The 72089-nt window shown below is 41.2% G+C and overlaps 1 protein-coding gene across 1 annotated transcript; it reads left to right on the forward strand.

Annotated features, from left to right (window-relative positions):
• Positions 1–11372: 11372 nt before the first annotated feature.
• Positions 11373–56572, forward strand: CALY (calcyon neuron specific vesicular protein). Its single transcript, XM_089680030.1, has 5 exons — positions 11373–11529; positions 44818–44972; positions 49644–49763; positions 51301–51414; positions 55349–56572. Exons 2-5 carry the CDS (start codon positions 44850–44852, stop codon positions 55541–55543), a joined length of 552 nt encoding a protein of 183 aa, XP_089536156.1. The 5' UTR covers positions 11373–11529; positions 44818–44849; the 3' UTR covers positions 55544–56572.
• Positions 56573–72089: the final 15517 nt, after the last annotated feature.

The following is a 72089-nucleotide window of genomic DNA, read 5'->3' on the forward strand; positions in this document are numbered from 1 at the left end:
GTGTTGCAGTCAGATGAGACCAAAATCGAGCTCTTTGGCATCACCTCAACTTGCCGTGTTTGGAGGAGGAGGCCTATGACCCCAAGAACACCATCCCAACTGTCAAACATGGTGCTGGAAACATTCTGCTTTGGGGGTGTTTTTCTGCTAAAGGGACAGGACAACTGCACTGCATCAAAGGGACAATGGACAGGGCAATGCACCATCAAATCTTGGGTGAGAAACTTCTTCCCTCAGTTAGGGCATTGAAAATAGGCCGTGGATGGGTGTTCCAGCATGATAATGACCCAAAACACATGGACAAGGCAACAAAGGAGTGGCTCAAGAAGAAGCACATTAAGGTCCTGGAGTGGCCTAGCCAGTCTCCAGACCTTAATCCGATTGCAAATCTGTGGAGGGTTCAGCCACCAAACCTTATAGACTTGGAGAGGATCTGTCAAGAGGAGTGGTCAAAATCCCTCCTGAAATGTGTGCAAACCTGGTGGCCAACTACAGGAAACGTCTGACCTGTGATTGCTAACAAGGGATTTTCCACCAAGTACTAAGTCATGTTTTGTGAAGGGGATCAAATACTTATTTCCCTCATGAACATGCAAATCGGTGCATAATTTGTTATACATGCATTTCTTTTGAATTTTTTGTTGCTTTTCTGTCTCTCAGTGTTATAATACACCTACCATTCGATTTTTAGACTGATCATTTCTTTGTGAGTGGGCAAACATTCAAAATCAGTAAGGGATCAAATACTTATTTCCTTCACTGTATGCAGTAAAGCATGCTTTAAATACCAATATTGTACCGCACTCCAATATGTTCAACCTTATGTGATATTATAAATTACTAAATGTACCACCAATAATTTAATAATTATATAAATCAATTATACTTAAATATATAATTAATGTAAATATATAAATTAATTATTTAATAAATGTGAAAGAATGAATTAATTAACGATTATTTATTAAGCCCTAGGGGAGGGGCGGTGACGTCATCACGCATCCACAGAGGAACGGCGAGTATATTCATTGAAGGCAAACACACCTGCAAGGCTGTTTGTAGTACGACCTGGATACATTTTATACAAAGCGCTACTTATATTTACACCATGTGAGTGGGAGATCAAAGCTTAATAAATAATCGTTATCCCGGATAAGACACTATGTTTTGTTTCCCTTCTCTGTATGTTCCGTATATGGAGGAATAAGCCAAGCAGCCAGCGGAGAAAGTCCTATTGAGAAGGCTGTGCTGAGGAGAGAGGAGAGGAGAAAGGAGAGAGAGGTGCACGCTGTGAACACAGACTCATCACACAGATTAGATTGAACTACAACACCATCTTATTCCCAAAGAACTGAACTGTTATTCCCAATTCAATTCAATTTTTTTCTCATATATATTTTTCACTTATATATTTTATAAAATTAATTAATTCTTTCACATTTATTAAATAATTAATTTATATATTTACATTAATTATATATTTAAGTATAATTGATTTATATAATTATTAGATTATTGGTGGTACATTTAGTAATTTATAATATCACATAAGGTTGAACATATTGGAGCGCGGTACAATATTGGTATTTATAGTTAACATTCATACACCTGGAGAGGGTGTAATAAGTACCTGGCGATCTAATATTTTATTAAATTTATTAAAGCACGCAATGAACTAATTAGTAATATTTTAGGAGTTCACATATATATTTTTTATATATATTTTTTTATGCACGCAATTAATTGATCATAGAGTAAGAAAACTTCTAGTGGCTCACAAGTAATTATTTAATTCTAACAGTAAAGCATGCTTGTTATACTCACTGTGGAACCTAAGGGGTTAATCCTCTGCATTGTGTAAAAACTGTGTTTGATCCTGTCTTTTCTGATCCTCCCCTTCTTCCAGTGCCCCCTCTCCTGATGAGACATATCATGTGCAGTCACTCTGCACATGCTCAGTTAGGTGTATATTGCTAGAGAGGTTTTTTTTTTCCATGAGAGAATGCATGTGATAAGCACAGGGCAAATCAGCACTGTCCAGACAGAGGTCAGGGATTCTGCATCCTCCTAAAGCAGAATGAAAACTCCTCCTACAATATTTAACCAGTGCTCTGCTAGAAATCACAAGTCTGCTCTAACTGCTGATGAGAAAAGAAATTTAGCAGTTTATATTTACCAAAATAATTGCACTTCCATGTTGTGTGTACTGTGGGGGACCAGATATAGTGAATGCAGGGTCCTGGGTTTAGTAACACTTTAACAATAGTGCTACCCTTGTTAACCTGTTTTGCAGTTACAAAATGGCCATCTCCCAGGTATTTCAAGGTATTTGGACTCATTTAAGCTCTTGTGTTTTAGGGTCTTCACAGAATATTTAAAAGCTTGCAGTTGACCAGAAGTGATGAAAAACTTTTCTGTTAAAACGATCTGGTCAGGTCATTTGTGGATTATTTTAGTAGGATTATTTTACTAATGGCAATGTTTTATTTTAGTCTCAATAGTTTTTATTGATTTTTCACAAAATATATAGCAGATATATACATTGCAGATACAGGATCAGGAAACAAATTATTTAGGCAATGGCTGCGGGTCAACTGGTTTAGTCATACAAACGTCCTACGCATCCTGTGATCCTAAATTGGAGGAAGAAAAAACACTGTGTGAAGAATTTTGTCCATAATGAAAAGATATGGAAACTAGACAAAACAAATAGTGAAGAATGATACATTATATAGTACGTTCCAGTTTTAGTTAGAAAAAAATGGGTATTGTGGTTAAAGATCCCAGGAGTTATCAAAGCTGGTAAGATAACTGAACATAAAACCATGAGGCAAAGGACAAAAGATTGAGTATGTAAGGAGTTAAGTAAACTGGAGGAATGGCAGGGGACTATAATATAAACCCTGTCCCATCAAAGCAGTTACTACAGAAGTGTCAAACTTTTAAATTTGTGTACTTCATAAAAATATCTGTTTTGATGGGTTCCTCTTCCATTTTACAGGCAGACATAATCTAAAACAGTTTGTTCTCAGCAAATGTGCCAGATATAGGGTAAAGTTGTAAAAATAAGCCACAAAGGGCAACAAAGAAAAGATAAGGACCTTATGTCACCCTTGTTTTATCAGGAACAGTTATTCCAGTGTATGATATTTCAAATTACTTTTTCTCAATGTGTTTAACTCCAAAGGCTTTCTGCATAGACATGTTAACAGAAAGCTGAAAAGGGGGAGTCTGGCTCATATTTGCATAGTGAGGAACTTTTGGCATTTTAACCACTTGTCACCCAATGATGTACCTACGGCACAATGGCTGTGGCTGAATCTTTCTTTTTCAGCCGGTGATACTGAATAAAGTAAAAGTGATTCAAGCAGCTCTCCATCGGGGAGCCTGAGACTGAAGCTGGTTTGTGACAAACATTTTCTCACTCCCGGTTTCGGTCTAATGTAAACAGGCTGTTACTGGCCTGTGAAAGCATCCAGTCAAACAGATCTGGGTTTGATCTGATGCTTTAAAGGGCAGAGTAGAGGTCTAAGTTCTAATAGAGCCTATATCTCTCCATAAAGAGGACCTGTCATTGCTCCTGCTATTCATCCCTTGTGATATCTATAAGTAATCAAAGCAATAAGTGATTAAAAGAAAGAAAATAAAAAAAGAAGACTGTGTACAAATAAAAATGTAAATAAATAATAAAAAAAATAAGCTGTTCCATCCCCACCGTGCTTGCACACAAAGGCGAACACATACGTAGGTCATGCACTCATATGTAAATTATATTTGCACCACTCGTGAGGTATTGCTGTAAATGTTATAGTGAGAGCAATAATTCTAGCACCAGACCTGTGTAACTCTTAGCTGGTAACCTGTAAGGCCTTTAAGTGTCTAAGTACCTTAGTTTGTCACCATTCCATGAGTGTGTGCAATTTTAAAGCGTGACATGTTCTGTATCTACAGTGCCTTGAAAAAGTATTCATGCCCCTTGAGATTTTCCACATTTTGTCATGTTGCAACAGGTTTATGTGATAGACCAACACAAAGTGGCACATCATTGTGAAGTGGAAGGAAAATAATAGATGGTTTCAAAATTTTTTACAAATAAATATCTGAAAAGTGTGGCGTGCATTTGTATTCAGCCCCCTTTACTCTGATACCCCTATTTAAAATATAGTGGAACCAATTGCCTCCAGAAGTCACTTAATTAGTAAATAGAGTCCACCTGTGTGGAATTTAATCTCAGTATAAATACGGCTGTTCTGTGAAGCCCTCAGAGGTTTGTTGGAGAACATTAGTGAACAAACAGCATCATGAAGGCCAAATAACACACCAGACAAGTCAGGGATAAAGTTGTGGAGAAGTATAAAGCTGGGTTAGGTTATAAACAAAATATCCCAAGCTTTGACCATCTCATGGAGCACTGTTTAATCCACCATCCGAAAAAGGAAAGAGTACAGCACAACTGCAAACCTACCAAGAGATGGCCGTCCATCTAAACTGACAGGCTGGGCAAGGAGAGCATTAAACAGAAAAGCAGCCAAGGGACCCATGGTAACTCTGGAGGAGCTGCAGAGATCCACAGCTCAGGTGGGAGAATCTGTCCACAGGACAACTATTAGTTATGCACTCTACAAATCTGGCCTTTATGGAAGAGTGGCAAGAAGAAAGCCATTGTTGAAAGAAAGCTATAAGAAGTCCTGTTTGCAGTTTGCAAGAAGCCATGTGGGGGACACAGCAAACATGTGGAAGAAGGTGCTCTGATCAGATGAGTCCAAAATTGAAGTTTTTGGCCTAAAAGCAAAACGCTATGTGTGGCGGAAAACAAACACTGCACAGCACCCTGAACACACCATCCCCACTGTGAAACATGGTGGTGGCAGCATCATGTTGTGGGGATGCTTTTCTTCAGCAGAGACAGGAAAGCTGGTCAGAGTTGATGGGAAGATGGATGGAACCAAATACAGGGCAATCTTAGAAGAAAACCTATTAGAGTCTGTAAAAGACTTAAGACTGGGACAGAGGTTCACCGTCCATCAGGGCAATGACTCTAAACATACAGACAGAGTTTCAATAGAATGGTTTAGATCAAAGCATATTCATGTGTTAGAATGGGCCAGTCAAAGTCCAGACCTAAATCCAATTGAGAATCTGTGGCAAAATTGCTGTTCACAGACACTCTCCATCCAATCTGAGAGAGCTTGAGCTATTTTGAAAAGAAGAATGGGCAGCAATTTCACTCTAGATATGCAATGCTGGTAGAGACATCCTCAAAAAGACTTGGAGCTGTAATTGCAGCAAAAGGTGGTTCTACAAAGTATTGGCTCAGTGGGGCGAATACAAATGCACACCACACTTTTCAGATATTTGTAAGAAATTATGAAAACCATTTATCATTTTCCTTCTACTTCACAATTAGCTTAGCCTCTAAGCATTGGGGTGTCTGCTTTCCAAAATGTGGTTATTTTGTGGATATTTTTACTGTCCTGGCATGTCAGGTGATGGGGAGTCAGGAAATCATATGCTTAATTCATGCCCTTAAAAGCCTGAAGGTGCTTGGATTTTGAGCCCTCTTTGCACTTTGGCTGTGAAAAACGTCTCACATATGTGGCATCTCCATACTCCAGAGGATTAGCAGAGAATGTGTTATGGAGTATAATTCTCAGTATGCCTATGCTGTTGATCTAATACCTGGAAAACACTGTTGTTATGATGTTACCTTTTTGTATTTTGTGTGTCCTAATTTACTGATTGTATTGTTTATGAGCTACAGTATTATAAAGTGTGCAAAATGAAGTGGATCCTGAGGAAGCTCTCTCTGGGCGAAACTTATCTGCTCTTTGTTTTTCTTGATTTGAAGAACATATATCTACTGATTGTACTGTAGTTGGTATTGCATGCTTTTTTTACACATAGGTTTACAAATAAACCTTTTTTAATCTGTATAATAAAAAATATTTTAATATTTACATTGCTGTTTTGCTATGTTTTAGAGCACCTTTTAAAATCCTAATTTTTTCATGGTCTCCTCCATGAAGGGGGGGGGGGGTTATTCTGGAAATGATCCTTTACACTTAGTTATTTTTGGGATGGTACCATTATATTATAAATGACAAGGCCTCCCGCCAAGTCTTTGCAAAAAAAGAAATCTTGCCTCTACGCTAATAAATTGGGGTGTCTACTGACATTTTTCAGCTGTTTTTACTGTTCTAGCAACCTCAGATCCTTCAAAAATGTGATTAATAGTCAGGAAATCAGATGAGTAAATTATGCCCTTTACAGCCTGAAGGTACTGCTTGGAGTTTGGGCCCTCTATGCGGATGGGCAGTGAAAAAGTCTCACACTTGTCGTGGTATCTCCATAGGATAGGTAGCAGAATGTGTTTTGGGTTGCAATTGTAAATTTCCCTGATGATGTAATTTGTGATGAAATGGGTAGGGCGGAGCCACGTGCACACCATTTTGGATGCTGGAAAGAATTGATCTTTTTGTTTGTACATGCATGTTTATGTCTACTACCATGTGAGTGCAATTTTATTTGAATAATGGATCTTTTATTAAGGATTTTACACTATGTGGAACAATTTATTTTGTATGTTTAGCGCCACAAGTCTTGACAATATACCTATCTGGAGTGGAAAAAGTCACCCCAATAGGGGATTGCTGTAGGAGGACCTTCTACTTATCTCTCTCGAAGGATTCAGAGGAAGATTGCGCCTGCTAGCCTTCCTGGTTGTTCTACAAAAAAAGCTAGATTGACCGCTCTTCACAGGGGGTCATGTCTTTCTGATAAGTCTTGCATGCGAGTGGTTAGTGAAACGTCAGCAATGCTTGGAAATTTCCCTGTTTCATCACAGCCTTTGGGGACTATAATCTTCTGATTCGTTTTCCATTTTGGACATTTTTTTGTATTACCACTATTTATGTATTTCAGAATTTATATAAGCGCTGCCCTTTATACACCGTGTCTATGGGAATGTTTGACCAGTGATAAGAAGGCCTGGCGCGCAGTCTCTGCTCTAATTCATCCCAAAGGTGTTCTATCGGGCTGAGGTCAGGACTCTGTGCACCCCAGTCAAGTTACTCCACCCCTAACACCCCATGTCTTTATGGACCTTGCTTTGTGCACTGGTGCACAGTCATGTTGGAACAGGAAGGGGCCATCCCCAAACTGTTTCCACAAAGTTGGGAGCATGAAATTGTTCAAAATGTCTTGGTATGCAGATGCCTTAAGAGTTCTCTTCACTGGAATTAGGGGGCAGAGCCCAAACCCTGAAAAACAACCCCACACCATAATTGAGGGGGAAACCAAGCCTTACACTTAGAACAATGCATTAAGGCAAGTATTGTTGTCCTGGCAACCGCCAAACCCAGACAAGTCCATCAGATTGCCAGACTTAGAAGTGTGATTTGTCACTCAAGAGATAACATCTTCACTGCTGTAGAGTCCAGTGGTGTTGTGCTTTAAACCACTGCATCCAATGCTTTGCATTGCTTGGTGATGTAAAGCTTGGATGCAGCTGCTCGGCCTTAGAAACCCATTCCATGAAGCTTTATGCACTGTTGTGTTAATCTGAAGGCCAAACGAAGTTTGGAGGTCTTTAGCTACTGACTCTGCAGACAGTTGGTGACTTCTGCGCACTGTGCGCTGACCCCGCTCTGTAATTTTACTTGGCCTACCATTTCGTGGCTGAGTTGCTGTTTGCATTTGCGTCCACTTTGTTATAATACCACTAACAGTTGAATATTTAGTAGCAAGGAAATTTCATGGATGGACATATTGCACAGGTGGCAACCTATCACGGGACCACACTTGGAGTCACTGAGCTTCTGAGAACGACCCATTCTTTCACAAATGTTTGTAGAAGCAGTCAGCATGCCTAGGTGCTTGATTTTATACACCTGTGCCCATGGAGGCAATTGGAATATCTGAATCTAATTTTTTTTTGGGGGTTGGGGTCCCAATACTTGTGGCAATATACTGTATATTTTCGTGAGTAGGAAAAAGTATACATCAAAATTAGCTGCTGTCAAGACTTAAATTAACAAAAATTAACTGTCAGATTGACAGGTATCTAAACCGAAGAACAAGACTGTAATGTACAATGAGCTGCCATACGCAGGAGTGACCTTTATCCCAAAAGAAAATAAACTGTTTCTGTAACTACTTAAAAGGTGTTCGCTAGAGTTTGACTTTAATTTGTTAGTCATCTAAATCTACTATTCCATCTAAGGGCTCAAGTACACTGCAGCTGATAAACTCACGTTTAGGAGATGTTCAGCGTTTTTTTCAGCAGCCCCTGAACTCACCCTAATGTTTTCCTATGTGTCCATGTATACATCTTTGTTTACAGTCGTTTACAGGCAGTTGAGTTTACAGTCATTTTTTTAAACACAACAAACTTGCGTGCAGACGTCGATTTTTATCAGTGTTTCAAACGCAAAACGCTTCTAAACGCGGCAAATCGCGTTTATAAGCGTTTGCGGTTTAAATTTTTTTTTAACTCTTCCAGTTCCCAATGCTCTCCAGAGCCTTTTTTCATCATGAAATATGCATGCAAAGAGTTTTCAAGATGCTGAGATGGACAAAACACTTAACACAGGATGTTACACCAAGCTTGTCACAAATTGGAATGACCAATTCACACCCAGGCCTCTCCCACCCTTGGAAACAAAAGATATGTTAATGACCATTCACACTTCAAATTCCTCATGAAGACCCCTGCCAGGTGACCTTAATGACTCACTCCAGCAGACACCTTCCCACCCTTGGAAACAAAAGAAATGTTAATGAACAACTCACACCTAATTATCTCAACACATACTGCTGTCTGTGCTTCTACTGTGTGTATTTTTCTGAAACAGTCTGAAATAGTTAATAATTTACCACTTTTCAGTGCATTCTGGGCAGTTGGGAGGTTCTCCTGTGCTTATCTTTAAAAAAAACGCTTCTAAACGCAAACGCGCATAAACACATTATGCAAACGCGGCTTAGCAGACTTTTTTTAACCTACGTTTTCCAGCAGTCAATTTCCATCGTTCAGAAATGTCCCGTGTACATGGGGCCTAACACTCGCCTCTCCTTTAGGTTGACAATGCTACTGCCTAAGGGTGGCTGCATTGCCCCTCCATAGATACAGCAGAGGAGTGAGTGTAGCCACCCTAATAAAGAAGTATGGTGAAAAAAAGGGAAAATTGAAAATTAATGCATCTACCATATCTAAGGACTCAAAACTGCAATAAATGTACATCTTTGTTTTGGATTTAAATACAATTTGAACTTCATAGAGGTGTCCTTTTTAATAGATATCCTTAACAAAGGGTAAGCATACATAATTTGTTAAGAATACATTACACTTCAGCTTAAAGCTGATCTCTGGAGAAAGGAAAGATCCTCCCTTTCAGTGGGTCTGCTCCTGCACCACAAGGGTTGCATGCTCATTTAGGTCTAGGATGTGGGGAAAAAAAATTTTACTTCCCCAATCCTCCTTTCCATGGACCCTAGATAGGAGATTTACTAAAACTGGTTGACTCAGAATCTTGGGCACCTGTGCATGGTAGCCAATCAGCTTCTAACCTCAGCATGTTCAGTTAAGCTTCAGCAATAAAACGTGGAAGCTGATTGGTTTTTATGCAGAAGTGGACAAGATTCTGAGTCAACCAGGTTTAGTAAATAAACCCCTAGGTGTCCTCACATCCAGTGCAGGAATATGGGCTTGCCGTTGGACTTGATGTTATCAGGGAACTGGAGCAAAGGGGAGAAAAGGCTGGGGCTGGTCTTACAGCATGGAGGGAGCCTGCGGGAGCAGAGGTTGGGGTAAATAAAAGTGCTTTTCATGGCCCCCAGTCCAAAACAAGCATTTAACCTTGAAGTGCAGGAGCAGCCCCACTACAAGGGAGAACTTTTCCTTTCCCTGTAGTGCAGCCTTAAAGGCCCATTCACACTTACCCACACAATAAACTGGATTATGTTTTGGGCTGCAGTGATTTGCGGCGGGGGGAGGGGCTGGGGTGTTATGCATATTTTACTGCATCACACAGCTCCTTTTTCTTTTGGGGGGGGGGGAACTTTGTACACTTCAATAAAGTAACCACTTCTTACATGTCATTCCACAGGAGTAGTGTGCGTTGTGCTTGCTGTGTGGTGACATGTGGTACCATCCAATGAGGTGCAATATTATGCAGCATGTCTGCATTTTATCGCACCTAACTGCACCGTACCCCTGGGTTACATTGTAGCGAGAATGAGCCATATAAAAAATATAAAAAATAGTTTTCTATGTGTCCTAGTGATGAATGGCACTCTTCCAGTGCAGAAAACCACCAGTCACTGCTCTTGTGTAAATTGGTCTTAATGCTATGAATTTGTATTTTTTTTTACACTCAAATTGCATTAAAATACAAGGAAAACAAGCAACTGAAAAAGGGGTCCTAAATGTAATGCTGAAGTTCCTTTTTAAAGTGGTATTAAACCCAAAAGCAAACATTTATTATATTGCAGCTTACCAATTCTTAGATGTGATGGCTGCATTAGTTTTCTTTTTAGGCTTTCATTCTCCCTGGTGATCCAGCCAGTAAGTCTGTTGTTTTAAAAAAGAACAAGCTCTCCTGCAAATGCATAATTTACAAGGGTGAGACAAAACCATTCAACACTGGCACGGATGCTTACAATGATCAGATTTATTTATGTCAAATCTTTATCCCAAAGGGTAAAATACTGTTTGCTATAACTGCTTACAAAGCGAGCTGGAGTTTGGCTACAATTTGTTAGTGTGCTTAAATCTGCTAGTACATCCAACACTCCCCCTCTCCCCAGACTGACAATGTTGCTTTTCAAAGGTGCCTCCTGTGTTCCTTCATCCAGAGTGGGGGCACACTAATATAGGAGGTGTGTGACTGGCCAGATCACCAGGTGAAAACAGGGAAAAAAACCTAAAAAAAACAAAAACCTAATACAGCCACCGCATCTAATGATCGGTAAGACACAATATATTGCATTTCTGGTTTTACATTTAATACCACTTAAAGCTTGTGGCCTTGTGTATTCATTTTCCCACTCAATTACTTAGTGAATCCTTATATCTTTATCATTTTACAGCAATTATGTATTATTATTGTACCTGTTTATTATTGTATTGTACCTGTTTTCTCTTAAATGTGTGTTATTATGCTTGCTTATGATTGTATTGTACCTGTTTTCTCTTATGTATTATTATTATGTATTATTGCTGTTATTAGCTCTGCTTCTATAACAGGATATCTTGTAATGTTTTTTCTTTTGCACTATTTGCAGCCTACTTTAGATTATCCGTGATTTTGCTCCAGTGATATTCTTGCAGGCTTTGCTGTCTTTGTCAGGCTTATTGAAACTGCTTTCCCTAAGCCCACCTTTTGGGAGACAGTCTGAGAAAACGTCACCTTGGCAACCGGGCTCCATCAGATTCCTTCCGAAGAGAGAGACGCACACATACACAGACATATATACATACATCCTAACAGGAGCATCCTACACATCCGCTCTCTAGGCATCCCCGGGTGAGAGGTAATTCGGGGGGCTGGGTGGAACACATTGACCCTTTGTTGATGGCATTCATTTCTAACCATTTACTATGCCGTGTAATGTGTTTTTTTTTTTTTTTCTGCATGAAAGGAGTTTGCATTTCATTTTTATCAATCGCTGCATTTTTGGTTTTGTCAGTTTGCCTCTCTATATCCCTTTTACGTGCTCTAGCCATGAAAGCCCTTGCTGATCATTATACATTGCTATGAACGGGGACAAAGCCAGTGTGAATCATCCATTCATGTTCATGACACCCTTGTGCTCGTAGTTGTAATGGTTGCTTTTTACTTTGCTGTTGAGATGGTGGAAAATGGATTCAGGTGAATTTTAATTTTGCATTTGTATCAGAAAATGTTTTTGGCATGGCATCAGCCCTCTTGTAGACCAAAAGCAGAGCATTATGTAACGTGCCTGAACTGGTTTGCATTTTGACAGTTGACAGTATACCGACTTGCTTAATGGATGATTTCTTTCTATGTGCATGAATATTTGGCAGAATTTTTCACTGCATTTGATGTTATTCCACAACTGCAGTATTTAAAGAGGTCTATGTCATATGATGTCATCCTAAACCCTGTGTGGAACATCGCAGATCCATTACATTGGCTGATTCCCTGTTCCAGTGAAATGTGATTGCTTTTTGAATTTACCCTTGAATTGTCATAGATATATAAAATGCATAATGTCTGCTTGATAATTTCGTAATCGACTTTGTATGCTGATTACAGCCAGGCTTAGATAATTCTGTCTACTCCATTCTTTTTTTTTTTTTTTTTTTTTGTGCTTATGTTCTACCAATAAACCTCAATAGTCTGGCCACTTTTAAGGCCATAGTAACCTTATTTCATCATTAAACATTCTCTAAAATCTCTACAGAGGCAGCAGCTCATATCAGGCCCTGATTTGCATTTTTAGAAGCAATCTATAAAGCAACAAATTCCAAACCTGTCTTAGGGATTTTGAAGCAGTCAGTGCTTTGTGATTCAGTTGCCAGGAGCGAAGGCCAATGTACAACACTGGATTGAATTGCCTAAAACCACAATACAGTCAATTCTGATCCTTTGGGAGAAATGAATAAGGAAGTGTTTGGCACTTTGTAGAACAGATGTGAAACATCCTAATGTAGTTCAGTGTTTAAGTCTGAAATACTGTGAGTGAATTTTGCTAGAGCGATCATCATCCATGATCACCCAGCCATTAGGGCAGAACTGGATTTGGGCCAAACGCAGTTCGGCAGAACATTGTCACAAGATTCCATCTCTGCTGGCTCAGTCAGCTGCAGCTGGGGCATTCCCTACCCCACAGCTGAATATGCAAAAGAGCCGGGTATGCTCCTGACCTCATTGATCTAATATGGAGAGATGGCCATAGAGATAGGTCGTTGACCTGGTATAGCCATATGGCTATAGTAGGACAATGACATCACAAGCATCTCCGCCCCTTTGCATACATGCAGCTGCAGGGTGGGGAAAACCTCAGTCACAGCTGTCCAGGTCTGCAAGGATGCAATCATATGACAGCTTCCCACAGGTTTGACCAAACTGAGATTCAACTGAGTTTGGACTGAATCCAGCTCATCCCTGCTAGCAATCGCTAATTATAGGGAAGGAGTGTAGCGTGTAGAGGCAATTAAACACTAATAGTAGCACAATACTCCAGATTTGTGTAATCCAACTTTTTTTTTTTTGCAACTACATGCAACTGCATGCCCAAATATGATGACATTTTGCTAGAAAAACAATGTAATATATAAATCAGTGTCCTTTTAAAGGTGATATTCCCACTCAACCAGACACAGGACTGTGTGCTTCAAACACTGGACAGAAAGTGTTCCACAGAAGACCTGGTCTACATAGATTTCATACCAAACTCACTAGAGGACTTTGACTCCTTGTGTGAGCTTTCATGTGCTCTACAGCTCTCCCCTTTTTATCCCAGTCTAAGTAGTTGTCCTGACTTAAATTAAGACGGATGCTCCATATCCAACAGTGGGGAAGAAGGAAAGAGATCCAGCACATAGCGAACATAAAAGAAATGAACCTACATAATACAAGCAGTGTTTACCTTAGAAAACATATTAAGGATGACCACCAGGTATTTTCTGTGTTGGAAGTTACTATCCAACGCGTTTCATCATAGGAAATGATGTCATCAGGAGCCATCTTGCTCACACAAGGAATCCAAATCCTCTGGTGAGTATGGTGTGAAATCTGTGTAGATCTTCTGGAGAGAACACACTGTAGAGCACTCCCTGTCTTTGTTTGTGTTTGGAGCACTGTGTCTGAGGAGTGGGACAAATCACCTTTTAATTAGACACTGATTTACATATTGCATTCGTTTATAGCAAATGTCATCATATTTGGACATTCATTAGCAGAATGATTTATGGTGTTGCACAGGGGATATAAATGCACATCCATGGTTCTGATTATATGTTTTAGGTAGTGCTGTTGGGGGTCAATTTTGAGTATTTCAAGTGTTTTTACTCAGTATAACAGCAACAACCTGTTTTAGTTTTAAGTTATTTGTTGCATGGGTATACGGTATCCATAGCGCGGGTAAATTATTTTTCCAATATCTATGAAACTACATGTGTAGCAATTGCTAGTGAATAAACTGGCAATTGCAAGCAATTTTACAGTCTGTGAAAAATAAGTATACTACATGGAAATGTCAACTTTTAGGCATTTTATATATTTGAACAGGTAAACATTAGCTCTTCTTTTTAAACTGTGCCTCATAAGCAAGGAAATATTTTTGAACAAATGCACATAAAATTAGCATTGTGTAATCATTTCTATTATTTACTGAATGAAAATGAAGATTTGTCACATGGAAAAAGTAAATACATTTACTATCACTTAAAATCCGTGAAATTAGAATTGGCTGTTCCATATTAGGTGCCAATGATTGCAACTTCCTTAGAAAGTATGCAGGTGGAACTGTTCTTATTTAAACCTCAGATAATTAGGGGCTGGTGCTCTTTGCTATTGATGTGTATAGTGTTATAATGCCAAGATCAATAGAACCCTCTAAGGCCTGCAGAAAGAAGACTATGAGTCTGGCAAGGGATTTAAAAAGATTCCCAAACTATATGAAATCAATCATTCATTGTGAGAAAAATAATCAACAAATGGCATAGATTTCAAATGACTGCTGTTTTGTCCAGGACGGTCCGGCCCAGCAAGTTCAGCCCAAGAGCTGAATATTTGATTTTAAAAGAAGTCTCCAGGAACCTGAAAATTGAATTGTGGGATCTTCAGATAACACTTGCAACAGTTGATGTTATAGTGCATGCTGCTATAATCCAGACGATATTGCACGAATTTAACATGCACGGGGGAGGGGGGCGATATAGCAGTTGATGTGTTTGAGCTTATTCTCTTGCCATGCTGTCATTGGGTTGCATCATACGACTTGTAAAGAATGACAGTGGAAATGTTTTGGGTTGCTTTGCTGCTCCATGACATGGGCAGTTTGCAGTCATCAAGCCAACTATGAATATGAATTCTGCATCATATTGACATGTGCGAAGAGAATGCAAAGACATCTGTCTTACAGTTGAAGATGGGCCTGAAACAGGGGCGGACTGACAACTCATGGGGGCCCCTGGGCAGTAAGAGATAATGGGGCCCCCTGTGCCCCTGCCTACACTCAAGCACACCCACACAACACCCTACCTACATATTGCAGCGCAGCTGCATAGAAGGGGCATTTAAATATTTACTGCAGCAAAGACTGCATGAATGTTCCCGGCTGCATGAATGTTCCCGGCTTCTTTCCGTAGAAGCCACTGGGCACTTTCAGGTTTAAAGATGGCTGCCACGTGGGGGAAGTGAAAGAGAGAGGGGAGTGAGAGGGTGAAAAAGAGGAGGGGTTTGAGAGAGAGAGAGGAGAAGGAGAGAGAGAGGAAGGGATGAGAGAGGAGAGGTGTGTTTTTAAATTGTGCTAAAAATTGGGCATGGCTTAAAAGGTGTTAAATAGTGTCTGAGATGACTTCTATAGTGCAGAATGAGGTAATGTTAAATAAGGAATGTACAGTGTGGAGTGTATGACAGTGGGTAATATGTACAGGGAGAGGAGTGCGGAGTGTATGGCGGTGGGTAGTATGTGTAGGATGGTGTCAGTAGGTGGTATCAGTAGTTCTTCATTTTTATTAGTATTATTTTATTTTTTTGTACAATTTTATGATTTTTTTTTTTTACAAATTTAAGTTTTATTATTTTTATAATTTTTTTTCAAAATGCTTTTGGGTGGTCAGTGGGTGGTATCAGTAGAGCAATGACGTGGGTGTCAGAATATTTTAATTTTTATTATCTAATTTTTAAATTATTTTTTACAATTTATTTGTATTATTTTTTCACAATGTTTTTGTGGGGGGGGTGGACAGTGTCAGTAGGGAGTGAACAAGGAGCACTAGTATATGTTGGGCTATCATTAGATTGGGATGAATAAACAGAACCTGTACCCCCTTATATCAGAAGGAAGGGAATTGATAGAGGGAAGGAAGAAAGAAAAGGAAAGGAGGGAGAGAGGGAATGAATGAGGGAAGGAAGGAGGGGTGGGAGGAAAGAATGAAGGGAGGGGATGGAGGGAGGGAAGGAAAGAAAATGGATGGAGGAAGGAATGAAGGAAAAGGAGGGAAGGGAGGAAGTTAGGAAGGGAGGGAGGGAATGGATGGAGGAAGAAAGGGGAGGTGAGGAAGGAAGGAAGAAAAGGGAGGGAATAGATGGAAGAAGGAAAAAAGGGGAGGGAAGGAAGGAATGGATGGAGGAAGGAAGGGAGGGGTGCGAAGAAGGAAGGGAAGGAAGAAAAAGGGGGGAGGGAGGGAATGGACGGAGGAAGGAAGGAAATGAAAGGAGGGGAGGGAGGAAAGAATGAAGGAAAGAAGTAAGGAAGTAGGGTTGTACCCATACAACACCAGTATCTTTGCTGATACCGAGTGCATGCATGAGTACTTGTAGTCATGCAAATTCTCCTGAATCCAGTACCTTTGTGGTGCGATTTTAGCCCATACAAAATGAATGAGCTCAAATCGCACTGCAAAGAATTGCTTTCAATTTGAAGAGGAATGCGGTTTCCCCCACTGTTCCTGTGTGATCCCAGAATACAAAGACAGGGAAGCGCCATCTAAGAAGTGCAGCAATGGGCAAACAAACAGTTTATGAATGTTATAACAACCCACATGTCAAAAGTACATAATATATCTTGCATGTCAAATCCAAAACCAAGGCTGCTTGCGGTGCTCACAGTTCTGGAGATGTATAGGCAGTCCTCCCTCAAGCTGACATCACTTCCGCCCTATACCAACAGGGGTCTCGGAACGTCCTGCATCTCCTCCAGCCCTGAGCGGCCGTGGTTCAGGATTTGACTTGCAAGATACATTATGCATGTGAGTTTGTAAACACTATTTAATTCATTTTAAAATTTAAAGCAAACTCTTCCATGCATGCATGTCTCCATGCTTTATTTTGCTGAGAAATAACTTCTTCCCAAGCATTTCTGGCCATGGCCATCTTAAAGTGGAACTACACTGTATCTGAGCACCCCAAACCAAAAACGCTGTTTAATTAATTTTTAATAGTCAACGCCAACTCCCTCATTCATCCATGTCTCCATGTTTTATTTTGCTGAGAAATTACATTGAAAAACACCCTCAAGCATTTCCAGTCATGGCCATCTTGTGTAAGGGCAGATGATTCATGTAGAATTTATTTCCCAGAATCCATCTGCCCTTAGCTCAGGCATACAGACAGGAGGGTGTGCTTAGCTAAGAAATTCCCTCCTCCCCTCCTGAAGACTCCTGGAATGTATGACATTTGCCTGGCATGGAAACCAGGAAGAAACTGAAGAAATGTAAAAAAAAAAAAAGTATAAAACAAGTAAATCTGATATATTTCTTATCTACTATTTACTCATGCTAGCAGCATAAGGATTAAAAATAGTCAGTGTTGACTGAGAGGGTGATGTTCCACTTGAAGTAAGGGCAAGGCTGATTCATGTAGCATTTACTTCCTGGAATCCATCTGCCTTTTAACTCAGGCATGCAGATAGCAAGGTGTGTTTAGCTGAGAAAACCCCTCCTCCCTTCCTGAAGACTCCTGGGAAGTATGACATCATTTTGCCTAGGCAATTCCTAGGCATGAAAACCAGGAAGTCACAGAAGAAATATAAATAAAAATGTTTAAAATAAGTAAATATGATATAGATATACTTAACTATTTACTAATGTTAGTAGCATAAGGATTAAAAATAGTCAATGTTGATTGAGAGAGTGAATGTCCACTTTAAAGTAGAGCTGAACTCAAAATGTGAAGGTTTACCATCTTTTAAAAAATATATATGAATGTTAAAGGGAGAATGAGCTCTGGAAGCTGTGCCAAAAATTTAGACATTTAATTTAGAGGGCAAAAGGACTGGTCATGGGTTTTGCTTAAAGGCTTCCTGCAGTTGATCTGAACTGACCTAGTACTGACTTACTATTCCATTTTTGCACTGTCTCTGTATGGATGTGGCCATCTTGGTAGAGGCAGGGTTTTGCTATCTATCAGAGCAAAACAGTGGTGACATGACCAAATTTCATTCCAGATCTCACAAGACTAGTAGTTAGAGGCCTTAGATCTCACACTGCAGATATAATATCATTTTCAGAATGAATTCAAGACAAAATGTGCATTTTATCATTTTCTAAAATTCCCTGATAACATAGCAAATCTTTACGTTCAAGTTCAGGTCCACTTTGTGTCCAAGCAGTACCTTTACAAATCTACTTTTGCCTGGAATTCCTCCTGAAAAATATCAGTGTACTTCCTGTGCCTAGGCACTCTTGTACTGTAGACTGGTAGCTGTATATCTGTAATGTGAGATTATCTACAGTAAGGCACCTGTGCCTCTGAGTACTACTCCAAGGGATTTGGAGTGATATTTGGTGATGTCACTACTGTGTTGCTCACCATTCTCCTTGCTGAAGAGGAAGCTGTACCTGAGGAACTGCAATGCAAGATCTCATTGTTTTTGCTGCATCCATTTTGTGGATCTGTGCTCCCTTTTAACTGTACTTCTGCACGTGCTGCTGATTCTTGAATATTTCCCTACGAATCATTTAGGAAGCCAAACTGACACGAGGAAGCAAAGCGCTGCTCACAATACTCCGAGATTGTTGAAGGGACCTTAGTGAGCTCCTGTACAGTTCAGGCATGTATATTGCTATTCACATTTATTGTTATCCTGTGGCTCCTAATTCTTTGGATGCTCCAGTTCTGCACAGATTTGCTGTATGCCAATTTAGCTGAGCTACGCTATATAGTGCTACTCAAAAACTGAGGGCATTTTTACTAATTTCTGTTGTGAATTATGCATATGTTGTACTTCTAGAGCTGCATCCTTCTGTACATACACCTTTCAGAGTTGGTCAGCTTTGTTCGATGCAATACAGCCTGGCATGGGAAATTAAATTATTTTCAGAATATTTAGATTTGAGACATGATTGATCTCCTGGGCTAGTTGTGTCACTTTTTTTTTTTTGGTGGTAGCCTCAGATCTGCTTTGTAGTTTTAAAATTGCCAGTTAGCAGGGGTTACAAGCAGGAAGACCTCTAATGACTAATAGTTTCTTGGTGGAGGGTGTCTTTTCTACCTACAAGAGAACTTTCAATATGTATTTTCCCTTCTAGGATTAGATTTTATATTTCCAAAGAGTGTGAAAACAGAAACTGACCATTTTTATCATGGTGGACCTTTAGTGTAGTTGAAGATTGCCTGGCATGGCTAGCTGTAAGCAGAATTTATATTTTTGTGCATAATCTGCCTATTTTTGGACAAATGGAGACACAAGTCCTTGAAAACCATGTTTGTAACTCTTATTAGCTTTAGCAAATTTCTCCTAAACTACTCCAAAATCTCATTTAATCGTGTTGCATTATAGTACTAGCTGTGTGTCAGAATAAACTCATATCTGAATTGGCTGAGACCCCTGATTGATTGAATTACCTGACCTATGTTCCTCTTTCAATGATACAAGAACAAAAAAAAAGAAAAATAATTGGGACTTTTTAGGTGCCATTCAACAAGCATACAAAACGATACAATAAAAGCCACTCTTTATTACATACTGTAGATCTTGAAACAGAAATTATATACAAATTAAAAAATAGTGATAATGGACACTTGAACCATAATGCACTTGATTAATTTGTATGTACTGTCTGTTTGGTTTGTTTGCATCCTTTTGTATATGTTTAATGGCACCTAAAAAATTTTTAGGTGCCAGTTTTGTTTGTAACCTTGATATTAATAGGGGACCTGGTACCACAACTTGGCTTTCCCCCGTTTGTCCTAAATTGTAATGAATGCCTCTTTCTATGATAATGTCCTTGAGGTTCTCCTAACTTACTTGATTATTTTAATTATATGCTTTTGAAAATACAGTATGTCAAGGCAAAATTATGTACATGCAATTTGTCAAATAACACTGTATTTAATATTATAGTTTGGATAAGAGCAAAAAATTGAATCTTAGGTTGTGAATTACTTAACCTCTTTAGAAGTGTTTTAGTTGAATGTTGCCCCTTTCTGGTTATGCTTGTTTTATATATGGTCCAAGTAACTTCTTTGAGCAACTGCAAAAACTAGTTTGATAGCTATGTAGCTAAATAGGCATGCAATAACGGTTATTTTCTACATTAGTTATCCTAAGTGAATGGCACTGAACTATAAACTCCCATGAGCACAACGCCTAAGCGTGGAAACCAACACATCACCTGACTACAAGGAAATATAACTTGTCTCAAAGGTGCTAATGAGTTGTTCATGCAAAGATACGGTAGAATGTGATCTATAGAGTGTAATTTGCACGTTATCATTTGTGCAGAATATATGACAAGCATATCTGTTTTGGTTTTAGAGTTACATTAAGGCAACCCTTACAACATAAATGTATATACCGTGCCTCATACATTCTTTCTTTGCGCTCACCTGAAGTCACGAAAGTCAAGATTGTACAATATGCTATAGAGACTGAGTTTCATGTCAAATGCTAGGACATGCTAGGCTTCCTTTGGTGTATTGAAAAATACAACCTTTATGTGCATACACTTGTTAGGTTGTTTTCATACCCTTAACTATAATCCTGCGTGTAACTTTGGCAGATTATGTGGATTAGTGGTTCTGGAGGGCCATTCTTACTATTGGGTTAAATGAGAACATTGTATAGGGCAGTTCCTTTCTAAGGGACAGCAGAGATTATGCCATCAATTTTGCTTACAGCAGCATTACACCCTAAAACAAAACCTAAATATATTGCTGTTTACCAATATTTAAATGTCGTGGCTACATTTGTTTTCTCTTTTTAGGCTTCCCCCCTTAATTTTCATGTAGCACTACCCCCTTTGGAGTCACTAAAAGATTTGGTTCCCCCTATAGTCCTGCACAGCCAGGCATCACACATCTTCACACAGACTTGCATCCAGAGTCAGAGATCAGTCCTTGAGCTTTGGTTTTGTTATTTTATTTAGGGTATTTGAACTGAGATAGGGTTAGGGGTGTACAGGATGCCTAAGGGAACTGATAAACTGAGGACAACTTCCTAGAACATTTTACAAGTCTTCTCTGAAGCATAGTCTTTGTTGGAGAGCTAGCCAGTGTCTCTTTAATGTGCCACTCCAAACCCTAGATGAACTCCTTCTTCACCCAGCAATCTGGAGGTATCCCTGAACAGGGGATCTGGTGCCTGTTACTTTAAAAGTGGACAGTCCCAAATAGGCAGCAAATATGGTTTCCAACCAGAGTGCTCCTTCCCCTATCTGCCCAGGGGTACTCACTCAGATTCTCCCCTGTACCACTGGTGGGTTGGTGGTTGCTACAAGGCCTTTCCAGATGGGCTGCCCCTTCCCTGCCATACAGGTGGTCCTCACTCTGGGGCCCAGTGAAAGTCTGAGCTTCTTCCTTTCCAGCTCCAGGCCTGCAGGTAGGCCCCATCCCATTGACCCTCCTTGCAGCCTCCTGCCTTCAGCCTCACATCTTTCACCCAAACTCCCCTGTAGCTAAGCAGGCTCCAACACTTTTAAGGGTGTCCTGGCCCCTTTCCAGCCTCCTGTTGGGGATTAGCCAGGGTCACTCAAGAGTGCAAGCCATTCACTCCTCAAATCCACCCACTGCCTCTAGGGCCTTCCTCCAAAGCCCTAGAGCAGGGGGAAATACCAGAGGGGCCAGCCAGACCACAATTTGACCTTCTGGCTATTACACCCAGGCTGCTACTCAGCCTTCTTCACTGATAATCAGGACTCTAGCTCTCCCTAGCTAAACTATGAGGGTGCTATATTCAATTCACTAGTAACACACTTCCTGTATTAGGGTGACTCCACTTTACTGGAAGAGCAACAGAGCCACCCTGGAACAGCAGTATTGTCATTCTGGGTAGGCAGACAGGGTAAGATGCATTAGCAGATTTATATAAACTTGACTAACAAATCATAGCAAACTTCCTCTAATCACATAGTTACATATAGCTACATAGTTAGTCTGGCTGAAAAAAGACAAAAGTCCATCCAGTTCAACCATTAAAAAAAAAGTTATAATCCTACACCCACAGTTGATCCAGAGGAAGGCAAAAACCCCCAGGAAAGCATGATTAAAGTTGCTCCTACAGGGGAAAAAAATCCTTCCTCATCCCCCGAGAGGCAATCGGATATTCCCTGGATCAAGATCAACCTTACCTATAAATGTTAGTATCCAGTTATATTCTGTGTATCCAAGAAAGAATCCAGACCTTTTTTTAAAGCAATCGACTGAGCTGGCCAGAACCAACTCTTTAGAGAGTCTATTTCATATTTTCATAGCTCTTACTGTGAAGAATCCTTTCCGTGTTTGGAAATTACATTTATTTTCCTCCAAATGTAAAGAGTGCCCCCTTGTCCTCTGTAATGACCTCAGGGTGAATAACTCCACACCAAGTTCACATTTATACATCTTGATCATATCCCCCTCTTCTCAAGAGAGAATAAATTCAGTTCCTCTAATCTTTCCTCATAGCTGAGCTCCTCCATGCCTCTTATCAGTTTGGTTGCCACTCTCTGTACTTTCTCCAGTTCCCCAATGTTCTTTTTGTGAATTGGTGCCCAACTGAACTGCATATTCCAGATGAGGTGTAACTAATGATTTGTACAGGGGTAATATGATATCTTTCTCTGGAGTCTATACCTCTTTTAATACATGAGAGGATTTTCCTCACTTTAGAAACTGCAGCTTGGCATTGCATGCCATTATTAAGCTAATGATTTACTAGAACCCCCAGATCCTTCTCCACCATTGATTCCCCCAGGTGTACTCCCCCTAGTATGTATGATGCATGCATATTCTTAGCCCCCAAGAGCATAACCTTACATTTATCAACATTAAACCTCATTTGCCACATAGTTGCCCAATTAAACAGTGCATTGAGGTCGGCTTGTAAATTGAAGACATCCTGTAAGGACGTTCTTCCACTGCACAGCTTGGTGTCATCTGCAAAGACTGAAATGGGATTTTTAATCCCAGACCCTATATAGTTTATAAATATATTAAAAAGTTAGGGTCCCAACACTGAACCTTGGGGTACACTACTGACAACCCTAGACCATTCAGAGTATGAATCATTACCCAGTACTCTCTGAATACGATATTTTAGCCAGTTTTCTATCCATTTACATACAGATTTTTCCAAGCCCGTAGACTTTACCTTACACATTAGCTGTGTGTGGGGACTGTGTCAAACGCTTTTGCGAAATCCAAGTATACCACGTCCACTGCCTCCCCTCTGTCCAAGGTTTTGCTCACCTCCTCATAAAAAGAAATCGGATTTGTTTGACAACTTCTGTCTTTCATGAATCCATGCTGTCTGTTGCTTAAAATATTTTTTTCCACAAGAACTCATCTATGTGATCTTTTATTAAACTCTCCAGTATCTTCTCAACTATAGAAGTTAAACTAACAGGTCTATAATTACTGTTACAATTGTGAGTCAATGTGGATCATCTGGAGCTGTGTCAATACCATGTTCATTATGGACAAGAGCTCCCATGCTCCTTTGTATACACAGAGCTGAAGAAGGTATTTAATAAATTTGCCGTCTCTTTGTTCCCAGTCACCCACTCTAGATTATTTTGTAAAGGTCCTACATGCTCGGACCAAACCTTTTTACTATTAATATATTTGAAGAATTTTTGGGGGTTGCTCCTGCTATCTTTTGCAATCTGTTGTTCGTTTTCAATTTTTGTGGCCTTTATTTCCTTTTTGCATATTCTGTTATATTCTTTGTAATGTTTAAACAATGATAGCGTTTCTTCATTTTTATATTTAATAAAAGCTCTTTTCTTATCTATAGCTTTTTTTTAACTTTGGCCGTAAGCCACATAGGTTTGATTTTTAGCCTTTTAAACTTGTTGCACATGGGAATATATTTTACAGTGTACACATAGTCTTTTTCAAGAAGTCCCATTTCTGTGTTGTGTTCATTGATGCCAATATTCCCTCCCAGTCTAAGTTTTGGAGAGCAGCTCTCAGCCTTGGAAAATTAGCTCCCTTAAACTGAGCGTTTTTATTTTTCCCGTGTGTGCTTGCTGTTTACAGCTAACAATAAATGAAATCATGTTATGGCCACTGCTACCCAGATGTTCTTTTATATAAACATTCGTAATAAGCTGTGCATGGTTTGAGATTACCAGGTACCAGGGGCCGAGTGATGCCGTTGAGAAGTTATACTTTTTTCAGAGGGATTTCCACATAGAGCCCGACTGTAGTTGATACATATCCATTTCGACCACGGAGGGGTTATATCTTTTGGAAGAGTTGCTGTACAAAAAGCTCATTTGCTTTTTGCTTCTGATGAGTACATTAGGATGAAGGATTGTCATGGATATACTTTTCACTAGATGTCACTCCATCTCATTCGTTATAATTTAACACTTTTGGACACTTCATTTTTGGACTTTTTGTTATTTATAATTTTATTCATTTATGCACTTAAAAAAATCATCAATATAAATGATATATTATTCTAATGTTTTACTAGTTGCTTTACTTTAATTTATGATTTACACATTAGCGCTGCACCTTTTTGTATATGTTTTTTGTGGATGAAGTGGGCTTTCCATTTCGTGCCAGTTGCTTGTAGATTAGCTTTTTTCCTTTTGAGCTCACTACACACTTTTTAGAGCATCATTCCTAGTTGGGGCCTCTATGATCTGAACCATAAAATTGTCCTGTAGTAGGTTTAAAAATTTTTGCCTTTTACCTGTTCCTGCAGTACCATTACTCCAGTCAATTTCCTGGTAGTTAAAATCCCCCATTATTATCACTGTCCCAGGCCTTGCAGCCCTTTTGATCTGTGCAAAGAACTGAGTCTCCACCTCCTCATTAACACTGGGTGGCCTATAACAAACTCCAATGATTACCTTTGTAGTACGCATCCCCATGTGCAGTTCCATAATACTTCAGCCTCATCACACTCTCCATCAACTAGGTCCTCTTTCACACTCGCTCTGAGATCACTTCTCACATAGAGAAAGACACCACCACCTTTCCTATTTACCCTGTCTCTCCAAAAGAGAACATAGCCAGGAATATTAATGGCCCAGTCATGTGAAGAATGAAGCCAAGATTCAGCAATACCAATTAAATCATAGTTCTGTTCATGCACCAAATCTTCCAACTCACCTATTTTGCTTGGCAGATTTCTGGCATGGGTGAACAAACACTTTAATCCATTGACACCTTGTGCACACATATTTTGCATATTTTTTATTTTCATACAAATGGTACCAATTCCAATAGTTGTTTGTAATATGGGCAGCTTCTTATCACCTGCCATAGCCCTCCCCCCATCTTTCCCCATTCCACCCACCAATAAGTAATGACCTCTGTCTGATTTGTCTACCCCGTTATCTAATTCTCCCTCCCCCCTTGATCCTAGTTTAAATACCCCTCTGGCCTTCCCATAAACCTCTCCCCCAGCACAGCAGACCCCCTTCCATTTAGGTGCAAACTATCTCTAGCATATAGGTTGCACCCCAATGAAAAGTCAGCCCAGTGCTCTAGAAACCAAAATCCTTCCCTCTTACACCAGGTCTTTAGCTATGCATTGAGTTCTCTAATCTCCCCGTCTTTCCTGAGTTGCGCATGGCACAGGTATTATTTCAGAGAAAATCACCATGGAGGTCCTTCCGTTCAACTTGCAGCTTAGTTCTTTAAATTGATTCCAGCTTCCATGCATTCTGTCATTGGTTCCAACATTCTGTCATTGGTTCCCTCCCAGTAATGTATCATGCTTTTTAAGCAGTTAAAGCAACAGTTTCTTTTAAAAAGTTTAATAAATTAATAAAAACTGATTTACCTGTCAGTTGTAAATGAGGGTCTTAACCCTCTAATTGGCACTTTTCATGGACAGCTTGGGTTGTTAACTAAAGTTGAAAAATAAGAGACTTACTGGTAAATTCAACAGGTGAAATTATAGAAAAAAAAACCCCTAAATGCGAAAATGAATGCACCCATCTAAAAATAGGTAAACTGCAATATTATGCATTTTTGGTTTGGGGTTACCACCACTTTAACCACTTCCCAGGGAGCGCGCACAAGCAGGATGCGGGGAGGCCACTTATAAACGGCCACCCGACCCTGCACTGCCACCGCCCGGCCGTTTATATACAACGGCCGGGCAGTGGCAGTGCAGGGTCGGGTGGCCGTTTATAAGTGGCCTCCCCGCATCCTGCTTGTGCGCGCTCCCTGGGAGCGCGCAGCACCGCGATCCAGTGCCCGCTGTGTCCTCCGGACACAGTGAAACACCGATCGTCGGACGGGACATCTGTACGAGGTCCCGATCATGTGATCACTGATTGGCCAATCAGTCATCACATGCAAAGTAGTAAGCAAGATGTCACTTGTGACATCATTGCTTACTACGTGTGAAATCTGTGAATGATCACAGAGGTCACATGGTACAAGGCTATTCACAACAGCCTTGTACCATGTGACAAGCTGTGACCAATCACAGCTCACTCAGCACTTCTCAATGACTGCAAGAATGCAGACAGAGAGAAAGAGAAATGATTGCTTTTACATCCTACATGGGTGTAAAAAAAAAAATCTTCATCACCCCCCACAAGTAGTACAGTGTCACCATGGTGACACTGTACTGCTAGGGTGACTGTATGTAAAAAAAAAAAATAAAAATAAAAAAATAATAATATAAAAATGTAAAAAAAATGTTTAAAAATTATAATTTTTTGTTATAAACTAATTTGGATTTTTTTTTTTTTACTAAAAAGATAACGGAATAAATTTTGGCCAAGATTTATGATGAAATATTATTTATTTACAAAATTGTATAAAAAAAATACTTTTTTTTCAAAATTGTTGGACTTTTTCATTTACATAGCAAAAAAAATTAAAATCCCAGCGGTGAATAAATACCACCAAAATAAAGCTTTATCTGTCTCAAAAAATGGTAAAAAATTCATTTGGGTACAGTGTTGCATGACCGCGCAATTGTCATTCAAAGTGTGATAGCGCTGAAAGCTGAAAATTGCCCTGGTCAGGAAGGGGGTAATAGTGTCCGGTCTGGAAGTGGTTAAGTGAGCATACCTTTCCTCATGCTTACTTCCCTGAGCTCCCCTGAAGCCACAACAGCTGTTTAGTATGCATACAGACTTTGAGCTTTGAGTCAGGACATACACATGTTCAGGAGAATAATTTAGAAACACAGTATATGTGTATACAATTAGGCTTGTTAGATTGTTTTTTGTTATAAGTCAGAGAGAGTTTACCTATAGAAGTCTATAGACTATATGGTTTAGCGACTTTGGAGGGCCATTCTTACCATTGGGTTAAGTGAGAATGTTATTTAGGGAAGTACCTTTCTAGGGGGTAGCAGAGATGGAAATCATACTTTACCATAAATTTTCCTGTTTTGCCTTTTTTTTTTTTTTAGTTTACATTGTTTTTACATTTTTCTTACTACAGCCGCTCCCTCCTAAGCTAGAATAGTATGTCCCTTCTCCTGGAGCCTTCTGGCATAGCCCCATCACATATCCCAGGAGGCTGCAGGAGCAGGGACATATAGCAGGCAGTGGGCAGGCCTGGTGCATACAATCAAAGACTGGCTATCAGAACCATGAAGAGGCTGTTGGCTACCAGTAATGTCAGAGGGGAAGATAGCGGTGACACCTGGGCAGCAGATCACAGCAGGGCAACGCTGGATTTGCTGAGCAGGTGAGTATGTGAGCAAAGGTTAACTCTGCATAACAGATGAGAAGGCAGCAAAAAAGGGTGTGTGTGAAGTTTCTCATTAAAAAAAACCATACAATTAAACAGTTTAAAATAAGTAAGTGAACTGCTTTACTTACTAAAGGACTTGCAATTTTGTATGTAACAGTGTTGCCATGTATCCAGAACATAGATTGGCATTTGGGTTATATTTGGGTCACCCTTGGTGTCAAATCTCTTTATTCATTAATATCATGTCATTTGGCCTTAATAACACTTAAACATTATTTTGAGAGATATAGGAGTTGATTTACTAAAACTAGTAAGTGAAAGATCTGGTGCAGCTGTGCATGGTAGCCAACCAGGTTCAACTTCAATTAAGCTTTAGCAAGCTGGAAGCTGATTGGTTTGTATGCAGAGCTGCACCAGATTTTGCTCTCTCCAGTTTTAGTAAATGAACCCCATAGTCTCTACACAAGTGAACAACAGATTTTGCTGTCATCCATTGAGTTTCTTTTGAAACTTAACTTTTTTCTTTTTGATGGGACATTCTATATGCAGAAATGAGGAGCATTGATGGGAGGTAAATTCACCCCTTCCCAGGCTAATCTTTACATGGGATGGTGGCAAAACTATTTATTTTGACAGACCGTTTAGAGAGTATATTTTTTTGTATGGCAAATGTTTATGATGATCTATTGTTATTATGGGATGGTGACAGCAAACTCTTGGCTGTCGTTGTACAGTGTCTCAATAGTAATGACTTCAAATTGGGTTTTACATAAGAGTCACATAATACTGTAGAACCGTAGTAGAAACACTTCCACAGATGAAGCCTTTCTTTTAGAATGTGGTGTCATACAAGAGTGTCAAGAATGGTCTTATCTCTGGTAGTGCTGGGGCTTACCTGCCTTGTGGGCTGCAGTACCAGTGCTGGCCAGAGGGTGCTCTCAGCAGCCAGTGTCTCACTCCTGCAATCAGGCCATCACCTGAGGCTGATTGCAGGAGGTGTATTAAAGCAGGACCAGGCCTGCAGTCAGTGTCTTGGTGTATTGTTTCCCATGAGCCCCTGTACCCTGTGTTCCTGTTCATCTGCCTATCTGATTTGTTGCCGACCCTGCCTGATCCTGACCTCTGCTGACTTCTGCTCTGATCCCTGGCTCGTTTGACTACTCTCCTGGACATCCCTAATCTGATCTGAACTCCTGTTACCGACCCCGGGGAGTGACCCGACTACTCTTCTGCCTGCTGCCTAGTACCACGCTGACCCCACTGTTACCGACCTGGCCCGTTTGACCACGCTCGGTACTCTGCCATCCATCCATCCATCCTGCACGGATCCAGCCATCCCTGCTCACACCTTCTGCCTCTTCACGTCAGGCTCTCTACCTGCATATACCTCTGGCGGAGTCCTCTACCACAGGCAGGTGTACTCAGGGGCCGCGACCTGGTTCCTGTCTGCTCCAAGTCCATCCCCACCATCAGGGGCCCTGGTGAACAAGCAGACTGGGACTTAGACTCCGCACTCTGGGGAATCCTATCCTGTGGACTGCTAGAGGTACCACCGGGCGGTTGTTAACAGAACCATAAGGCCAGTCCTGACCATTCCACCTCTCCAGCCCTGACTACACCTGTGTTCCCACACATTTATGGTCATACCCGGATCCCTGACAGAGAGACTTAGTGAAAGAGGTTACTCAGATAGTTTAAAACAAAAAGGGATGAATATTGCTGCTGCCAGGATGAGGTATACGTACCTCAGTACGTACCCTCATGCAATATGGTAGCTGCAGCAGAAGCATGCTGATTGAAGGGCTTCCAATGAGCAAAATAAGGCAGACTCGACTTCCAAAAAAGCCATGATAACATCTAGGAGAAGGTGGTTGATGACATCTTAAAGAGTGTTACTCAGGCTTGGAAGAAATTCGCTGGAGCGTGGTACATATTTCCGCAGCATTATTAAGGTGTTTTTTGGTTGTTTTTTTGGTAACGGTATTTATGCCTTACACTATAGAAGTGTACACTGAATGGTCACTTGGATTCATTTATTCAGAATGACGCACTATCACGGTTATTACACTGTGTTCACTTTTTCACTTTAAATGTCCCTTTCTTTGAAGTTGCACAGTGCATATTGTTTATGGGTATTTAATTTTTATTTTATTTTATAAAGTTAATGCACTATATGAGTTTTTTCTTTTTTTGAGGTTCACATTTTCCTTTGGGAGACAATAGGAGGGCTCGCTACTAAAGGATCCAGATATTTTCATTACTGGAATCAAAGATTGGAATGACTTATATTTTTTTTGGACACGAGTGACTTATAAAAATTTTTATTATATATATATTTCTTGGACATATCATTTTATTTGGGTTTACTTACTGCATTAATTTTTTTGGGGTTTTTCTCATTGTATGAAAATTTGTTTCACATTTTTAGGGTTATTTAATACATCATATTGGGGTTATATTGAGACAGGATTTGGTATAGTCACCTGAGACACAATAGGAGCAACACACAGGAGTGGAAAATCAGAAAAGATGAATGGGGTATTCTGTTGAATACTAAGCTATAGTACATATTATAGATCCCCTTTTTGTTTTTAAACAGAAACTTGTATATTGTAAAGGTGTCACGGTGTGAGGTCAGGTCCAGAGACCAGTAGCTATAGCAGCAGACCAACCAACAGGATAGGTAAACAAGCAGGTCACCCTGGAAGATGACGCAGGCTCACCTGAGGTGCGGGGTCTAAGCACTAAATGGTATTCACCAGAGCTCCTGATGGTGGAGATGGATTTTGCTGCGTGTTAGTACCAGGTTGCAGTTCTTAGGATCGCCCCACCAGGAAGTGAGCAAGCCAGGATCCAGTAACTGATATGGCAGGTAGGGATCTAGCAGGAGCGTAGTCAGTAAACAAGCCAAGGGTCGGTAACAAACGGTAGCAGGTTGGGATGAGGCAGAATCGTAGTCAAGGAACAAGCTAAAGGTCGGTAGCGAAGGTATGGACAGCAGCAGGAGAGACAAAAGTGAGATACTGGCTGGAGAAGACACAATAATCTGGCAAACAGGTAATTCAGAGACATGGCTTAAATCAAGAAGTTCATGAGAGAAGCAAGGAGTTCAAGGTTCAGCAGAAAACAAGGCACAAGGCAGGATTGTCCAATAGATCAGGCAGAGTATTGTCCAGCGTCCCAGGTAGCCCAGATGAAGAGTTACTGCCAGACGCAGTAGAGGTCCCAGGTTCAAGTCCAGGCCGTGACAAAAGGATGGTTTTCGTTCTAGTATAAGGGCTCCAAATTTAGGTTCTTTGCTCTCTACAAGTTACTACAGTTCAGACCATAAAAAGCATCGGATGTGACTGTCCGTCATGGGGTCTTATCATTGTGGCATTGGTACTTACAGACATTGCAGGGTTCAAACTGTTAAAAATAGGGTGATGTTTTTCTTTCTTTCCACAGAAAAGTTTCCTATTCAACATTGTAAGAATTGCAAAACGAATAATGTAGTGTCTATGATAGTGTTGTGCATGTTCCCTTCAGTGCATTGGATGTACCATTCGACCTCTTAGGGTCCATATACAGTCATGGCCAAAAATATTGGCACCCCTGCATTTCTGTCAGATAATACACAACTTCGCCCAGAAAATTGTTGCAATTACCAATGTTTAGGCATTCTCGTGTTTATTTCTTTTGTTTGTATTGCTGTGACACAAACGTGGAGAAATAAAAAGCCAAATCTGACACATTCCACACAAAACCTCCAAAAATGGACTGGACAAAATTATTGGCGCCTTCTGAAAATTGTAAGAAATAATTGCATTCTATGTTTGTGATGCTCCTATAATTTGTAATTAAATTCACCTGTATCAAGTAACAGATCTTAATGTTCCTGTGTCCACTGTGTGTAGCATTGTCATAAATAAACATGGGAATGTGGGGGTGCCAATACTTTTGGCCATGACTGTAGGCGAACACTTTTGTAATGCTATGAATATGAATGCCAAGCAAATTTTTAGTTTCCAGACATTTATGGAAACTTATGGGAACAATATGTCCACATTTTGCAGAGTTGAGAACATTTTCCCGTGATAGATATGGTGACTTATATAGCAAATTGCTTGAAAAAGAAGTATGTTCAGTTTTTAAATTAGGCACCAGAACACTTCATGGTCTAAATCAGGAGTCTCCAAACTATGGCGTTTCAGGTGTTGAGGAACTGCAAATCCCATGAGGCCTTGCAAGACTCTGAGAGCCACAGGCAAGACTCCCAGAGGGAGAGGCATGATGGGACTTGTAGTACTTCAACAGCTGGAGGGCATAGTTTGGAGACCCCTGGTCTAAATTGTGGTTGGGATGTTAATTTGTATCCCCAGCCAGTCTTCACAGGACTGAGATTAAGCATTGCAGTCACTTTTGCAGCAGTTGTTGTCTGTTTTTTTTTTTTTTTTCGGTCAGTTGACCATGTTGACCGCACTTATGCTTATTAGATGATGTTTTCCCGGAAACTGAATCTGCCTTCATAACCTTTGATACTGGTCTTTTGCGACATGGCAAATAAATTGGCAACTTCAGTCACAGAAGCATCGGCTAAGCTAGCACCAACAATTTATCCTCTTTGAAGCTCAGTAAACTCTGACATGACTCCATAATAATAGGAGAGCACACAATGAATGAGGAAAGTAAGGCTTCCCACCTGTTAGCTAGGTGTCTTATCGCACAGAGGAAGCAAAAGAACGCAGTGAATGAGGAATGTAAGGCTACCCACCTGTTAGCTAGGTGTCTTATCGCACAGCGGAAGCAAAAGAATGTTACATCACTTCTAATTTCAATGTGAAATATGCCCTCACTTTAACACCTGCAAATTATTATTATTATTATACAGGATCTATATAGCGCCAACAGTTTGCACAGCGCTTTACAATATGAAGGTAGACATTACAGTTCCAATACAATTTGGTAGAAGAGGAAACAGAGGACCCTGCTCGTTAGAGCTTAATATCTAGGAGGAAGGGTTGAGTGATACAAAAGGTAATAGCTGTGGGGGGATGAGCTGATGGAGGGAATAAATGGTGGTTTACTAGGTAGAAGCAGGATAGGAAGTCATGTAGTGTTTCCATTTTTTTTTGTCTATCCCCTGTAAAATGTCCTGATCCTTGCAACTGGCAGTTTGACAAGGGTTGTGCCATTTGCTTGCATACTTTGTGCTAACTGTTGTCCTTCTTGCCCATCTCAGACTATTGAGAGGTATATTGGAACCCCCCCCTTTAATATTCATTACATTTCACATCCATTTCTTTTAAAAATCAGAACTCTATGTACGTTTTGTCATTTCTGTTGGTTGTTATGGAATAGTGATACGTAAATCAAGAACATTACACTGTTATGAAAGGTATTCATCAGCATTCTTTTTGGATACTGAAAAGTTGATAATAAACGATTGTAGATCAGTGTAAATCAGTTTTAAAATGATTACGTTGAACAGAATTTCTCAACACCACTCCCCAAGTAAACCCAACAGGTCATGTTTTTAGGATTTCTTTCATCTTGCAGAGGTAATTTAGTCTGTGTTAGTAAATCTATAGTTAATGCATTTGTTGTCATTAAGGAAAATCTTGAAAGCCTAGGGAGTGGATAAGGGGGAGATAGGTGGGTGCAAATACCTCTCCCAGGGTATTTGTTGTCAGCACAGGTACAGCAGCTATAGAAAGCCCAGCCGGCAGATCTGCTTGGAAGAAGGCTCAATTGAGTACCTATCCAAAGCTTAGCATGTTCAATATTACCACAATGAGCCTTGGATAGGTACATAATTTTAGTGGCCATGTTCCTGTGTATGGCAGGTAGGCATTATGAATGGAATTATGTGCTGTGCAATGTGAAGCCACAGTCTGATGGGGTAGAGAGGGACGTTGGACCTAGTAGGTGACAGTGACCCTCTGACTGTATGGGGACCACAGTGCAGGGCGATAGCATAGTGCACTGGATGTGTTTTGTTTTTAGTTAATATTTGTACATATTTGATGAGACAATATTTGTATGATCTCATGTACATTGTTATTGCTCTATATCTAGTGAATTATATTATTGGTATGGTTCTATTAGGATACTGTAACTGCACTCTGTACACTGGGCTGTATATGACATGCTACTGACCACTGCACTCCCTATGCTGGGCTGTATATGACCTGCTGCTGACCACTGCACCCTGTATGCTGGGCTAATTGCATAGCATGTTTCTAACCACTGCCCTCTGTATGGTAGGCTGTATTTGACATGTTCCTGCCCACTACACTGTGCACGCTGGGCTGTATATGATATGTTCTAGACTACTGCACTGTGTACACTGGACTGTATATGATATGTTCCTGACCACTGCACTGTGCACACTGGGCTGTATATGATATGTTCCTGACCACTGCATTGTGTACACTGGGCTGTATATGACATGCTCCTGACAACTGCACACTGTATGCTGGGTTGAATGACATGCTCCTGACCCCTGCACTCTGTGACCACTGTAATCTGGGCTGTTCATGTCACATTCCTGACCACTGCACTCTATGCGCTGGGTTGTACTTTCCGATCACTGCACTCTGTGTGCTGAGCTGTATATGACATAAACATGACAACTTCAGGAGCCGCTGGCAGTATTGGGTCCTCTGCTTAGTTTCTGGCCCTAATTGGAGCCCCACTCTTTCTGACACTATCAGAATACCTTGCCTGGGAGCTCCCAGCAGTCACACAAGAATGGCACACACTGAACATTGGAAAAAAAGAAGATTGTATTGGAAGACCAAAATGAAAAAATAACACAGTGAATTGGTAATTCAGTGTCAAGAGATGAGCAAACCGTGCAACACAAATACAGTGCAGTTACCCAGGTATGATTAAGAATGGACCTAATGTGTACTGCAATACCAAGAGCATAAACAGTAGCTTTTTGACTGAGCGTTTACGCCCCACTTGACTGTGGATGGCTAAACAATAAATATGGCAGGCTCGTTCACTTGAGGGCTCTCAGTCCAGAGTGGTTAGGCTAAGGCCTGAAAGTTTATGCTACTCCCAGCAAACCAGTGCTGCCACCAAGCAAGCCACAAGATTTGAACAGTTCCTTAATGTTAACTTCTGCCAGCTCAACTGGGGCCCTGTAACATTGGTGTATAAACAGGGTGATGTTCCTAGGATGTGAAGTTCAGAAAAGGTTAAGTGAAAAGTTAGACTCAGTTAGTGGGTGTATCCCTTTAAATCAGCTAAGTAGGGATGTGGGGCAGACATATTTAAAGGAAAGGGAGTGCAGTGCAGGGAGAAGGTTGGAGTTAAGGTTGAGCTCTTATGCAACAACTTGTGATGCAGTTGTAAGCCGTGTACCGGGGTGGGCTCCCCAGGATACAGTGAAGTCACGAACGAGGAAAGCAACCCCAACACCAGCTTTTGTCACAACAGAATTTTACTTAGATGTGGCAAATAAACAAAACCACAAATGCTGGAATATACAATTAATTTGCATACACCCAGCCCAAAGGCTGAGACCCCTGTGCTGCACAGCATGGCGCCTTCTGATGGATGAAGGTAGAAAGTGAAGTAATTTACCTACTGGCGGGCACAACTAAGCTGCCACACCTTACCTGTTATTACCCTAAACGAACAAGAATCAGTGTATGGGTGTATGGTATGAGCTAGCCTGCGGTGCAGCACAACAGCTTACAATCTTACACAAATCTACAGTACTTCCCCTCCCATAACTGGTCCTGTAGCACGTGCCTGAGTATTCCTTCTGAGCAAAACGCCAGTCTGGCTTGAATTTGTAGGATTTTATCACCTCTCCAATGTGAAATGTCACTTTAAGTTGTGGAGTCCTTCCAATGATCAGTAACAACACTTGTGGCCTGACACAAACAGAGACCCTAACTAACTAACTATAGGCCTGTCTCAGTCCTATAGGCGCCAACACTGAAATAAGGTGCGTGCATGATCTAACCGACCCGTGTCTGCTTTGCATCCGCTGGTGACTCTGGACAGAACAAATGTCTCTCCAACAGGCCTGCGATATTGTAGTGTATGCTGCGTTGTTCCTCGGCTCTCATCAGCTTCCTGGCAGCAATCTCATCAGCTTCACCCAGCTGCAACTCACACGGCCCCTTCATTCAGCATTCTCCAGAACATGGCTCCTGCATTCAGCATCGTCCAAAAACATGGCTGCAGTCTCCTCTTCTTTTCCTGTTCACTCTCCAAGTGTAAAACCCCACCCCTTCATGAATATAGAAATCTCTATGCAGTCTGAGGCTGTGTTAGAAAAAACAGTGACATCTTGTGGCTAAATTGCAGAATGTCAGTCAGAACGTTTTTAATTTACTTCAGTCAGTGTTCAAACAATGAAAGCTGTTTCCCCATCTCACACACATGGGCAATCAAGATGAGTAGTCTAGGTTTGGGACAGCTTAAGTGGCAGATTTAGGTATTTATAGCTGCAGCTTTCAGTAGTAAATGACAGCAGATGTGTTTGGCTCCTATTGGGGAACAGTGTCAATGTAGGGTAATGGTCTAGCTGGGCCTGCAGAGTGAACTTGAACTAGCTGTTGATTATAGCAACTGTGTAGGTCAGAGACCCTCTCACTCAACCCTTATGTGGCACTCCTTAGGAAATGAGTTGTTTGTGCAATGGGAGGCCCCCTTAAGTGGTGATGCAGCAGCGGCAGTTTGGATGCACCCAACTCAGGCAGCTACTCTGGATGAGTAGCAATTCCCCCTGGGTTATCTGCATGGCTCGGTGTTCAGCACAGCACCCTGCTACTTGTCCCTGACAAAGCCTTTATGCATGCAGTCTGACCCGGCCTGATCATGAACCGTATGACAGAGCACACTCACTCATACACTTTTCCTATCTCTCTTCAACTCCCCCAGTTCCTTTCCGGGCTTTTTCTTTTATATGGTTCTTCCATTGGCTAGTACATGCGGGCCTTGTCATTTGGACTTCAGCTTCAATACTACATTTTCCAGATCCATCTGGGCGCTTGTATTGGAACTATCACAAAGTAGTCAGAGCTGCCATTTTGTTGGCAAATGGAGTTCTGCTTCTTCAGTAACAATGCTCAGTGTTACATATGAAATAGACAACTTTTATTTTTTCAAATAATTGTGCTGAGGTTAATTCATGTTGACAATTCTTGCTTGTGGCGTAGTAATTAAAGCATATTTTGTGGATACAAGAACTGTGGAACATTTTACTATGTACACAATGAGTAGGCTCAAGTCTTAAACCTATTCCACTTTACAACTTGATGTGTCATTCAGAGCGTGATGCCTATTTATACCCCTCTGGGGGCCTCATCTACCGCCCTGCTGAAAGCATGACAGTTCAGGACACATGAGAACTGGAACTGGCAAACACTGAACTAGACAATGAGTCAGCTGAAAAGACCAATCCCATAACTCAGCTCTGGGGGATACCTTGAATTTGTTCAATTAAAATGTGATTATAAACAACAATGACGTTGTATGCAAGACAATCCATGTATTTTGTTGGCTAGATGTTATCTTTGTGAGGTGCTTGATATCCAATATTGCCTTCTTTGTATGCACAATATAAATGTGTCCCCCTGCAAAAGAGAACATACCCCTAGCATTTAATACATTGAAATTACACTTAAGCATAGTACTACTTCATTAATTCATGCCCTCACAATTTACATATTGAGAACAAACCATAAAAGTGCTTTAAAACATTTACCGCTGTAGCTATTAGCATTGTGGATAAGAAATTCATCTTCAAATTTCACAACAGAGTCACCAGAGTCATTGATTTTCTGATTACTTTTTATACAAAGTAGCTGAAGTCCTGGAATTTAGCTTTAAAGCTGGAATTTTATTTATTTATATTTTATATGATTTCCAAGCTTATTCCTTCCCCATTCAAGCCTCCGGCTTGATGGAAGCAATGGATTGGCTGTTGGGAGGAGTTGTTCCAATATCAAAATGCCTGTCATGGTGGATTTGTTTGCAGACCACTCTAGGCATGGCCGTCTTTAATAATGATTGGTCCTTGGGAAAACATTTTCTTGACCCCCCTTCCCCCATTTCACTCTCCACCTACTCTGAGACATACAATAAATAGCAGTTAGACTCAAAATCAGTTTACTGCAGCAAATCAGGCAGCGATTGAAATTGGTTGCAGGAGGTTACAGCATATCATTACTGTACTGCTTGCTGACTGCTTGCTAGAGGTTACAGTACACATTACGGCTCACTGACTAGTTGCTAGAGATTACAGCACATGATTTCAGCTTGCTGATTGGTTGCTAGAAGTTACTGCACACCATTAATGCTCACTGATTGGTTGCTCGAGATTACTGCACATCCTTGCTGCTCACTGATTGGTTGCTAGAGGTTACTGCACATTATTACTACTCACTGGTTGCTAAAGGTTATTGCACATCATTACCACTCACCCATTGGTTGCTAGAGGTTACTGCACATCCTTACCACTCATCCATTGGTTGCTAGAGGTTACTACACATCATTACCACTCACTGATTGGCTGCTAGAGGTTACTGCACATCATTACTGCTGACTGGTTACTGCACATCATTATTGCTCACAGATTGGCTGCAAGAGAATTACAGCAGATCACTACTGTTCACTGATTGGTTGCTAGATGTTGCTGCACATCATTACCACTCACTGATTGCTTGCTATTGGTTACTGTGCATCATTACCACTTACTGATTGCTAGAGGTTACAGTACATTTTTACAGCTCATTGATTGGTTGCTAGAGGTTACAGCCAGAAGTGTATCTACCACGAGGCAAACAAGGCATTTGTCTAGGGCGGCACTTTTTAGGGTTGAGCAGCGGCGGACAGAGCCATGCAGAAACACCATCAGAGGGGTACCACAAGTACTCTTGTAGTGGCCCAGACATCAGGAGGATCAATGTGGTGGGGGAGGGCAGTTGCAGAATGATTCTCTTGTATCTCTCCCTCTAGCAACGGATGAGCCAGGACCAGGGGAACACCTGGAACAGGGAGAGGTGGCGGACATGAAAAAGCCAGGAGGACGTGAGCTGTGTTGTGTTCTGTGGGCTCTCCCTCCTGTCATCCATGCAGCACATGATACACTGATAGATCATATGGGAGTGCACACACCTCTCCCCCCCCCCCCACCCGGTTCCTGCTGCTCGGACATCAGCAGCCCTTGGAGGAGGTGTGTATATGGGGGGGAGGTAATCGTACTGTGTGTGCAGACCCATACAATCTTGGAGAGAGAAGGGAAGAGGAAGAGAAGAGAGAGAGAGAGAGGGGGGAAGAGAGAGAGAGGGGGGAAGAGAGAGAGAGAAGAGAGAGAGGGGGAGAAAGAGAGAGAATCATATGTACTGTACATGCACACACTTATTAAACTCTCTTGCTCTCTCATTGGAGGGGACACAACATTTTTGTGTTGCCTAGGGCAGAACAAAATCTAAATACACCACTGGTTACAGCACTTAATTACTTAACGCTGATTGGTTGCTGAAGGTTACAGCATATCATCGCCTCACTGTCTGCACACAAGGGACTGAGAAGGCCCCAGTGGGTATCATACAGCAGAGGTTATGGTGGCTGGAACCTCAGGGGTGCATATTATACAATGAATTCCACCACAATTAACATATAAATGCCACATTGCTGCCACTGTTTACATATGAATGTAAGTCATCTCTACATGGCAATAGGACAGAGCTGGGGAGCATTAGTGACAGCACTTCACACTGAGATATCAGACACAGCATGGGATTAGGGGATGTAAACCAGGGCAGTTGGCAAGTATGGGGCAGCTGCTTTGGGCCTCACAATAATGGCTTGGCCCAGGGCAGCTACCCCTTTTGCCCCTCTTTAAGGACGGCCCTAACACTAGGTAATTCCCACATGTGATACAGAGCCTCCATGATTGAAAGAACTGAAATCCAATAAATGAAAGGGTTGGACCAGAGACAGTAATGTCAGGGACTAAAGGGCTCAGAAAAAGTTAATGTCCTATTTCTGGGAAATTAGGCAAGCCCCACCTGACATGTTTTATCTTCTAATGAACACTGCGAGAAGCTCACAGTGTGTAGGGAAGTCAGAGTAATTTCAGTACTAGACAGGACTGAAGTTTAGCTTTAAGAGCTATTGCTATGATCTTTTAGCATTTCTGAAAATAAATAACATCACAGTACAAGCAGCTAGAAAGCTTGGGGATGGCTGGTGTTAAAGCTCTTTTACAACTTGTTAAGAATATGTAAATACTTTACACAGGTGCATTTTAAAATGTGAATGCAGAAACCTCTGCCTTCACTGCTGTCAATGACATTTCCATCTTTTATCATTCTTCACAGATAACAGAAGAGATGGTTCTATTCCTCTATTACAGGGGTCTCCAAACTGCAGCCCTGGGGCCAGATGTGGCCCTTTGCTTATCTTTATCCAGCCCATGGGCTCTATTCTTCCCTCAGATGAAAGGCACCATTCCCCCAACTAACACCTACAATGGGCCATTATTCCCCTCACTGACACCAAGGATGGGGCACTATTCCTCCTACTGACACCAACAATGGGCCATTATTTCTTCCACTGACACCATTGATGGGGCACTATTCCCCCCACTGACACCAATGATGGGGCACTATTCCCCCCACTGACACCAATGATGGGACACTATTCCCCCCACTGACACCTGTGATGGGGCACTATTCTCCTCACTGACACCAACAATGGGCCAATATTACTCCCACTGACACCAATGATTGGGCACTATTCCCTCCACTGGCACCAACAATGGGCCATTATTCCTCCCAATGACACCAATGATGTGGAACTATTCCCCCTACTGGCACCAACAATGGGATCTAATTTCTGCCACTGACACCAACAATGGGCCATTATTCCTCCCACTGACACTAACGATGGGGCACTATTCCTTCAATTGATGCCAACTATGTACTATTCCTCCCACTGCACCAAAGATGGGACATTGTTTAGTCCCACTAATACCAAAATATATTCTACTCCCACTGGCCACAGTCTGGCCCCCCTAAAGTCTGAAAGATAGTAAACTGGCCCTTTGTATAGAAAGTTTGGAGATCCCTGCTCTATTACACAATACATACACAAAGTAGGCAGAATCTTCTGTGATCATCCATTTAGATGTGTTAAGACTTTTTACATCTGTTGCATTCACACACATTTAAACATGTTTGCACATGTACATGAGTTACAAACGCAGGATCTTTACAGGCAGAGACACACTTCTACTCTATTATTTTACACTGCTAAGTGCAGTGCTACAATATGGTCCCCAACGCACAAGTCTGAATGGCCCTATTAATTTCTATTTTGCTGCATACAGATGCCTGCACGCGTCTGTGCGCAGCGTTTTTTACACCTGTGTAAGCGAGGTCTTGCACTTCGGACTTACAGGAATTCTAGCATGCAGATTTATATGCTCACCTCCCAAGACACCTGCCTCTTTCTTAGTGGGAATACTAGAAAATGACATTAACTTGCTTTCTTTCTTTTAACCATTGCATGGGATATACCATAGCAACCCATGGATGTAGTATTTTTCTAAATTACTTTTTTCAAAAATTGTGATTTTGTTAGAAGCAAATAGCTTTCCTCAGCTTGTCTGTATTTGTCTGCAGGTGTTCTCCAAGTATAGAGTGGTTCATCCCATTCCCTTGCTGTTTGAATTAGCTCCAGCAATGTGTGTTAAAGGTGGCATCCTGTCAGCAGGCTTGAGGGGCCTGCTTATGCATGCTTGGAAAGTTAATAAATATCTGAGGAACTACCTGGCACACTCGTATTGTGTGGCCTAGTGTTGCCTAGTGTTGTGTTGCCTAGTGAGGTAGCAACATTAACAACTATCTTACTACCTGGCACACTCGTATTGTGTGGCCTAATGTTGCTTAGTGTTGTGTTGCCTAGTGAGGTAGCAACATTAACAACTATCTTTCTCCTGTGCCTCTGAGCATAGACATGTGAAGTACTGGGAGAATCTCCACTCCTGGGAGGACCTCTTGAAGACTGGCTATCATGGATGTTCTACTTGGGTCTAGAGGAAGCAAACTGCAGTTGTCCCTCACAATGGAGGTGGTGAGTGGCTGACTGAATGGAAAGTCAACACAGGAAACTTTCCATGTTGTCTCGCCTCGAATACCATTGGGACATCTTTTGTCAAGGAGCCATATTTAACCTTTAAGTGTTCAGAAAGCGTAGCCCTGTGAGAAAGGAACCTATGAAGTTGAGAAAGAAATGTTGAATTCCTGATGTCACGATCGCAGCGTCAGACCCCAGCCCTTCTCCCCAAACTCATGACCGAAGGACTAGCCGATCTAAAACCGCGATGTCACGTGCGTAACAATGCCACACCCAGCTGCACCCTGCACAACAATTTTCTAGCTAATTGGACCACAATTGAGGTACCGGCAGCCTGAGCAATTGTTACTGGGTCAGCTTAATTATGCAATTAACCCTTCACACTGCCACCACCTCCTTTTTGTACTGAGAAAGAGGAAACTCGTCGATATATGAAATAACACTATAATGGTTGAGGTAATCGTCTGTATAACATGGTTATACAGAGGGTTAAACAAACACAGTAGCATTCTCTTTAGAGGCAGGAATTCGTAAATTGCAATAAAGCGCTGTAGAAACAGTTCAACACTTTCAGAAGGAAAGATTTATTACTAAAAGGTCAAACGGGTGCAATAAAAATATTTACAGAAAAGATGTAACTAAGCTATATATATAAATATAAAGAGACTAACAGCACAGCAAAGAGATATCAGAGAGAGGTGAAAGGGTTAAGGTACTTGCCAAAGTCCTGGGTTAGCAGATCCAAGTTTCAGAGAGAAAGGGCACAAGTCTCCCCAGGTGGTATTGATGTTAAAATGTGAGACGTCTTCAACTCACTCTTCTTAGGCCTGACAGCCTAATTTGTAGTTCCCCAGCACGGGGTGTCTCTGAAGTCAAGGACCAATACCCCGTTTAGGGCGTGTAGGTATGGGCAGATACCTCAACTAGAGCCAAAATCTCCCATAACTCATATTTTGGCCCATAACTTTCCATCTGCACAAGTGACATTCTACCCGCAGGTAGATTATTATGCAGACACGTCTGAGGATTGATTAGATATGAATTATGAAAATATACACTGAACGGTTCACAAGATCTATTTTTTTGTTTTCCTATGTACTCGAGACAATGCAAGTGACCTACCAAACTGTTCGCCTTCTCGTGGCCAATCTGACGATATGTCTGGTTTTTATGTAAGTCTCTCTTATTCCAAGATATGAGACATAGGGGAAAAATGGATTTTTTAAAAGTGTTAGCTGGTCCCGCGTTCCTTGGAATGTCTTGAACTCTGGGGAAAGCTTGCCTTATCTTATACGAGGTGTTACATTTTACAGGTTCTTCCGACAGCTAGGCCCCCGCTTCCTTGGGGACTTTATAGCTCCTAGCCCCCTGCTGGGCCCTGGCCTCCTGTGACATTCCTAACACACATACACACTGGTCAAATGTCGCTGTGACTTTCAGAAAGGGAGGGGGAGAATAAGGGGGAAATATGTTTGTCAGGATGGTTAACCCCTTTGCCAAGCTGGAGGTTCTTAACAAAATTGAGGACTGAGTCAGCCTCTGGGTATACGCTGTTACACCAGAGACCATGTTCTATGTAGAAAATTTCAGGTGCACTGTGCTCTTTCAATCTATCTTCCCATTCTCATCAATGAGCTGAATGTGCTTAAATCCACTTATTGCCAAATAGGTGAACTTAGGACATTCCAAGTGTAGCTATTAGCTGAAGATCAATATTTAGCCACATCTATTTAAGATCCATACAAACAGTGTTACGGAATAAGGCTCTCTTACATGCATAATTTCTCTTTTGTACTAGTGCATGGTTGTTAATTGCCCCTGTTCTCTCCCCAACAGAGGTTGTGGGATTGAATCCTTGGTTGCTGATAATGACTACACAATACCACAAAAAGTGTGGTCTCTAATACAGCATTAATCAATGAATGTGCTGACTGCAATTGACTATCTAATGTAGCCTGAACGATAAAAAATGGTAGCGTTGATTGAGTGCAAAGCTGGGCTGACCAAGGAAACAGTTACAATACCAAATGGGTCCCTGCACCACACCATGAACAGTGGATTTATTGTTATGAATCATAGCATGTACATTTTTTTGTGAGCCAGATAAAAAAAAAAATAATAACATGGTAGGGTCGTGGAGAAGGAAAAAGGGAGGAAAAAAATTGCATGCATTTTGAAAGACTTCTATTGCCTCAGCATTGATGATTTTATTTATGTTGTACATACACATGTATATCTGTAAAGGCAATTTATTATATTTATGTTGTTAGGACCAAAATGTTTAACTTAGTAAAGTCCAATTACCCAGAAATAGAAATCTGCAGTGGAATTAAAATGATATTCAAAGAAATTAGGTTTACTGAGAGTTCTGGTTGTTGGTGCTGGCCCCATCACCACAAGTCTTATGTGACTTTATATTGGCCTATCACTGTGGTGGGCATCCCCACTCATGAATAGTACATTGCATGGGGTGGGAGGCCAATGCCATCTAGGTAGCTGCCAACATTATGAAGTGCCTTAGTTTTGAGGTTCAGTAGCACAATATTGGGAATCAGATACAGAATGCAAACTCCTGAAAATGCTTGCTATTCACTGGTAAAAATCTGCTGCTTAGATCGGTAATGATTAAAAATGCTTTCAGATTTTTGACACTGTCTTGTCCCCACTGGGCAGATTTTCCTTTATATTCTGTTTTGGTGACCACTATAACCGAACCAGGAAATGACAATTTTTCCATTGGGCACAAAGCAAATTAGTCCTAACAGGGGTCCTGTGTCTGTAATGTGGAGATTTCCTCCTACATTCTTACCTAGCTTTTATTAGTATTACCACAGGGGGTGAAGAGAAATTACCGAATGGTAGCATAAACAGCTATGAAGACCTGATAAAGGTTCTAATTCTTCTGTTTCATCCACTTTTTTGTTAATGTTTTTAGATTTCCTTCACGGTTTAGCTGTGCCTGAGACCATGGTGCAGCTGGGGGCTAACCTGGCAGATAAAGGTGACAATGAACAAGGTTTGGATGAGGACAAGGTGCCCTTGATAACGCCTCTTGATGTTGACCAATTGGAGCAACCATTTCCTGAAAAGGTTAGATATGAACTACATCATTGGCAAGCTCAGTTCATTTACTGTGATAGCTAACTTGTGTCCAGAGTTCCATACTTGTTGGGTATTACATTCCTATAACGCATCGTTGTAAATCATTTTCTGTGCATAATCAAAATTGTACATAAGTGATATGAATATGTTTGTTTTTAATTTTCAATCTTTTGAAATGCCATGAATTGATATCAATAAAAATACATTGGAAAATGTTCTACGTACTTTTTATTTAAACCTGCTCTCCCAATACAGTAAGACTCTAGGTTCTGTGATCACACACTGGTTTGTTAAAACTTGAAGTGCCGAAGTCACCTGATCTGCAGAAGCTCTTCTTTCTTTTCTGAACAGGAAAAGCTCTGGCACTTCCTTGTAGTTATTATTATTATTATACAGTATTTATATAGCGCTAAAAGGTTTACTCAGCGCTGTACATTATAGTGGGGGACAGAACATGAGACAATACAGTAAAAAAAAAAACATGAGGGGGTCAAGGGCCCTGCTCTTTCGAGCTTACAATCTAGGAGGGAGGGGATAGTGGTACAGGAGGAAGTGGCTGTGGGGGACGGAGTGGTAGGAGGAGTGGAGGAGATCGGCTGTTAGGTGAGGGCGGGGTAGGCTTCCCTGAAGAGATGGGTTTTCAGGGTGCGCCTAAAGGTGAGGAGGGTAGGTGACAGTCTGATGGATTGGGGTAGTGAGTTCCAGATGATGGGGGAAGTCCTGGAGAAGTCCTGCAGTCAGGCGTGGGAGGTGGAGACCAGGGAGCTAAAAAGTAGGAGGTCTTGTGAGGAGTGAAGAGCACGGCTTGGGTGGTATTTGGGTATCAGGTCGGTGAGGTAGTTTGGGACAGTGTTATGAATGGCTATGTATGTCTGTGTTAGTAGTTTGAATTTAATGTGTTGGGCAATCGGGAGCCAGTGGAGGGAATGACAGAGGGGGGTGGCAGAAGCGGAGCGGTTGGTAAGGTGGATGAGTCTGGCCACTGAGTTCAGGATAGACTGAAGCAGGGATAGTCTGTGATGAGGTAGGCTGGTGAGAAGGGAGTTGCAGTAGTCCATATGTGAGATAATAAGGCAGTGAACGAGTTGTTTAGTAGTGTCTGGGGTTAGGAACGTATGTATTTTGGAGATGTTGCAGAGATGGAGCCTGCATGAGTTTGCCAACGATTGGACATGGGGTTGGAAGGACAGGTTTGAGTTTAGAGTGACACCTAGGACTTTGGCTTGCGGGGTGGGACTTATGGTGGTGTTGTTGGTCGTGATGGAGAGGGTGGGGGGCGCCTGCTGGGGGGAAAATCAGGAGCTCAGTTTTGGAAAGGTTCAATTTGAGGAAATTGAGCGACATCCAGTCTGATATGTAGTTCAGTAGGTGGGTGATACGGGCGGAGACTGCAGGGGTGAGGCGAGGGGTGGAGAGGTAAATTTGCATGTCATCGCGTAGAGGTGATAGTTGAAGCCGTGGGAGTGTATCAGTTTGCCGAGGGAGGAGGTGTAGATGGAGAAGAGAAGGGGACCAAGGACAGAGCCTTGGGGGACCCCAACAGAGAGGGGGAGATGGTAGCATTATAGGTAACGCTGAAGGAGCATTGGGATAGATAGGAGGAGAGCCAGGAGAGAGCGGAGTCTCTGATGCCGAGGAAGTGTAGTTTACTGAGGAGGGGGTGGTCAACTGTGTCGAAGGCCACGGAAAGGTCGAGGAGTAAGAGGACTGAGTAGTGGCCATTAGCTTTGATGGTTAGCAGGTCATTAGTGATTTTGAGTAAGGCGGTTTCGGTGGAGTGTAGGGGACGGAAGCCAGAATGTAGTGGATCGAGGAGGTTGTTGTCAGTGAGGTGGGCGCTTAGGCGATTGTAGACTAAGCGCTCAAGCAGCTTGGAAGTAAATGGCAGCAGGGAGATGGGTCTAAGGTTATTCAGGTCGGTGGGGTCCAGGGAGGGGTTTTTGAGTATGGGGGTGATGTGCTTTAGGGGGGAGGGGAATGCGCCAGCAGAGAAGGAGAGATTGAAGATGTGGGTGAGGGAGCATAGGATGGAGGAGTATTGTGACCGGAGGAGTTGTGTGGGGACAGGGTCAAGGGGGCAAGTTATGAAGTTTGACTGCCCCCTCCTACCCCACCAATCATCATATTGGCCGAGAAGGCTGCCAATTATAGTAATGGACCACTATGATTGTGAATAGGCAAGAGAGAGTTGACAAACTCTGATACTATCTGAAATTGCCATAGTTTTGTCCATTCAGAACAGTCCAGCATTTGGATATAACAGAAGGCAATGAAAGCTTCTGCAGGTACAGTGGGGATCGAAAGTTTGGGCACCCCAGCTAAAAATTTGTATTAATGTGCATAAAGAAGCCAAGGAAAGATGGAAAAATCTCCAAAAGGCATCAAATTACAGATTAGACATTCTTATAATATGTCAACAAAAGTTAGATTTTATTTCCATCCTTTAAACTTTCAAAATAACAGAAAACAAAAAAATGGCGTCTGCAAAAGTTTGGGCACCCTGCAGAGTTAATATCTTGTACTGCCAACTTTGGCAAGTATCACAGCTTATAAACGCTTTTTGTAGCCAGCCAAGAGTCTTTCAATTCTTGTTTGAGGTATCTTTGCCCATTCTTCCTTACAAAAGTCTTCCAGTTCTTTGAGATTTCTGGGCTGTCTGTCACGCACTGCTCTTTTAAGGTCTATCCATAGATTTTCAATTATGTTGAGGTCAGGAGATTGTGAAGGCCATGGCAAAACCTTCAGTTTACGCCTCTTGATGTAATCCCCCGTAGATTTCGAGGTGTGTTTAGGATCATTATCCATTTGTAGAAGCCATCCTCTCTTTAACTTCAGCTTTTTCACAGATGGCATCAAGTTACCATCCAAAATTTGCTGAAATTTTATTGAATCCATTTTTCCTTCTACTCGTGAGATGTTCCCTGTGCCACTGGCTGCAACACAACCCCAAAGCATGATTGATCCAACCCCATGCTTAACAGTTGGACAGAGGTTCTTTTCATTCAATTCTGTGCCCCTTCTTCTCCAAACGTACCTTTGCTCATTCCGGCCAAAAAGTTCAATTTTAATCTCATCAGTCCACAGAACTTGTTTCCAAAATGCATCAGGCTTGTCTATATGTTCATTTACAAAGTTCAAACGATGATTTTTGTGGTGAGGACGTAGAAGAGGTTTTCTTCTGATGACTCTTCCATGAAGACCATATTTGTACAAGTATCTCTTTATAGTGGAATAGTGTACCACAACTCCAGTGTCTGCCAGATCTTTCTGGAGGGATCGTGCAGTCAAACGTGGGTTTTGAATTGTTTTTCTCACAATCCTGCAAGCTGTTCTGTCTGATATTTTTCTTGGTCTTCCAGATCTTGCTTTAACTTCCACTGTTCCTGATGACTGCCATTTCTTAATTAAATTCCGAACAGAGGATATTGACATCTGAAAACGCTTTGCTATCTTCTCATAGCCTTCTCCAGCTTTGTGAGCGTCAACTATTTTCAGTTTCAGTTTTCTAGACAACTGCTTAGAAGAACCCATGGTGCTGATTGTTGGGGCAAGGTCAGATGAGTCTGGGCATTTAAAACCTTTGAGATTGACATCACCTGGTCTTCCCAGACGATGATTGAGAACAATCCATGACACTGGCAGGTCTCAGCTTGGCAAAGGGGGCAGTGCATGCTATAAATTCTGCAGGGTGCCCAAACTTTTGCAGGCGCCATTTTTTTGTTTTCTGTTATTTTGAAAGTGTAAATGATGGAAATAAAATCTAACTTTTGTTGACATATTATAAGAATGTCTAATCTGTAATTTGATGCCTTTTGGAGATTTTTCCATCTTTCCTTGGCTTCTTTATGCACATTAATACAAATTTTTAGCTGTGGTACCCAAACTTTCGATCCCCACTGTATGTGAAGGCACTTCTAGTTGCCTACAATTTACATCGCTTAGCAGCTTGTTTTAAAGGGACAGAGTCCCTTTAAAACAAGCCGAATATGAAGACTTCCAATCTGAAACTTCATCTTTTCTGCTGTGGTTAGAACTTTGCTCACTCATCTTACAGGAAAAATGTCCTCGTGCTCAATTCTCCAGGGAAATTTGAAGGTTGAGAAAAGAAAGCAAGAGCAGGGGTAGAACTGTTATCTGAAACGTACTTAAGGGTTAATTCTGGATGGACTACCTTTTGAAGTATATAAACATGAGAAAACAATATACAGCCCTAGAAATTAATGAAGATGTCATCACCTGTATTAGTGATGCTCATTATATGATAGCAATAAATAACAAAAGAAGGAGGATCATTTTGTAGAATAATTGCTTGGATAAGGTCTTTGGAAAATGGTGCTTTTTCATTACTGGGTTTGTGTTGCTAATGCAGATATCTTGTTATAAGCCTCTTAGCGTAACAAAACAAACAATAGCTGGAAAAATGGGTGTATTCCATGTGACAAGTGAATCTTCTTTGATTGCCTTGCTACAGAATTACAATTATTTTGTAAAAAGTTTTATTTTTAAATAATTAATAAGCAAATTTTTGAAAAGTATCACACTCATTCTAGGCCACCAAGATATGTGTTGTGTTTGCTTGAAAATAAGTTTTGTCCTCTATACAATTTAAATGACCAAGTTTTTTGTTTTTTACATTTAGTTGTTTTTTTTTTTCACTAGTTGATTGTAAAAACTCGGACAGAATATCAGCTGCAGCAGAAAAAAAAGAGGAAGATTCATGTGCCAGGGATTAAACGACTAAACATAAACCTGTATGATGAGGTCTCTGAAAAGGTCAAGGTATGGCAGTGAATGGCATTTGTAGGTGTTGTTATTGTGAAGATGTGTTCCTATTGTTGATGAATCTTAGACAATACATACTTATACAATCTTATAATATCAGAATTTAACATTTTTGAGACCAAGGCCTAGTAAATTTTCATAAGCAAAGGCAATTTAAAATACGCATATGATGACAAAATACATAAACAAACAAGTCAAACGTAAAAATGATCACTGGATCCAGATGTATAGGCAGTTAAAATGATTGTAAAGCTAATGATTTTTTAAAAATAACAAACATGAGAATACTAACCTGCCCCGTGCAATGGTATTGCACAGAGCAGCCCAATCCTCCTTTTCTGGGATCCCCTGCAGACACTCTGGACTCCCCCTCTTCTCCTTGTGCCGCCATAGGAAGCCATTTCGATGCGGAACTATGATTTGTGTGTCCATTAACACAACAGGTCAGCTCGCCGCCCCACTCCCTTGTTATTAGATTTGAGTGACAGCAGCAGGAGCCAATGCCTCGCACTGCTTTCACTGAATCCAGTGAGGAGGTTGAGAGAGAGCAGTGCCACTGCTCTGAGGCACAGAATTGAATCAAGATCAGACTCAGGTAGGTATTGGGTTGGGGGGTGCAAAAGAAGGGATTTTACCTTAATGCAGAGAATGCATTAAGGTAAAAAAAAACTTCTGCCTTTACAACAATTTTAAATATATCTGTAAAAGTTTTTAAATGTTAAGGTGGAACTTAAATCTTTACTTACCTTTCCTCCAACAGTCCCTGTCCCACACTGGCATCTTTTTCTGTGTGCTGGTCTTCAGACATATTCATTGGCCGGCACGGGATGATGCGACTTATGTTATGACCATGAGCCACTCATCTGAGCACACAGGGATAGGTTTGGTGCTGTAAGCATGCGCTGCTTAGTTTACATGCTGGAGATTATTGCGAGCTGACAGATAGGTGTATATTATTGTAGAAAAGTTATTGCTGGTCTCTTCTGTGAGAATAGCCTGTCCGATCACAATCTGTAATAAATAACACTTCAGTTCCATGTTAAACGTGCCCTCATCACTTATCCACTTCCCAAGCATCCCTATGAGTCCTTTCATTTTAAGGTGAAACTCATTAACCAATAAACGGCTTGGTGGGGGTTGTGGCTATACTCAAAGTTCACTGAAGACACCTTCTGCCTATGCATTTTTAAATCATATACTTAGTGTAAATTGGCTAAATATCTGATTTTTTAATTATAAGTAACCTATGAGCTTGCAAAGGATCAGCCTAGTTTCCTCTTGATTGATTTACAGTCCTGCTTCTCAGTTCAGTTGACCAAAACTGACTATATTTTTAACTTAAACATTTTCAAATATTTATACCCTGCTTTTAAGGTAGTGTGTGCTTAGATTTCAATGAAAAAACTCCTCTGTAGATCTTCTATTGTCTGCAGAATAAAACAATATACATGTAATATAACATATCTAAATGTTTTCTGTTACTTCTTTTAAGATTCCTAAAAGATGTCTTATTTTGTTTTCTTGACTTCTCAAGCTGACTGGCCTTATCCTGATCACCATGGTTTTTCTGGCTTGTCTTCTGATGCTGGTGATGTACAAGGCTCTGTGGTATGAACAGCTCACTTGTCCTGAAGGTTTCATTTTCAAGGTACTGTTCAACATAACCCTTAACACTGCAAAACTTTCAATCAAAAATCTAATATCAACAAGATCCTTATCTGCTTCTTCAATCTAAATATTGCAAATGTGATTAACTATGCAAGTGTGAGATAGCTATAACTTACAATCTTAGCACAGTTGGCAGACAGTGACTTGATTCAAATGAGATCTTGAAGATCATAGAAAGCTTTTATCAAAAACTCGTGCAGATCTTCACAGATGAACATCACATAGGTAAAAAAAATATAGTATGTCTAGTTCCAGCAATTCCATGTGTTCATAACAGAAAACTAAAGACACACTGAGAAGATGTTGGGACTAGCTTTACAGAGCATCATCTAGCTACAGAGTAAGGAAAGGACAATATAATTTAAGAGACAAGCATCCCCCTTTCCAGCAAGTCTGGTATGTGTATAACAGGTTTATATTTATACTGTGCATTTTTTTAACCTATTTAAATTGTGTGTTCAGTTATAACTAATTACCCCTTTTTACCTTTCTTGATAATTTGCTGTTTCTTTTTTGCTGCTCCTACCAATATAAAATGTGTTCCTTGTTTCTTGGTGAACAAATAGAACTAGGGGCTCTTTAAGCCATGGGTCCCTCTAGTGGGCTCCTATTGCATTTGTGAAGGAAGATTTATTGGACAACTTAAAATGGAGAATTGATACTTCTGTAGCTCTACCCCCACCAGAGCTGCTTGGTATACTGGGTCCTCTGTTCTCTGCCACTCATCCATAAACTACTTTGCCCCTCTGACACACCTGGATATATCAGTCTGCTGCAAAGACCTATGTTACCTTAGGTATTAGTATGTTACAACAACTATGTCCGCATATGAAATTAGACATCAGACTACTTGACTCCAAATAAAATAAATATATCATTGCAAGATATATGCAAAAATAAGAAATATTGCAAAAATAAGAAAGCAATGCACAAGAACAGTAAGTACGCAAATAAGTCAATTTGAATGCAGTAAGCTAACTGCAACTAATGCCAAACTATGATGTGGCAGTTAGTTCAGATCACCATGGCACATAAGATAATACTATTGTTTAGTATATGAGGCCTGACTTGCTTCTTCAGCCATCTAATAGTGGGGCCCAATCTGTATGGTGGTGCACTTATTACCACCTCTTTAAGACCGCATGCAGTGAACTACTTTTGGGCTGCTAGGCAAATGGACACTCTCCTGCTGTACTGAACTTGCTAAACAGTGGTGAAATAATCATATTTGCAACCTCCCACCAGTCCTCAAGCACAGTGAACCTTGTCCTGGACACTTGTCAGGCTGCAGTCCTCAAGATTCTGTTTATTTTTCCTTGCCTCCAGCACTCTTTTCTTCACAGCTCAGTCTCTCTGGTGTAGGCACAGACAGGTCCAAGCAGCAGGTCTGTATTCCATAGTCCTCAGCAGCAAGAGGCGCTAAGCACCGTCCTCAGCCTCTGTACACAAAGCACACAGATCTCTCCAATCACAGACAAACAGGTCCAGTCCCAAGCAGTAGGAGGAAGTTCTTCTCAAAAGCACAGGAGAAAAACTTGCTCATCTCTCCTACAGTTACCAAGTATCTTTGGCTCTTGTAGTTCACAGCCCTCTTCACTTTCACAGTTAAGCTCTCCTTTTGAACTACATTTCCCAGTGTCCTGTGTGGTTGCTTCATCCAGGAGGCAGGGGAGGAGCTGCGGCATTAGTAAGTCTTCTTAACCCTCACAGGCTCCCCAGTAGGGGGGGGGGGGGGTGGAAGTGTGGCCAGAGAAACACACACAGCCGCTGAAGGTGGAGAAAATAAAAACAGTCAGAGAAGCACACAGCCAGCAGAGCACCCAGCTACACTGATAGACACTGGACATCTCGTTGTATTTACACACCATGTCCTGCATTTTACATTCCATTCATAATTTGCAGGCCACTGTATGGAGCCCGCAGTGTCCCATGGAGTTCCTTCTGCTTAACACTACAGAGAAAACTCTGAGATTGAACTGGAGGTCGGTCACATGAATTTGAAAATTACATACTTTTTCCTTTAAATAGCTTTTTTCTTAAAGCAAGCAGAATGCAGTGCACATTTGTAAAAATACATAAATGTATAAACAGGATATGGGCATGGTATGGGTGGAGTAAAGCCATACCACTGCTTTATATGTGGGTTCCTTTGTCCTTATATGTTTAAAAAATTGCATCTTGTAAGAATATTTAACAGGTTTATTCTTTGGGTGAAATATCTCTGAGATGTAACTGATAACATGATCAATGGATAAAATGGAGTAGTACAGGATGAATTAGGGTTAATAATCTTTATTAATTTGGCTATGGGTAGTTAGGATAACATTGGTATTTGCTTTTGCTCATAGAAAATTATATTCTTTATTTCACTTTGAAACAAGGTGGCTTTTGGCCTCCCAATAGCAACTGATCTCTAAGGCTGGCCATTGATTATGTAGATTTTCTTTCCTTCAACCATCAATCGATTCCACCATTAATACAATGTTGAGGTAATCCCTCCTACTGTGCTGTTGTATTCTAACACAATACAATGATTACTGCTGCTAGCTGTAGCTCTTTTCCACTACCACGTATGGACACCAGGGGGTTTAAAATCACCAAATATAGATAAGCAGCCTTTTTCAACCAGAGTGCCCAGGTACCCTTGGGTACCTTCAGGTTTCTTCAGGGGTTCCTTGGCAAAATGCCTAAATTTCCCCAAAAGTTGTATGCCTTTTAGTTACACAAAGCCACAAGTTTCCATGGTGCACCATTACAACCAGGCCCGGACTGGGACAAAAAAATAGGCCCGGACATTTTGGACTGAGCAGCCCAAAGCCTGGGGACCCTTTTCTCGGAGCCTGGTGGCGGAACGCCAGGGCCCGGTTGCAAGAACGACCTTTGAGACCCTGGTAGTTCTGCCACTAGTGTCAGTAGGCTTATATTTTTATTTAATTTTTTACGATTTTATATTTTCTTATTTATTTACTTTTTTGTGTAGGAAGAAAGGAAGCAGGGAAAGAAAGGAAGGAGGGAAAGAAAGAAGTAGAGAAAGGAGGAAAGAGGGAGACAGAGAGAGAGAAAGAAATATGTATAGAACGAGGGAAAGGAAGTAGAGAGGAAAAAGAGGAGAGAGAGAGAGAAGAAAGAGAGATGTAAAGAAGGAAGGAAGAAAAGAAAGAGGGAGGGAAAGAAGGAAGGAAGGAAGGAGAGAAAGAAAGAATGGAGGAAAACAGGAGACAGACGGACAGAGAGAAAGAATGGAAGAAAACAGGAGACAGAGGGAGAGAGAGAAAGAAAGGAGAGAAACAGGAGACAGAGGAAGAAAGAAAGAGAAAGAAGGAGAGAGAAAAAAAGAGAAAAAGAAAGGAGAGAAACAGGATACAGAGAAATAAAGAGAGAAGAAAGAAAGGAGAGAAAGAAGGGGTGAAGAAAAGACACAAGACTTGCTGGGAGTGTGGGCGGAGCAGACACAGGAGGAGGGGCAGCTTTCTCTCTCCTCTCCTGTCTGTGGTGGTGGGCAGGGGACTGTCAACACTGGGCATGTAATATGCTGAGAGCTCCCTCGCAGTGCTCAGGGCGATGAGGGGGGGGGCGTACAGGAGCCCAGGGCATGCAGCCCGTAGGAGAGGTGGCTAGGTGGAACATAGAGGAACTGAGAAATGCACGGTCCTCTATGTGCCACCCGGCCGCGTCTCCTGCCCAGGCGGCCCTGGCCCACCCGATGTGCCCTATGGCCAGTCCGGGCCTGATTACAACCTCTTTAGCCACTAGCATCCTAACAATGAATCACATCACGGTTTAATAAGGAGGACTTTCCCAGCACTAGGGACAAGATTACGCATAAATACATAATTGGGGCATACCTATTGCCAATTGCATATTCCTATTTGTGTTGAATCGATTGTTTTGTGACTGAACCTTTTCTTCTGCAGCACAAGCATTGCTCTCCTACAGACCTGGAAATGTATTATTCCCAGCAAGAAGCAGGACCACATGGCACCCTTTACACAGCAATCACACAGGCCAAGAAGACTCTTCCAGAACTGCCTTCTCCCTGGCTGCCGGTCATCAATGCCCTCAAGGAGGCAGAAAAAGCCAAAAGAGAGATGGGGGCAGCACAGCAATGAGTTTATATAGCTAAGGAAGGGGGGAAATCTGTGAGATCAAGGAAAATTTAAGGAAGAAGGTTGGCTTTTGGAAGAGCTGGAAGTTTTCCCTATCACCATGCACTACTTTGCCTGAAACATCTTCATGTAAAAATAAAAATTAGTCCCAGTTTGCAAGGTGTGTCGGAGATGCAATAAAGTTAACGCACTTAATATTTTGCAGAATGTCTTTTTGTGGGGCAGGGTTTCCATAACAATACTACTCATTGTTACAGAGAGGGAACTCAAGAGAACTGGAGAAAAAAGTAAAAATATATTGTAGACAAATAATTTTACCAAGATTAAAAGATACAATGGACAAGTCATAAGAAACAGAGTGATGTCCCAAACAACTCTGTGCAGCACTTTAAGGACAGTCAGTACTCATTTTTGCTGTACTATCATAATCTCTAGAATACATTTTCACTTTCTCAATGGAGTTATTTACATTTATTGCTTTTAACTATCTTTTATTATAGTCACCATATTGTTGCTTGTTAAATGATGGAATATGATTAAATGGGATGTGCCACTTGAAAACAAAAGTGAAACTCTCATGAAGACCATCAATGTAATACCTTTTCATTATACTGCTAGACCTAAACTGATAATTATACCAAGAGGATATAATATTTGGGTCTGATTTCCAACTGTGTGAGGTTAAGGACAGTGAATTAAATACAAACATCCAATTATGTGCAATAGATATTAAAAAAAAATAGGAGCCTTTTCTGCACGTGTTTGGATATTTGAAATGCTCCACTTCAGTTCATTTCACATGAAACGTTAGCAAATGAGGTAAACAGAATGTGCTAAGTCAACATAAACTATGTCAGGGCAGGGGTCTCAGTGTTGTAACTTGAACAGTATAGGGCCAGAGACCCTTCATATTGCTGTCTGGAGAGAATGTGATCTGTTTTAAGCTTAAAGTGGAAAATAAATTTCATATTGTATTGTGAAGTCATGGCATTTCATTTGTATGCTACATTAAATATATTACTTTTAACTGTACAGTGGCCTATGTTTGATTAATTTCATAATCCTCCTTTAGTTTGAATATTTTCATATAGATCAGATGATCAGTGTGCCTGATGTTAATAATTAGCTCTTACAGGAGAAAGGATAAGAGCTGGGCATCTTATTTACTACAAGTAAGTATCCGACTGAAGTAATTACTGGTATTTTGCTTGCTTCCACAGTCTGGCTGCCATTATCATCAGCATTAGAACATTTTTGTGCTTTTTTTAAATAGAAATTCTACCTATATTTTTTTCTGATCATGGCTTTGCATTTATTACAAGATTTGGGAGACCATTGGCTGGCTGTTGGTGTTCATTGCTAGGAGAATGCACGGTTTACTAATGTTACAGCTTCCTGCTACCGGCAGCATGGTATTAACCTCACAAAAGGCATGTGGCTAAGTTCCAACCCCTATGTAGTGCTCTACCAGATTTATCTTTACTATAGCAGTATATCTATATCTTCAATATCAAATACTAAAAGGATCTGTCACTGATCTGCAGCTCTTCTTAATTCTCACAGATCAGCAAGCATGCTGGTACACAGGGCCACTAATAAGAGGGCACCACCAGTCTTCCTCTATATGCCAGGCAGGGCCAGGGCAGCAAGAAGAAAAGGATATGGACAAAGAGGGTGATGTAGCTGAGGGAGTGGGGGGGGGGGGCAACTAAAAAGTGTATACTTGACAATAGTTTTCCCTTCCTCAGGCTAAAGCATGACAGCATACCACACGATTTAGGCTTTGCCCTTTGCCCAATCACAGGACCAGTTAAACTGTAAAATGAGACATGCCCCACAAGGTGGCATTCTCATTACAAAACTCAACGTTGCTTGATCAACTTTTTAATTGGGTAGAAATGTGCCATGGACAGGGTGCTTCCCTTCAGAACAATTTTGGGACTCTGAATTCTACCCATGAGTACAAAACACATCTGGTAAAGAGGGCTCTATGATCAATTGAAGGATTCATCCCCGCCATATAAGTCTACTAGACCATTGTGACCATTGACAATGCAATTGTCCTAGTGAACAGTGAAAGCTTTTTTCTGACATTGCCAGGCCTGAAGAACTAATTGCATAACTCAGCCTTTTTCAACCAGGGTGCCTTCAGGTTTCTTCAGGGGTGCTTTGGCAAATGCCTAAAAAGTGGCCAAAAATTGTATAAAACTCAGCTCGTGGATCAAGCCTGCTTTTTAGCCACAGGTTTTCATTGTGCACCATTAGATCCTTCCAGCCGCAGATGTCCTAAAAACAATGACATCATCAGTTGATGAGCAAGACGTTGGGCATCTGCACAGCATCCTTGTTTACATCTCCCCTGCCCCTCTCCATCAGCACTGGGGTGACATTAGCTGAGTGAAGGAAAGAAACATTGAAATACTAGTCTGTATAAGTGTGCAAAGATGTATTTGTTTTGGAAGAATAAATCACATTGGGTGTCCTACATGTGTGGATATTGCTGCGTCATGTAAACCTATTTGTTTAGTTTCTTAACATTTTAGAATGGGGTGCCTTGACCGAAAAAAGGTTTAGAAACACTGGCCTAACCTTCTGGAAGAAGGGGCCACTTCCATGTATTTCTTCAACATCGCGCCCACCTCCAGTGCTTGTGGTGTCTCAGACGTTTCGCTCTGAACATGTTAGAAGGACAATGTCCTGATTCAGATCACCTTTGGATGATGCAGAAGAAGAGGTTGGAACTACCCTGTTTGGAAAATTGTAGCAATAAGGTAGTTGACGCTTGGATATCTGAGATCCTTCTCCTGGACATAATAGCCAAAAGAAATGCTGCTTTCAGTGTTACTGACCATATTGAGGAAATCTTATCTAGAAGAAATGGAGGGTGAGACAACATGTCCAGCGCTATTTGTAAATCCCAAGAGGTAAAATCCATTTTTCTGAAGGGTGAGATGTTACCCAGACCTTTTAGAATTATTTTTTTAACCAGGATATGCAACTGCAACTAGATCCCAGAGAGGATAATGTATGGCTGCCAATGGAACTGCTTCTCTTGTATTTATTGATGATGTGACTGCTGACAAAAGCAGCCGGATGAATTCTGAAGTGTTTCGGGCAATATTATCTGCTCATATTCAGCCAAATTCTTCAGAACTCATTAGACGCTGCTTCACAGTGCAGATGGACAATGACCCAAAGCAGACTGCAAAAGCAACCAAAGAGTTTTTTAAGGGAAAGAAGTGGAATGTTCTGCAATGGCCAAGTCCATCACCTGACCTGAATCCGATTGAGCATGCATTCCACTTGCTGAAGACAAAACTGAAGGGAAAATGCCCCAAGAACAAGCAGGAACTGAAGACAGTTGCAGTAGAGGCCTGGCAGAGCATCACCAGGGATGAAACCCAGCGTCTGGTGATGTCTATGCGTTCCACACTTCAGGCTGTAATTGACTGCAAAGGATTTGCAACCAAGTATTAAAAAGTGAAAGTTTGATTCATGATTATTATTCTGTCCCATTACTTTTGGTTCCTTAACAAGTGGGAGGCACATATGCAAACTGTTGTAATTCCTACACCGTTCACCTGATTTGGATGTAAATACCCTCAAATTAAAGCTGACAGTCTGCAGTTAAAGCACATCTTGTTAGTTTCATTTCAAATCCATTGTGGTGGTGTATAGAGCCAAAAATGTTAGAACTGTGTCCATGTCCCAATATTTATGGACCTGACTGTATACCTGAAGATCGCAAGCTATGTTGCCAAAACTGCTTCAATGACTGAAAGCCACGTTCAACCCTTTAAAGTGATATTAAAGGCAATTTTGTTTTAGGAAAAAAACAAACAAACATATCTGCTCTGTGCAGTGGTTTTACACAGTGCAGCCCCAAACCTCCTATTATCAGGTCCCCCGCTGGTGCTCTTTGCCCCTCCGTCCTTCTGAGTGCTCCCAGAGCAAGAAGCTTGCTTTGGGGGCACCCAAGCAGACTTGCTCCAAAACTGCTGCTCTGTGTGTCCCTTCACACACAGAGTCGGGTTCAGTTCCACCCCCTCTTTCTCCTCACTGTCTCGGCCAATGAGAAAAGAGAGTCCCTGTCAAGCTGAGGCTCTCCTGCATATTGCTGGATTGGGAAGGGGCTCAGGTAAGTATTAGGGAGGCTGCAGGGGATGCTGCACACAGGTTTTTTGCCTTCATGCATAGAATGCATGAAGGTAAGAAACCTTGAGCCTTTACAACCACTGTAATATGTTGTGACACTATCTGGCACTTGTCATTGACCTTGAAATAGTAGGTCATTGAGGTGAGTATCCCAACAAGGTGAAGAAATCCCAGATGTGATGATTGTTAGGTCAGGAAGCTGAGAAAGAGTCACTGGCTTTTGACACCACCAAAGAGATTGTCTCATATGTGGTGTCAATCTACTTCTTTGCACACGAAGCAACTCTTCCATTACTTTGGAAATCCTGTTTATAAAGTTCTCAGTTTCAAGTGAGCCCACCAGACCAAAGGAATTGCTGCACACAACTTCTCTATTACTTTGAGATCATGGGATGCAGACATATGGGATAGAACTATGACCTGTCCTAAGTGGGATACTAATACTACAGCATTCTCGTAAGTATCCAGGACTGCTCCTAGGAATGTCATTACTGTCGTGAGAGTAGGTGGACTTTCCCAGTTAATGACCGGGGCTGGATCTAGCTTGTCTGATGTGGGGATGCAATAAAAAATCAGTCAGGGGGGCAGAGGTTGGGATGTCAGCAGGGCAGAGGACAGGGGTTACTGCTGGCAGGGCAGGAGACAGGGGTCACTACTGGCAGGGCAGAGGATAGGGGTCACTGTTGGCAGGGGAGAGGACAGGGACACAGCTCCTTCTCCCATCCCTGCATTGCACACAGCCTGGGTACAAACAGCAGAGCTCCTCCTCCCCACACAATGCATAACTAAGATCAGTATAGTATCAGTCATGGGCAGTATGATGTCAAACTAGAGCGGTATGAGATTAGGGGGGTATTGTGTCAATATAGGGCAGCATAGTGGCAGGTTAGGGTAGTATAGTGGCAAGTTAGGATTGGCTTTGGGGGTGGGGGGCACAACAAAAATCTGGGAGGGCATAGCCCACTCCAGCACCCACGTAAATCCAGCCATGTTAATGACCCATCCGAATTTGATCAGAATCTGAATCATAATTTTGTCAGGACCTGAGGACATTAGTCCACCAGCAGACTGTCCAAATAATGGAACACCTGTAACCCTTGCTCACGCAAAGATGACGTAATGTTCCAAAAAAGTGTCCTGGTCATATGGAAAGGACAAAGGCTGTCAAATGAACTGGAAGTGAACCTCTCAAATGGCCAAGTGAAGATATTTGCAGAAGCTTAAATGTACAGAAATTTATAAATACACAGCTGTTAGATCTAAAGATAACATTCAGCTGTCTGATTTAATGGTTTGAGTGAATGATTGCAATAATTTCATAAGAAATATCAGGATCTTAATCCTTCCTTCTGCTTCATGCCTTCAGACCTAATCCTAACCCAAGTTTGTTTTATTTCTTTTATGGAGAATAGACACCCTGAAATTTTTCTGGACAGGAACTGGACAGATGGTTCTCTGTCTCTGCTGTAAAATGTGCATAGGGCCTGGAGTTTTGATTACTCCAAGAAAGCTTGGTGGGAATGAAGTGGGTTGGAGGAGGGGAGGGAAAATCCCAGCAATGTCCATATTACACTATAGCAGGATCCATGGATCCTAAACATGCTCTGCCCAAATTTGTAAAAACTCCTGCAATCTGACACCTACTGGCAAGTTTGGTTGCAGAGGCCCTTGAAAGAACTTTGCTGCTCCTAAGGAAAAGCAAACATGGATTTACGTGAAACAGGAAGAGGATTGTGGATTCTACCATTCTCTTCTCTAGCCCTTCCAGGTTTATAATGTCTACGAATCTTTCATTTTCTCACCTTTCGCAAGCCTGCTGGGCACGGGCAATTAACATAAGGGATTAATCCCTACTTTAGACAGTGCTGACTCCATCTTGTAACTAAACAGCCTCCAACTAGACTTAGAAGATACAGCTGTGTTCAAAATAATAGCAGTCAGACATCACTAACCTGATCAATCACTGTTTTTAGTAGAAATTATATTTCTACATGGCAAATAATTTATTAGCAGGTGTAATAGAGTAATAGAAATCCAACAGACCCAACAGTCATGACATGCAGGCTGCTGATTCTGTGTAATTGAATCACTAATTTAAAGGGGCATGTTCAAAATAATTGCAGTGTGGAGTTCTATTAGTGAGGTCATTCATTCTTTGAAAAACAGGTGGCAATTATTGCCCTTATTTAAGGAAGGAAGGAAGGCAGAAAATGTTGTACATGCTGGTTACAGTGCATTTCTCTCTGAAATTCTGAGGAAAATGGGTCGTTCCAGACATTGTTCAGAAGAACAGCGTACTTTGATTAAAAAGTTGATTGGAGGGGGGAAAACATATAAAGAAGTGCAGAAAATGATAGGCTGCTCAGTTAAAATGCTTTAAAATGGCAACCAAGACCTGAAAGATGTGGAAGAAAGCGAAAAACTACCATTCGAATGGATAGAAGAATAGCCAAAATGGCAAGGACTCAGCCAACAATCAGCTCCAGGAAGATCAAAGAAGGTCTAAAGTTACCTGTGAGTACTGTTACAATTAGAAGACGCCTATGTGAAGCCAAGCTATCTGCAAGAAGCCCCCGCAAAGTCCCTCTGTGCTGAAGAGGTTACAATTTGCCAAAGAGCACATTGACTGGCCTAAAGAAAAATGGCGCAACATTTTGTGGACTAATGAAAGTAAGATTGTTCTTTTTGGGTCTAGTGGCCGGAGACAGTTTGTCAGACGACCCCCGAACACTGAATTCAAGCCACAGTAGACAGTGAAGCATGGTTGCGCAAGCATCATGATATGGGGATGTTTCTCAGACTACGGTGTTGGGCCTATTTATCGCATACCAGGGATCATGGATCAGTTTGAATGCTTCAGAATACTTGAAGAGGTCATGCTGCCTTATGCTGAAGAGGAAATGCCCTTGAAATGGGTGTTCCAACAAGACAACGACCCCAAACACACCAGCAAACGTGCAACATCTTGGTTCCAGACCAACAAGATTGACGTTATGAAGTGGCCAGCCCAATCCCCGGATCTTAATGCAATAGAAAACTTGTGGGGTGACATCAAAAATGCAGTTTCTGAGGCAAAACCAAGAAATAGAACTGTGGAATGTAGACCAATCATCGTGGGCTGGAATACCTGTTCACAGGTGCCAGAAGTTGGTTGACTCCATGCAACACAGATGTACAGCAGTTCTCAGAAACAGTGCTTATACAACTAAATATTAATTAAGTGATTCAAAGGAAAGCAAAATCTTCAAACATTTTTCAGTTTATATAGTGAATGTTTGAGTTTGTAAAGAAGAATACAAACACTGCTATTTTTTTGAACAGTCTAATATTCACTTTTCTTAAATTTTTTTAGAGGAACAACACAAATTTGATATATTTTTCTTCATGTTTTGATTTGGAATACAATGTGTAGTGTTCCCAATGCATTTGTGTGTATGAAAATAAAAGCTATTAGAAGGATTTTGAGCTTTATTCACTTTTTTCAACACACTGCTATTATTTTGAACACAACTGTATGTCTGCAGCCCATGGCTTAAGCCTGTCGGAACATAACAGAATACAACATGGCTCTAGAGGTAAAGCCTATTGCATCTAAAGTGGCCATATTGTGTCCCCAGCATCTTAATTTCACCCAGGGACCGTAGATGGCAAAAAACTTTGTTACTGGTGAAAATTTTGCTTCCACCTTTACTCCAAAATACAAATAGCCTTGGCTAGTGAAGTGAGCTCCAAATCAGGCCACAAAAACACTACCTTCAATACCTTAATTTCCATATCAATTCTGCTGTTCCAAGGCATCTTCAAAGGATATTCCACCATCTGTTGCCAGGATGATACATCTGACTAGGCTGATGAAGACTCCTTGGCCCACTGCTTCTGAGGTAAAAGGTGGACTTTGAACAGATGTAGCTGTGTTATTAGACTTTGTATGTGATAATTATCGACTAGAAATTCTTCAGTCAGTTTGATCAGAATCAAACATCTGATTTCTTTGCCTCCTTGTCAACTACTGCCTCTGCCAGTCATATTTGACATGAAAGCCAGCTACCATAAGTCCAGGATGACACACCTGGCCAGCCTTTTAACAGATGTACCTGTTCTTTATCATTCATTCTGCAGTGCAGCTGAGGCTGCAAGGAAAGGATTTGGTATCTGTGTCCCCAATGTAAAAAGAAAATGCTAAAAAAAAGTAATTTAAAAAATGTAAAAGTTGATTAAATTGTAAATTTTTTTTTTAAATTAAGGACTCTTATGCAGGCCATAGATGGGGAGAAAAAACGGCAGATTTTTCTTTTAAAAAACGAAAATTCGGTCGTTCAAGCGGCCGACGTTACCATCAATGGTAAAAAAAATCGGCCGATTTTCATCCCTTCTACAGCTGGCAAAAAGTGTCCCTGCAGAGAGCTCCGCTATTTCTGACAGTTCTCTGACAGTTCCTTCACATTTACAGCGGTTGAAACATTGTATCTATTTGTTTCCATTTAGGATACAGATGTTTTTATTCGGAAACAAATAGATACAATGTTTCAACCGCTGTAAATGTCAAAGAACTGTCAGAGAACTGTCAGAAATAGCGGAGCTCTCTGCAGAGATACTTTTTGCTGGACTGGAATTCTTCTTATTTTCATCCTACTTCTTCTTCTTCTTCTTCCTCATCCTCTTCTTCTTCATCCTCATCCTCTTCTTCTTCTTCATCCTCTTCTTCTTCTTCTTCTTCACCCTCATCCTCTTCTTCTTCTTCTTCTTCTTCATCTTCTTCTTCATCCTCATCCTCTTCTTCTTCTTCTTCATCTTCTTCTTCATCCTCATCCTCCTCTTCTTCTTCTTCTTCTTCTTCTTCTTCATCTTCTTCATCATCTTCTTCATCCTCTTCTTCTTCTTCTTCTTCTTCCTCATCCTCTTCTTCATCCTCATCCTCATCTTCTTCTTCCTCATCCTCTTCTTCTTCTTCTTCATCATCCTCATCCACTTCTTCTTCATCATCCTCATCCACTTCTTCTTCATCCTCATCCTCTTCTTCTTCATCATCTTCTTCTTCTTCTTCATCCTCATCCTCTTCTTCTTCTTCTTCTTCTTCTTCATCTTCTTCTTCATCTTCTTCTTCATCTTCTTCTTCTTCCTCATCCTCTTCTTCTTCCTCATCCTCTTCTTCATCCTCATCTTCTTCTTCTTCCTCATCCTCTTCTTCTTCTTCTTCATCCTCATCCTCTTCTTCTTCTTCATCATCCTCATCCTCTTCTTCTTCTTCATCCTCATCCTCATCCTCTTCTTCTTCTTCTTCATCCTCATCTTCTTCATCCTCATCTTCTTCATCCTCATCATCTTCTTCATCCTCATCTTCTTCTTCCTCTTCTTCATCCTCTTTTTCATCCTCTTCTTCTTCTTCTTTTTGTCTTCCTCTTGCAGGTCACTGCTCATGCGCAGATTTTTTATCGGTAAAAAATCGGCCGATTGGCCCATTAATGCCGCGAAAATCGGCCGATCGGCCGATTTTTTTCCAACTTTACCAAAAAAAAAAAAACGGCCAAAATCCCGAAAAACGGCCGACCAAATCGCCCACTAACGATCCGAAAATCGGCCGATTTTATTTTCGGCCGACAAATCGGCCGATTTTCGACCCATCTATGGCCTGCATTACACAAAGGTTCTCAGACAGTGTGAATGAGGAGTTTGCTTGTGAGGCTGGAGCTGCTTGTTACTCTATGGAAATGCAGAAGCTGTATGAGCACATGTGTAGGTCCTAATTTGACAAGTATCAGGTGCGGTGAGTGGCTCTGAATGCCCACTCTGTGTTCAAGGCCGGACACCTGTACCCAGACACCTGTCAAATTAGGACCTGTAGCTATGTTCAAACAGCAGCTGTGTCTCCATAGTGTAACATAGGCTGCACACAGCTCCAGCCACATATACAAACCACATAGATTCACACTGTACAGGCCATAGGACCTGTGTAAATGAGCCCCAAGACCCCATTCACACACAACGCTTTAGGCTACTTTCACACTAATCCAGTTTTCTTCCGCTTTTGCTTTGAAAAAAGCAGAAAGAAAACGTGTGACCATGTATTCCTATGGAACTCTTCACATTGATCTGTTGTGGGTCTGGTGTGTTTTTTAAAGTCCCACTTGCTGCATTTTTTATGCAGGTTTACACCGCGGTCACGTCGATCCTGACTTTGAAATTGTGCGACTTACAGTGAAGTCGCACGATTTCAAAGTCAGGATGTCATTGCGATTTGAGGTGCGATTTGCAAGACATCTGTCTCAGATGTCTATGCAAATCACACTAAAAGTAGTGCGTGCACTACATTGGAAATGCCCACTATAATTGCGGACAGTAGAGTGTGACTTGGCATGCAATTTGCAAGTTGCATGACATGCAAATCGCATGCCAAGTCAACCCAATGTGACCGGGGTCTTAGTGCGGTAACAAAATTCCCTATTAATATCAATAGAAACTGCGGTAAAAACCTATAAAAAATGCACCCATGTTGCATTTTTGGTGTAGTTTTTAAGTCACATGTTCTGCAAAAATGCATCAGTGTGAAAGTAGCCTTATGATTTAAGTCAGTACAGTTTAAACGTTTAGATTTAGCAGGAATTTGGTAAGTGATGTTTGTATCTGCAAAAAATGATTTCAGTGTATTTTTTAGTTAAAATAAAATTTTAATATTTTGGGGGGGGGGGGGCTGCTTTCAGGTAGGCTGTACAGGGCCATGTGATTTCTAACAGTAGCCTTGCTGGTACATGTGGTTCCACAGCAACCCGTAAGGTTATTCTGTCACCCCACAAGATTTCTGTTCAAGGCTGGTAAACCACCTGCTGCTGATTCAATTATCTACACGCCCAGCCCAGCTAGGTCATCTCATTCTATTTAAGCTGGGCTCATTGCCCGGGTCTTTGCCTGAGTAACAGATAGTTTTCCTAGTACTAGGTGCTCAAGTGGGTTTCAAGAACAAACTGTGTCTCCCGGTGTATTTCTGGTGTCTCTGTGCTCCCCTACCTGCTCTAAAGATTTGTCTCATTGCTCTCATATTCATTGCTAGCTGTAACTGTTCCCAGAGTCTGTGTGTTTCACTGCGCTGTATACCATATTGTCCTGTGATCACTTGGCCTCTGCGCTGCAAGGGATTCTTCGCTGTTTATCATTCCAAAAGCTGACCATATTTTATACAATTTTCTTATTCAATTTCATTTAGCTTTACAGTACCTTCACTATGTAGTGCAAGGGCCTGCCTGATTGCATACACAATGGAAGTCTTTCGTTTTTACCTCCTATTATATGGTTTTGGCAAACCTAAAGGAAGATTGTACAAGAAAATTGTATAATGTATGGCCAGCTTTAGTTCCCAGTAGCTGCCTGCGCAGGTGAGAGCGAGGACTGCAATCTAGAAATCATCTACAGTGCAACCCATCTCCACAATCAGGAGCTTTGGAGAACTCCAGGTCCATAAGCTCTGTGCCTCGGTACATCCAAGGGACCTCACCTTGGTTGTATGTGCAGGCAGGCTGGGTTCTCCCCAGACAGTTTCTATAGGTGTCCTTCCTGTTCCAAAGTCCTTGTGTACCTCAACTGTATGCCATGTATCTACATTCCCTGGGACCCCTGTGTTCCTGTAAACTCAGCATCCCAGTACTGATAAGATACTCTGTCTACCTGTTTGCCCTGTGCATTGGGTGTTTCTTCTTAGTATTCTGTGTCCTGCCTGCCAATAAGACAAGCACCAGAGTGCTGCGTTATATTCCTGCCCTGCATAGGTACACTCTCTGAGCACACAGGCTATGTCAGGGCTTCATAATCCCAACCATATGTGACCATCCCAAGCAAAAGATAGAATTGAAACTCTTAAAGGATAATGGCAATAAGCTAACGAAGTGTAATGTACAAATATAATAGTTTACCCCCCCCCCCCCGATCAACATATAAATAAAAGTTTTCAATTACATTTTATTTTCAAGAAATACCTTTTTTTGAGACCCAGTGGTGATGTCATCATTGGGTATGTCTGCTGGCCTTTGTTCCCTATCAATATCAAATTTGGTAAGAGGGTCTGGAAGGCTCCTGTAAACATCACAGCATGCTGCCTGAAAAATATATGAAAGCGCACACCCCAAGGTTCCTGGTTTAGTATCTATGTCCCATTGGGGGGATTTCCTTTACTTCCTCTCCCATAGCCAAAACAGGAAGTGAGAAGAGATCCCTCCAAAGGGAGGTTATCCCTGGTTGTCACCAGACAGTGCTTCTAATCTCTCTCCATTTTATCCAAAACCAAAAATAAAGTGTGCCTTTAGTTATATATTAAAGCTACCCTCAGTCTGATAGCTTGTTTCTTTCCTTCACTTCTAATGGTAAAACAAATCCTGAGCAGAATTTTGCAACTTTGACATTTGCTAACAAAACCGTACATATAATCACAACTACTTTGTGCATCCAGGTGGATTATACATTGTTTCTTTCAGGACAAACTGGGCTTTCATTTGGTGGTAAATGGTATTGGATATCTCCTGATTTTTTTGTTATTACCAAAGTAAAACTGGCCCAAAATAGTAAAAAAAAACCCAAAAAACTTTTTTTAAAAAAATGTAACTGTATATTTCTTGCTACTACCATAACCTACTACCAAAGAACAACCCAAAATAATTTCTCTTGCTCCTGACGATACCACATGTGTGTATGTTAGTTATTGTTTATACCCGTAGTATGGCCCAGAAACAATAGTGTGCAATTTATTTTTTTTTAATCCTGCCACTAACTGATACTAAATTAAAAACAAAAAACTGACCCTGACCTAGATCAAACCTTGATCTCTATTTTTTTTAAATGATTATTTTTATTTATTTATTTTTTAACACACAGAGAGAGAAAACAAGGGGGGCGGGCTTCACAGTGACTGATATCCAATCAGAGGCTATCACAGCGGAAACGGGAGTTCTGGATCCTGATTGTTAGAACGGGACCCGGGGCTCTCAGTGACACCTCGGTCTTTGTGCTGGGAGCGGCCGTGCAACACGCTCCCAGCAGAAAGACAAGTAGTAAAATTAGCGGCCCCATGGAAAACAGGCCAGTTCTATGAGGCCGCTAATTTGCATCAAGGGGTTAAGTTACTAGTGCATGTAGGTGAGCACTATATCTTACCATACATGCAGTACATACTGTATAATAGGTGATAGCAGTATTTCTATGGATTTTGGAAAACTTTGATAAACTATACATGTGTAGTGCTCCACAGAGCTACTGTTTTGCTAAATCTAGTTTTTGGCTTCCATGTAACCAGAGAGAGCAGGATTCGCTTAGTTAGGTCTGCTCTAAACTCTATAGGTATGGGCTCAATTACTTTCCCCTGTCTCCCAGGGGATCCTGGAACATAATGGGTGGGATAATTATGATCCCAGCCTCCATGTTAATATCTCCACAACCAATATCTGGGCAATATGGTAGGTGACAAGCAGGGGGCTGAGGGAGGTATAAATAGGTCAGAGTCCAGAGCAGAGGGAGCTCTTATTCCTGGTAGAGGAAGACCCAGCCTGACCCCGTGGCATCCCCGGGAAATCTGTGTGCAACTGCCAACACTTTGTGTGGTCCCAGATACAGTCTGGCTGGGGGACTCCTGTCCTATTCTCCTGGATAATACTTTGAAAGCCTCTCAATGATTCGGTACACATGCCGCTAGAGTACTGAAAAATGAATACCCATCAAAAAGGGTAAAGACCCATGGATGGGTAGAAAGCGGTTAAACAAACACACAGAGTGCATTACAACAATGTCATCTATTGGAGCATCCGGATGTCCAGTAAGATAATATATTGTCGCAAAAAGCCAGCATGGACAAGCGGCCGCTTGTAATGGATCAATCAATAAAATCTAGTTGGCCAAGTCACACATATATGCCCCCTGGGGCTTATAAGCGCGTGTTAGATTTTCCAAGCCAATAAATGCCCTAAGTATATCTAAAGATCAATACAGGTCCTGTATCTTGCTAAGCTAGAACCTGTAGTCCATCCATTATAGCTCAAATAATTAGTAAACTGTGATATTCTCTTCTAGGAAAGATGTTCTTTTCACTAAGGATGGGCAATGCATGGCAGCAAATGATATGCAGGTTCATGTTGAATGAATTCTACAATATTATTAAAGTTAGATGGAAAGTAGTGAGACAATATGGTATCATTCCACCCAGTAGCTGCATACTTGATCATTATTGGGGGCCATATATATCCAGATAGGGTCCAAACTAGTCCTCCTTAGGTGGCAGCATTATAGCAAAGAGGCGACAAAGCAAATAGTTTGCTAATATTTGCAAACCAGGTAATTGCACAGATTGAAGAGCATTCAGAAAGATGCAAGCAGTAAAGCAAGTCACAGATGGTCAGTTTGTCACAAGACAATGTTCAATAGAAAAATTATCTTCTGTCATTGGTCACCTCCACTTTACCCTACTAAACATAAATTCCTTGTGGGGGAGCAGGCTGTCATGACATGTTGTGTATCCTTCACACTTGTCAGTGATTAGATTATGTCTTATCATCCTCCTGACGGATCAATCCATCTCCATGTCTTGTCCAATGCTGCTGCAATGCTTGCAAAAAGAGCTTTGTGTCTTACCACTCTTCTGATGGATCAGAACTTCCATCAGCTAGTGACCCACCATAGTACTGCATTATGGCTACAGGGGTACTGTAATCTCCATGTGTCAGTTCTGAATACTCCCTCATGTCAAGCTGCCATGCCAGTCAGGCATCTGGGGCATGAACAAAGGGATGTCACATGACTCTCTGATGTTAATGCGTTTCACTTACATACAAGTGTAGCTTTGTCAGGATAAAGTGCGGCTCCCAACTCTCCTCTTTATATCAGTTAGTCTTAGTAACTATAGCCGCCCACTTCTGATTTCTTAGGTGACATTGTTCTATTTTCCTTGACAATTTTAAAATCCCCATACACAATTGTAATGGTCAAAAGTGGAACTGATAAGACTCCTAATGGGCTTTCTATACCTAAATTTCAGTCCTAACAATTACACTAATTTGTGGAATGAGCAACCCCTTTCTTGACCTCTCCCCCCCCATCCACCACCAAAACAGTCCCTTATATTATAGCTGTTCTATCCACTCTTCCAATCATCAGTTATAGGAGGAAAAAGGAGGGAGAAAAAAAGGGGGGAATACAAAGAAGGGGACAAGAAGAGAAAAGGGAGAAAGAATAGAGGGTGGGACATCCAATAGGGGAATGGGAAAAGGGGATCCATGATGAATATAAAGGGCCAGAGGAGATTACTCCTCCAGGAAAACATTGAGGTTCATTTTGGTATTTAAACCCAATGGTGTCAATGTCTTTAGCTGATATATCCACAATTTTTCTTGTTTAAGTAGTACAGTATTAAAGTCACCTCTTCTTGGAGATAATTTAGGTGCATAGATGCCCTTAATTTTTGTGCCGTCTAGGTTACCCCCATGGACCCTACGGAAATGTTCCTTTAGTGGATTCTCAGAGTTTTTATCTTTAATTTAATATTAAGCTGTCTCTTGGTCTTACCAATATACATTTTGTCACACAGACAAGTGAGCATATAGATCACCCTGGTAGTAGTACAATTGATCAAGTCTTTAATGTGAAAACTTTTAATCTGAAAACTTTTTTCCTTAGTTGAGTCCATGAATACATTTTTTTGCTCTACATACTGACAGATTTGGCATTTTCCACAGGGGAACATCCTCTTTGCTCTCGTATAATCCAAGAGCCAGTCACTGGTTGGCATCCTGGTGAATTATTGGTGACAATTTTAGCAAGCCTTGGACTACTAGTTAGAATACCCCAGTGTTTTTGGAGTATCCCTCTTATCTTCTCCCATTGGCCTCCAAAAGGGGTGGCCAAGCACACATTGCCGGAAGCCTTATTCTTCACTGTTTTACCTCCCTCCACATCCCCGGAACCTGGAATAAAGTTCCTTTTCTTCTTTCCTATTGTCACTAGATTTTGTACAATTTCTGCCTAATGTGGAGAAATTGACCTATCAGTATCCCACCTTTAAGCCATTCTGGATGATGATTATCGGCTTGTAACATGGTATTTGCCACAGTTTCCTTGTCTAAAGTCCTAGTCACTAGTCTTCCTTGGTCAATTGAGATCATCAAGTCTAGGAAGGCAATCTGTTTACGGTAAAAAGTATATGTAAGATGGATATTACGATCATTTTGGTTTAGTAGTTCTATAAATTGATGCAGGGTGTCTATCTCTCTTTTCCACAGTACAAACACGTCATCGATATACCTTAGCCAAGTGTGGCTGTGGCACAGGTGCATTGAGACCTCCTGTTCCTCCCACATGCCTAAATGGAGGCAAGCATAGGCTGGTGCCCACAGAGCGCACATTGAATCTTCTGGTAGTATTTGCTGGA

This window comes from Staurois parvus, unplaced genomic scaffold (assembly GCF_062004578.1).
Source record: "Staurois parvus isolate SC_StPar_1 unplaced genomic scaffold, SC_StPar_1.0 ptg000234l, whole genome shotgun sequence".
Lineage (NCBI taxonomy): Eukaryota > Metazoa > Chordata > Amphibia > Anura > Ranidae > Staurois > Staurois parvus.

What these genes read in the sequence shown, in the direction of transcription:
- CALY (XM_089680030.1), top strand. Translation starts at nt 44,850, where the DNA reads ATGGTGCAGCTGGGGGCTAACCTGGCAGATAAAGGTGACAATGAACAA. An exon ending in AGCAACCATTTCCTGAAAAG is followed by an intron (nt 44,973 to 49,643) that starts GTTAGATATGAA and finishes TTTTTTCACTAG; the next exon opens with TTGATTGTAAAAACTCGGAC. An exon ending in CTGAAGGTTTCATTTTCAAG is followed by an intron (nt 51,415 to 55,348) that starts GTACTGTTCAAC and finishes TTTCTTCTGCAG; the next exon opens with CACAAGCATTGCTCTCCTAC.